Genomic DNA, 72,089 nt, shown 5'->3' with positions numbered 1-72,089 from the left:
GGTACTTCATATTGTTGTGTCCATGTGGGCCAGTGTCTAACCCACTGGTTGCCAGAAAAGGGGCTAGAAGTTGAATATGGAAAAAGTAATAAGTCAATTCATTGCTGAGTGATTCTGTGTTTTTCTACACTGTACAGTGATATTTAGAACAATGACTGTCATTTTTTATATACTCACTAAATATTTGTTATTTAACAAAAATAATGAACAAATGGTCTTTACTTGAAATGCAGTATTTCTGTGGTCCTAAAATAATACCAGTCATAAGGAATACTATCTTTTTGATAAAAGCTTTTCAGAAAAAAAGTCACAGTATTTGATAGTCAAATATTTTAATAGTCAAATATTCTTAATTTTCAGAGTCATTAAAAAGTGAATAATAGCAATTATAGACATAGAAACACCATACATGAAATTGTCAAATCCCTATAGAATGATCTGAGATTCCTATCTTATGTTCTCACTGTTTTGTTGATTCCAACATAAGATGACTAGTGTATTGTGACTCAGCCAACAAATACTAATGCTATACCCTTAACAGGTTTTAGCCTCAAGGATGCTTTCCATTATCATGCCTCGGTCACATTTTGTTGCCAAGATTTAATAAAAAAAATTATCTGCACAAAATAAGAAATCAGGATTATCAGGATAAAGTTCTGGAGAGGGACACTTCTTCTGTAAAGCCCTGTAAACATTTATCTCTAGACACATAGCTGGAAACTAGCTCAAGCTGCTTTCTGGAGGCGACTCTCCACAGATTCAGATCAAGGAGCTTTATGAGTCCAGAGCCAACACGGAAACGTTTTCCCAGACGCAGAGTTAAGTAAGTAATTCAGTTGTTAGATACTGTTTGGGTTCATGTATCCCATCCCTTCTCTTCCCCACCATCTTCAAATCACATTGTCAGTCCTGCCACAAAACTATGCTAAAAGGAATTTGGGACAAGCCCCTATAAATCTGTATTCAGATATGCAGGGAGAATCCCAAAGAGGTTGGGATGGTGCTGGTTGAAATTAAAGAGGGGGCGACTGGGAGGCTCAGTCAGTTGAGCTTCAGGCTCTTGGTTTTGTCTGGGGTCATGATCTCAGGGTTGTTGGTTGAGCCCAGCATGGGGCTCTGCACCCATCAGGAGTCCGCTCCAGATTCTCTCCCTCTCCCTTTCCTTCCCTCTCTGCCCCTCTCTCCACTTGTGCCTGCTCTCTCTCTCTATCACTCTCTCTAAAATAAGTAAATAAATAAAATCTTTTAAGAAAAGAAAAAAGAAAATAAACAATATAGCACATGGTTGCAGAAAGTCATTATCCATAACCTTAAAAACAACCTTCAGACCAATGAAGGCCTACAGGAGAAATATTTTTAATTTTGGGTTGCACAAGAAGACTTGCACAACGTCAGGGAAGATACCACGTAGTAAGTTTGGATATTTAATGGCTTTTCTGAATGTATAATTTACATTGTTTAATTTGGTAATTAATTAATTTTAAATTAAACAATTCTATAAGGTTTGTCTCATGTATATATGTGTGAAGCCCTCACCACATTCGAGATAATGAACATATGCATCACCCCAAATGTTACCTTATGTCTCCTTATAATCCTTCTCTCAACCCTCACCACTCTCATTTCCAGGGAACACTTCTGTCATGAATGAGTTTGCATAATTTATAATTTTGAATTATGGAATCATATGTACTCTTTTGTCTGGCTTCTTCTCAGCATAATTATTTGAGATTCTTCCATCGTCATAATTATTAAGACATTGTTTCTTTTTGTTGCTGAGTAGTATCCCATCATGTGGCTATAAAACAGTTTGTCTCTTCACCTGTTGATGCCCATACTCTCACAGTGGGGCTCTCACAAATAAAGCTGCTATGAACATTTGCATATAAGATAATTTATACACATATGCTTTCATTTCTCTTGGGTCCATATCTGGGAGTAGAATGGCTGGATCATATGGTAGGAGTACATTTGATTTTTCTTAAAACAATTTGTTCTAGTAGCTTTTTTTTATAGGTACCCTTGCATTTTCTGCTCAAATATGTTCTCTGTTAACAAAGACAAATTCACTTCTTCCTTTCCAAACTGTATGGCATTTGTTTCTTCTACTTGCCTTATTACATTGGCTCAAACCTCTACTTCAATATTAAATACAACTGGCGAGAGCCAAAACTCTTCCCCTGTTTTCCAAACTAAGGAGAAAGCAATTAAGCTTTCACCATCAAGTATGACATTTGGTGTAGACTTTTTGTAAAGCCCTTTTTTAAGGCAACGAAATTCCCTTCAATTCTATGTAATTTGCTGGGAGTTTTAATCAGGAATGGATCTAAATTTTGTCAAATGCTTTTTCTGGACCTATTAAAATTACCCTCCTAAACTGCTCATCTGCTACTTGTCAATCTCTCTGGATATATTATCGATAAATTGTCACAACAAAATACTAAAGAAGATACCACTCTCCCATTTTACCAATAATGAAACAAAGCTCAAAAGTATCCAGAAAGTTCACAGCAGAGCTAATAGTTTAGAACACAGAGCTGGATGATACCAAAAGCCTGTTCCCTCTTTCTGACACTATAGATTGTCAAATTTCAGAGAGACTAGCTGGTAGCAAAGGACTTCTTCCTAAGCCTTTGAGATATTTTAAGAGTGTTTTTCACAGGTTCTTTCTTTATGTAAATGGAACTAATAAAGAAGAATTAAATAATTTCAAATGTGGCCCTTTTACCAAAAAAGGAAAGAAAAGATATTATAATGGGTACTCAAACTGCTATTCAGGGGCTGACCAGTGGTAGTGGCTTTACCATTCCAACCTGACCAATTATTCACACCTGAAATAAGCAATGCACTGTAGCAAGAGGGCCAAACTCTTCCAGGATTTTGTGATTCACCAATATACTGGAGCTCCTTTCATGACTAGTGATCACTGTTTCTCCGTTCCTTGAAACTTGCTTGTGATAACATAGTCTAGAGCATAGCTGTTCCAATCAACCAGTATAAATGTGTCTAAATTTTTTAAAAATAGAATTACCTTATGACCCAGCCATCCACTTCTGATATATACTCAAAAACTGAAAGAATTTGGATATTTGCCATAAATATTGAGATGTTTTTGAATTCCAGTTTCTACTGAAAGTAGGAAGCAACCCAAAAGTCTATCAACAGATAGATATTGATAAACAAAACATGGTATGACATACACTGGAATATCATTCAACCTTAAAAAGCAAAGAAATTCTGACACGTGATGCAAGTGCCTGCATCCTGAGGACATTATGTCAAGTAAAGTATCAAAAAATGACCAATACTGCATTATTCCACTTCTATGAGGTTTAAAGTAGTTAAAATCATGAAAGGAGAGGCAAAATAGTAGTTCTGAAGGATTAGAGGAATGGAGTGAAGGAGAGTTATTATTTAATGAGTACAAATATTCAGTTTTTCAAGATGACAAGAATTTTAGAAATGGAAGGTGGTGCTTATTGAAAAACAATATAAGTGTATTTCATGACACTGAACTGTACACTCAAAAAATCTAAATGCTCAAATGGTAAAAATGAATGTGAAAATGGTAACATTTTGGGGCACCTGAGTGGCTTAGTCGTTAAGTGGCTGCCTTCGGCTCAGGTCATGATCCCAGGGTCCTGGGATCGAGCCCCACATCGGGCTCCCTGCTCAGCGGGAAGCCTGCTTCTCCCTCTCCCACTCCCTCTGCTTGTGTTTCCTCTCTCATTGTGTCTCTCTCTGTCAAATAAATAAAATCTTTTAAAAATGTTAAAATTTTATCATTAAAAAAATTTGAGGAGATACTTAAGATTTCTACTCTACAAATCTGCCGTCCAAACAAATATATAAGAGGGTGTTAAAATGCAAAACCAATTATCAACCATCCATTACCATCCAATTTTAAGGCTCTGGGGAAATGGAGTTAGAGATGGAAGGAGGAAAATGGAGAGAATGAGGATTTTGGAGTGAGGAACATTGCTCAAAAAGGGGGGCTCAGAAGTGTGCAAACTGAGCCACATGTTGGCAAAAAATGCTTTTGACGGAGTGTAGAAGTCAAGGGCACAAGCAGACAAAGGGGAAAATTCACACTTTGCTCCTTCACAGTGTCCCCTTAGAGCCCCTAATTATGATCATTTGCAGATAAGACTGGTGGGAAGGAGGTAAACCTCCTGAATGCAAACTGAGCACCTCTATGCTGGAGGTGTTAATAAGATGGATGAACACAGAGCAGACCCTTAGAAACTAAATGCAAGTACAGATGACTCACAGCAAACAAACCTAATTACACTAAACACTACACACAGCACTCAGTCCGTCACCCATACATTATCCCATCCTGCGGGCTACCACCATTACACACCGGGGGCAACAACAGTGAGCATGTGCAGAAAGCAGACCCTCTCTGCCACATTGGGAGAAATCACACAAATTCAGTCAGCACCATCCTAGAGAAAGCAAACAAAAGGGAGACTCTCAGCAGTCTGGCTACAGGATCAAGGGCAGGCCTTAATGTTTGTCCTATCTTTTCCCAGGCAGTAGGAAACAAATATACCAAGCATGGTGAAGGTTTAAAACCTGAGTGTGTCTGGATCTGAGCTATGTACTCACTGCACACTCTGGATAAAACACTTGTTTTCTTCCACTGCATCAATTCTCACCTAAGTATGATCAAGCAGTCAAACCTGTAGCAATGGCACCCTCTCTCTCACTTTTAACTTGACTTAAGAAGAAATAAACTAATAATAGAGAAGCATGCTTCCTTCTGACTCCATCATCAGACTTGGAGGAAATGGACCAATCAAGAGTCGCCTTCCTTCTACTGCACAGGAGCTCTATAAGGAGGGAAAGAATCAAGCCCATTGAGGTGTTGGGCTACACTCCTAACCTCCTTTGTTCTAAGTGATAAACTGAATTTAATCTGATGCGTTTCCCAATAAGAAAAAGTAGTTGGCAAATAACTCATAACCATAGCTCAGCTAAGAGAAACCACTCTCACCATGACAATTGCCAATTATAACCATCATTAGTTAGGAAGACATCGAGGGACTTGAAAGGAGTCTACCCTTGAGCAGAGGTGGGAGAATGATAGAATTAAATATTTACACAACTTCTTTCACTCCATTGATGTCTCTTCAACACTAGAGAAATAAGGTTTTTTTAAATACTTATTTTTTATTATGTTCACTTAGCCAGCATGTAGTACATCATAAGTTTTTGTTGAGAAATAAATTTTTAAAAAGAAGGTTGTTGTTAGTAATGATTAATTCAGTGAAATGTGAACACGTGGCAGGGAGGCTGGTAGCATGTCATCTCTACATTAGTCATTAGTCCAAGTGTCTTCCTGCAATCTACTAAAAATAGTAAGGTGGCTGATACATGCATATAAAAGTTTTCCCATATATCTCAGAAAGAAAGGTTTTCATTATAATCATAACAAAAAATTACAAGCCCTGCAAATAATTGAATTACCTTCAAACAACAGAGCTTTATTAAGAGAGACATATAAACGGAATGAAAGAGTATGTTCTAAAACAATCAAATAATCAGATATACATATTAAGGTCTTTTGTTTTTCACAAATCAATTTATAAACTTAATTCAAACATAAAACTTAAATTAAAACTATGAGTAAGTGGCAGAATTGACCTTTCCTTCTTTCTTTAACAAACATCTACTGATAATTATGTGAAAAAGTTTATGCTAGGTACTGTAAATATAACAGTGAATGGGATGCAGAATTCTGTCTCCTAAGTTGTATGAAAGAGTCATTGCAAATAGATATTTACAGAATTTTGTAAACATGAATAGATTTCTGAGTTTTATCTGAAGCTCACATTGTCAAATCACTTTCTATCTTAATTTCCCTAAACACACAAATAGTACATACCGCCCTAGGCTCTAAAGGAAAACCTGTGATACAATTTCTGAACAAGAAAAGGATCAAAGTACATAGAAATGTCTGTCAAATTATGCCCCATTTATGAAGGAAGAAAATTAATATGAAAATATAATTAATTAAATACCTCACAAAGGTATTGTAATGTACTAATTAAATGAAAACTTAAATTTCATTAATTTAATTTAAATTAAGAGAGCATGAAATTAAAACAATGCTGAAGTTTGATGTAAAGAATTGATGAAGTGTGGAATGCTCAAATCAAAATCCATAAAGTGAAAAATTCATGAATCTGATTAAATAAAAACATTTAGAGACCAAAAGAATATTAGCAACATTATATATTACAGAATTATCACTTTCATATTTGTACTTTCCATATTTCTATATTTGGCATGAAATATTTAGATCACAAAAATTAAAAATGCTACTTTTGAAACACAATATTTAAGTGCCCATCCATAAAAAGGACTGTATATTGGTACCGGGGGTTATTTAAAGGACAGGAATCTCAATGGCAAATGTATAGTTCTTTAAAACCTGAATTTCAAAATAAAACATTACTAGCTCCATTCAAGAATCCATTAAAAAACAGTCATCCAACAAAATGTTCTAACCCTGTCTGGGTCATCTCCATCCTAATAGTCTTATTATATGCCTTTAACGTCTAACACATTAGTTTCCATTTGCAGACAAACAACAGCACAAAAGCTATACTTGAAGGTCTGTGTCAAAGGACAGGGGGCTGCCCCACACCCAGGTTTGAGTGCAGGCAGCAGGTGCCTGGGAAGCAATGTGTGCTTGCTGCGCAGAAGTACACAGCTGAGTCTTCAGGCTGGGTGTCTGCGATGTGCAGGGAGAGATGTTTGGCTGTCCTATTCAATAAAACAGTGAATCTTTGGTGTTCTTTTGTGGCCATGGTTGAACGAATGTCTATAAGGAGCTGGGGACCTTTTCCAAACTCTTGCTTATACCAAGGGAAGTAGTCTGAGAGACTGTCTGAATAACTGCAGTTGATAACAGAGCTGCTTCCCTGCTGCACACTCAGGGTAGAAGGATGCTGCTCCACCTTCTCTCCTTGGCTGAACCCTGTGCAGAAAGAAAAGATCAGAGAAAGGAGAAGAGATTCCAGGTTAGTCTGCTTCAGAATTCTCTTCTTCTACACTAACTGAAGGAAACCTGAGTAAAGCCAGTCTTGACTTCTGAAGAATATCCACCAATATACTCTGGTTCCCGTACTTTCTCAACTCACAGTTCAGCTGCAGCCATGAGAATATGATTAAAGGTCCCATGGATGTCTTCATGGTTCCTCCCGTTAAGATCAGCTTCAGAATTGCAGCCTCCAGCCAGCTCAGCTCCTTTTCTTGTCAGGCAGTCCCTTCTTTCCTCTAACAGAGTACTTTCCCACATTGTCTACCAGCCAATAAGAAAAAGACTCTGCTTCTGCCATAGCCTAGTCAATCAGATGCACTAAAATGAACCCTCCACGTGTTCTGCATCAGCACAGGTGCACTGCCTTCTTGTGGTCACATCTCTACTGAGCTCACTGGGGAAATGTTCTTCTCTTAGCCTGTGCCTCTGAGGGATTCACAAGCAACAAGGCAGCAATTGGTCAAGCAAATTATATCTTGATTAATGATGAAGTACACAGTAAGAATGTGGAGATCAAGATTTATACCTCTACGCACTCCTGAGTCACTGTTAGTATATTGGAAAGAGGTAGATGCTATTGCTATTTATACAGTGATGGCCCTGGGGTACATGTTTGAAATCAGGAAGGAATCAAGATTCAGTCTCATCTCTTATACAAAGTAAATAGAAAACCTTCCCTTTCTGCCAAATCTACCATCCTTATTTGTCTGTTATGGAGAAAAACTATTTGTACAACGAACATGGAAGCCAAATATTAGAGTAAGAGAGAAGATCATTTGAAATTTCAAATGCCTCTTTTCTCAGACTCTGCTCCTCTTCTGGTCTTGCTAGTGACCTTGCAATTCCCAGAGAGCTGACTGTACCAACAGTCAGAATGTTTAATCTTCCCTCAAATAAGATGACTATGACAAAAGTAAAAGAGCAAATCTCAATGATAAGGGATCAGGAGAGTAACTTAAATCAGTTATTACTATTTCAACTATAGGAAACTTTTGACCCAAGTTTTGAATAATTTGCATAGAGAAATTAGACATGAAATCTGTTTGAATGCTGTGTGTCTTATATAATGCAACATATTGAAAGACACAGTAGAAATTCTAAGAAAACATCAAGATGCAAACTCAGAAAATATAACCATATGTAACTTTATACTTGAAATGATTACATTTTTCTCCAATCAAAATAGATGACATGTCCTCCAATGCAATTACTGACCCATAGCCTCAGGAGAATTTCCTCTAAAGTATTAGCCATCTATCCTGTCATGCTTCCCACTTCCTGACCAACACTGCTTCACATTCCATACTCCATCATATTTCACCTAGCAACACCAGTACAGTGTTCTTTCCCCAAGACTCATTGATAAAATTCTCCAGTCCTTGAGTTTCCAGAATTATCTCTCCCTGCCAAAACCCCTCTCATTTACATTACTCTCTGGAAATTTCTGATGTCCTCTGTGAGAATATATCCAGGGAAACATAAATATTGTGTGCTCCAGGAAAGGTACCAACAGGAAACTGGCCCTAAAGAACTGATCAGGAGAAATGATCTCTGGGAAACCAAGACTACCTCATTTCCAAAAGTGGAAGCCTCTTTCTTGTGATCCTACTCATGGATCCTCTGAAATGACCAAGAATAAAATTCATCTTCCTTCCACCTCTCCCAACCTGAAAGATTTAAAGACAGCTATGGTGAAGAATATCAACTCAACATATTAATATATGTGTATGTATGAAATACGTTTTTAATGTATGGAAAATTTCTTGATTCGGAGAATCTTCCATTCGTTCATCCATTCCCCATAAGATAAGAATTTTCAAACTCTTCTTTGGGCAAATTTCCTTCTTGCCAGAGATAGATATTTAGGTCAATTTTTTAACTACTTCATAGTTTTGCATTTTCCAGAATATCATAGAATCAGAATCATAGCGTATCTACCCTTTTCGGATTGGCTGCTTTCACTTAGTAAAATGCATATAAGTTTTCCCTATCTCTTCATGACTTCATACCTCATAGATGTACCACCATTTATTTATTCATTCACCTATTGAAGGACATGCTGCTTACTTCAGAGTTTTGGCAATTATGAATAAAACTGCTATAAAACACCTGTGTACCGGTCTGTGTGTGGACATAAGTTTTCAAACCTTTTGGGTAAATACTCACGAAAACCACTGCTGGATCATACCATAAGAGTATGTTTAGTTGTGTAAGAAACAGCCAAACCGCTTTATTAAAATGTCTGTGTATGCACTTTCATTTTGTAGTAATTTCCTGACAATATTTACTACACCCTTTGCTGCCTGTCAAAGCCCCAGCTAGTCCAAAGCAGGCACAGGTACCACAGGTGGCCCTGCCAACTGCTCAGCTCACAGCTGTGACCCAGAGCCTGAGCCTGCATGTGTCCCTGCCTGTGTCCTGCTGCCCCGCGTATCTCTCTGCTCAGGCACGTGCTCCTCCCAACTATGGGACTCACTTATACAAGACAAGTACAAGGATAAAATTAGTATTAATTTCAAGAGAGTGATGTCACAGCATTAAACCAAGGGCAGGGTTCCTTGGGAGACCAGGGGGCTGTGTAACTGCACAGGTCACATGCTCAAGAAGCTGGCTCTGCTCCCAGCTTCAGGTAGTCTGTGCATTTAGCTCCATCTGAATTTTCAGGGACGCAGGCCTTCTTATCAATGCCCTTTCATCAAAATAAAAAACAGAGCATGCTGAGTTTCAGTTTGTGCTGTAATACTTACACATGCAAGTTTAAACTTTGGGTTTGGGGTCAGAAGTCTTTGTCTCTGGCTACAACAGAGAAGGGTTCTTTTAGGGTAGTCCTGGAAGCTTTCTGCTCCCTTTCCCAAACAGGGCATGATGTTATAAAATCATGAGTAATAGATTCATTCAAAATGCAAGGAAAAGCAAGGATTTTCATGGAACAGAATGAAAGTTTCCATAAACTCTTCCACACAAGGTGCTATTTAGAAATGACTCAAATGGATACTCTGTCAGTGATATACGTCAACACATTGTACAAATTGATCAATAGAAATCATTTAGATTTTGTGATTTTATAGAGTCTTCTATATCAGGTACTCAGACAGTAAGCTCTTATGTCACCTCAGATTCACTAATTTAGGAATAATGAGCTCCACCAAGTCACTTATGCTCTAAAATCCTTCCTTTAGTCATGCATAAAATAAAAGCACTTATTTGTAGGGTGTTATCTTACTGAAATAGAAAATAAATGTAATAAGATGAGTGCCTAAACTTCAATAAAATTATTTTATTATATTTGTATTTCCAGGACTGGAAAAGGTGAATACAGACTTTAAAAAATATTATGTTCTCCTTACATTTCTTTGAACAAGAACCACCTACAAGTAACTAAAAAATTTAGTAATCTCTTTCTGTTTGTTGACAACCATTGAATTTTTTGAGCATTTTCCATTTGGCTATTTACGTATAATTTATATACTAGCTGCCAGGGGATCTGGTTTCCCAGGGTATTAGATATGGGCGTCTCTGTCTTTGGCCCAGTGGCTTCTTCATAGAGCTTTTTATCAGCAAAGGACTTTCTGGGAAGAAAAGGGGCAAGAAAAGCAAGTGAACTGAAAGCCCTAATGGGTCTAATTTTAGAAGGGGAAAAAAAGTGCTGTAACATAAATCTGAAAGTCTGAAAATGTGCAAAGGCTGCTTTGGGGGCAAATGCCTGCTCCAGGGAAGAGCTGGGGCTGCAGGCTCAGCTGCAGTTTAGGTGCAGGCTGCAGATCACCAGGGAGCACTGTGCCTCTACCGCACACAAGTAGGTGGCTGAGTCTTCCAACTGGGAGGCCGTGATGTGAAGGGTGCTGGACCGTTCCTTAACATTCACTGTGCAATTTAGCCTTCCACTCTGCTTCATCCCCGAGGCTATGTAAAACAGCGGAGTGAGGCCACCACCTCCGGAATTCTGTTGGAACCACTGCACACTGTCTGGAGTGCTAGAAAAGTTGCACTTCAGAGTAGAGCTGGCTCCCTCCTGGAGGCTCAGGGCTGAAGGGCTCTGCTCCACCTCCAGCCCTCTCACCCCTGTGTGGGAAGAGAAGAACATACACAAATGATATCTCCGGGGAGTCACTGATGCAGTTTTAAAACATGTAAAAATTCCCACAACACACCCCTGAGGATGTAAGAACATCTAAGAGCTCAGTGTCAGCTTCCCCCACCACTATGGGCTATGGACCACTCCCCAATCCCCATCTGGAATGCCCCCACTCACAGCAAACTTGGATGCACAGGACCCCCAGCAGAGCTCGCCAGTGTCTCCTCATGATTCCTTGTCTAGCTAATGAGATGACTTCACCCCTACTCGGCAGAGAGTAGAGTCTTGGATCCAGAGAAACTGTGTTCTTACAACCAATCCATTCCACCAGAATCACTGAGCACCAATCACACCTCAGCCTTGTCATTCACAGAACTCGAGACTCCAACCACAGTGGCCCAGTGACACTGCACAGTAATCTCTCCAAAATTGTGCTTGCCCAAAGTGCAGAGAGACAGGGTCATAATTTCCAATATAGGAAGATATAAGTTTTTTTTTCTTAAAACACTTTATGTAAGAAATTTGTGGGTTAGTGTGTGAGAAAAGATGAGTGATGTTTCTAGAAGAGTCAGTGATGAAAGGGGGTTACACAGAATCTTGAAGCATTACAGCGAAGAGTGACTCCATTCCCCAAATTGCATATTTTGACAGACAATGTGAGAATTCAGCTTTGTAAAAATACTGACAAAGGAAAACTATCTGATAGCATGCATTGTGTACTGCAGAAGTAAATTCAATTTCTTGAAATCAGGAGAGTTCTAGAAACCAAGACAGACAGTCACCATCTGCATAGAAAATGATTCCAACCAGAATTGAGTTGGTGAAAAATAGAATGTCTGCATAATGTCCCTTCGGATTTAATTTCCACCTCTCCACCTCTCCGGTGCAACTGCTAGACACCACGCTCACCCACACAGCTGAGTCTGGCCAGGCCACGCATTGCTGGTCACAGTCAATATTGTCCTTTCCCTTTCCTTCTATTTTTGTTCCTTATCTTTTCCTCCCTTCTTCTCTTCATTCTTGTTCCTTCCACTCTCAGCAGAGATATATGAATAGGTAGGATGTCTGGGGTATTGAAATAGTTTCAAGGCCAGTAAGTTTAAGCGATTTTATTCGTAACAAATGACAACAGGTAATGGGATGTTTTCTGTTGAGTTTCCATGGTCACAATGCCCAGAAATAATCCTCCCATGGTCTGTGAAGAATTATCTGCATAATGGATTTCTAGAGACATGGCTTCCAGGTGTCTGAGGTTGATATGCAACAGCAGAACTGAAAACCTGAGATCGACTTTACAACTTTACACAAACTCTGTCCCTCCCCCTCCCACCCTCCAATTACCACAGATAGTTGAAAGCACACTGGTAAAGACTTTTTTCTTTCAAACCTCCTAACATCCCTTATGTTCTTATAAGATTATCTTAAAATTGTTATCAAAGGATTTTTTTTAGAGGCTATATTCTAGGAATTTATAATTTATTTATTTTTTATTATGTTCAATTAGCAAACATATAGTACATCATTAGTTTCTGAGGTAGGAATTCATAATTTATGACTATAATGGGACTGGCTCACATGATTTCTCTTCTCTCTTTAACTGTTCAACCCTGGACCATCAGAAAGTCTTTGTTTGTGGTAAAGCTTAGAGTGCCCCCTAGAGGAATGAAGCTGTCAGCAAAGACCACTTCAGACCAAGCAACTCAGCAGAGACATACCTCCAACCCCATTCATTCCAAGCTTCCTGATGAAGGAAATGGAGATGGTCAGAAATGAAGATACCTGCTTAGACTGAATGGAGATTACAAGTGAACCAAATCCTACTTTCAAAATGGAATTGCATGGAAATTAATATCAGAAAATAATTTGGAAATCTCATCTTGTCTTATTTATTTGATTTCTTCAAAAAAATCCATAAATATTCATTGAGCTTTTAGTTTCAATATGGTAATTTACTAGATGCTCAGAATATATAAAGTGTAATGGAATATTATTCAGCCATAAAAAAGAATGAAATGTTGCCATTTACTATGACATGGATGGAGCTAGAGAATATAATGTTGAGGGAAATAAGTCAGTCAGAGGAAGACAAATACCATGCAATTTTACTCATATGGAATTTAAAAAACAAACCGAACAAGCAAAGAGAAAAAGTAAGACAGAGATAAATCAAGAAACAGACAATTAAAGAGAACAAACTGATGGTTACCAGAAGGGAGAGGTTTGGGGGATGGATTCATTGGTGAGGAGTGAAGGAGTGACCTTGTCCTGATGAACACTGGGTGTTCTGTGGAACAGGTGATCATTCTCTCCTTTCCTCTTTTTGGTGACAAGAATAGAGGAGAATATGGATAAACCTTTATGATGACTTTTATGATTCTTATTACTTTTAACAATAGGAGAAATTTGTGAATACATGAATTATTAAAGTAATGAAACATTACCTGTAGAGTAAAATCCCTTTGACTATCACTCCCAATTCTGGCCCTTTCGTCACTTATTACTCTAATTCTTTCTTCAGCCTGGCAATTTGGAGTTGATGTTTCCAGATGTTTTACTAGATTTGAATCAACAGAAAATTTTATTTATAATTTATTACAATACAAATATACATACTGGCTCTACCTTTCTGCACCTTGATTTATAATCTCAATAGTAAATCTTGTAGGTCTTACTGTATTAACCCATATACATCCCTTGTTCCACTACATTTCCATACTGTGGATATACTTCCATTTATACATCCTTTCCTCTACTGACTAAAGGTTAAGATTTATTTTATCTATGAAATACAGCACTACAATAAACTTTATTAAGCATTCCTCACATGAGCACATGTTTTTCTAGGAACAGAGACAAGGAAGAAATGAAGGAATAAGCCATGAGGCTAGCAGGTGAGGAAAGTCAGGGACAAAGGGCCTGAAGAAGAATGAAGAGAATTCATGTTCTGATTCTTGTGTTGGAAGGTTTTCATTTTCTATTTTTTTTCTTAAAGTGCATTGCAATGGTAGTTTATCAGCTCATTTGATATACTCTTTCTGAAATTCTGTCCTGATACAGAGATAGTATATAGTTTGCTCCATTCAGCCACTGAGGTTTTCTAAGTATAGTAAATCAGCAAAAGCACACCCAGGGAGAAGTCTTGGTATATACAAGGAAAAAAAATCTCAGAATAAAATTAGACATAGAAAAAATGTACACATTTGCACACATACACACACACACAATTTGAGGATCCTGTCAATAAAACAGAAAGATACTTTATTTTTCCCAAATCAACAGAGAAAAAGAGAAAATTCTGTCAGTGCAACAGAAGAGAAAAGAAAAGAAAGAAGTGGAAGCATATGGAGCAATACCAAAATATTAGTAATAGGTTCAAATATATCAGTAATCAATCAGAGATAAAAAAAAATTATTGAATTGAACGAAAATTTAAAACTATTGCTCCATATTGCTTAAGAGACAAACCTAAAAGAAGACAACCAAGAAACATGAGCAGATAGGACAGTATTTTCCTGCTGCCCCAGTGTGCAAAGTCTAAAGCCCCCTCCTCACCCCACCACACCCAAGGAGATATCACAAAGAAATGTCAGTTCTGCAAAAAAAGAAGTGTCTAAGAGAACACCTAGCTATCAAACTAGTTAACTCTTACAAAGGGAAGATCTAAGAGAAAAAAAGACAGAAGCTAAAAAAACAAATGAAACTAACAAACTCAGCACAGCAAGGAAAACAATCAACAGCATCAAAAGTCATCCTACGGAGTGGGAGAAAATATTTGCAAACCACCTATGTGATAAGGGGTTAATATCCAAAATGTGTAAGAAACTCCTACAATAATAGTTTAAAAAAACTAATAAGCCAATCAAAAGGTATCTAAGGACTAAAATAGACATTTCTTGAAGAAGACATTCAAATGGCCAACAAGAATGTGAGCACTCAATGTCACTGATCATCAGGACAATGCAATCAAAGCCCCAATGAAATACACTTCACACAATCATGCAATTATATGAAAATGGACTATTCAATTAAGTATTTCAGTATTTAAAATGTTAGTATTACCCACAACATAAAGGTGGGAGAAAAAAAAACATACTTTAAAATGTGTAATTTTCTAGTTCCTTTTTAATGATGACTATCTCAATGTATTTGCCAGTGCATTTACAATAACTTCTCCGGTATCATCCATACTTTATACATTGAAAAACAAAATTGACAACTATTATCAAAAACACAAAATGCAAGTGTTGTCGAGGATGAGAAGAGATTGGAACACTTGCACACTGTTGGAGGCAATGCACAATGCTGCAACCATGGAAAACAGTATAGACGTTCTTCAAAAAGTATAAAATAGAACTACCATATGATCCAATAATCCCACTTCTGAGTATATATCAAAAAGAATTGAAATCAGGATCTGGAAGAGATATTAAGCACTCCTATGCTCATTGCAGCATGGTTCACAATAGTCAAGACGGGGAAACAACTTGAATATCCAACAACAGACGAATGGATAAAGAAAGTGTGCTATATACATAAGTGGAGTACTACTCAATCTTTAAAAGAAAAACAAAAAGGAAATTCTGCAATATGCAACCACGTGGATGAAGCTAGAGGACATTATGCTAACTGAAATAAGCCAGTCACAATAAGACAAATAATGCATGATTCCACTTAAATTGGCATCTAAAATAGTCAAATTCATAGAATCAAAGAGTGAATCAAAGAAGAAGTTCCCATGGGCTCTGGGGACGGGATTATGGGGAGTTACTGATCTATGAGCAAGGTGAAAGAATAGACAATTGCTGTACAACATTGTACCCATAGCCAACAGTCATGTATTGTACACTTAAAATTTTAAGAGTCTCTATCTCAAGGTAAGTGTTCTTTACATGATACAAATTAAATTAAAAAAATAAGATATTACAACATTAACACCACCAAATGCTTGTGTCAAAACCTTAGAAATAGCCCAAGTCAATCCAGTGAATTTCACCAAAGTGTTAATTGGTAAAAGTGTCATGCGGACACTCCAAAAAGGCAGTTCATGAACTGGGAGCACTCAAACCAAAATATGGAATGAGGCTCAGGAGTATATTGTTAAGAAAACAACTTATAGTGAGGAGACAGGCCGTAAGTGTCTATTCTTCACAGTGATTGGTGGTAATATCAAAATTGCTGTAAATATTATCAGAAATTGGTCAGTGGGTACCTCACATCAAATTTGGGAAATAGTTCAAGTTTCTCTTGTCATTTCCAGAGGCACAGCAAAAAAAAGGTGCAGGTCAAGTTGCTCTGGCAAAATAAACTAAATTAAGCTTTATTTGTAGGACTACATTGATTTTTTTAAAAGTGATCATTGCCCAGGGCATTTTCAAGCCTGCTCTGTTTAGTTTTTATTTTAACAAGGGCAAGAATGTCCAGCAACAGGAAACCTCATTCATGGCTGATGAAAATGCACAATGGGGGCGCCTGGGTGGCTCAGTTGGTTAAGCGACTGCCTTCGGCTCAGGTCATGATCCCAGAGTCCCCGGATCGAGTCCCGTATCAGGCTCCCTGCTCAGCAGGGAGTCTGCTTCTCCCTTTGACCCTCCCCCCTCTCATGCTCTCTCTCTCTCTCTCATTCTCGCTCTCAAATAAAATAAATAAATAAAATCTTTTAAAAAAAAAGGAAAATGCACAATGGTACAGCCACATTGGAACACAAGAGTAGGAGTTTCTTGCATAACTAAACAGATTCCTACCATATGATCTAGCAATAACAATCTTTAGTGTTTACCCAAATGGCTGGAAAACTTCTGCCTACACAAAAACCTGCACAAAATAATTTATAGCAACTTTATTCATGATTGCAGAAACAAGAAAGCAACCAAGATGTCCTCAGTAGAAGAGAGGGTAAGTAAACTATGTTACAGCCAGACAAGGGAATCTTAACTCAGTGCTAAAAAAAAATGTGCTATCAAGCCATGGAAAGACATAGAGGAAACTTAACATGCATATTTCTTTTCTTTTCTTTTTTTTTTTAAGGTTTTATTTATTTGACAGAGAGAGAGTGAACACAAGCAGGGAGAGCGGCAAGCAGAGGGAGAGGGAGAAGGAGACTCCCCGCTGAGCAGGGAGCCCGATGCGGGACTCCATCCCAGGACCCTGAGATCATGACCTGAGCCAAAGGCAGACGCTTAACCGACTAAGCCACCCAGGCACCCCCTTAACATGCATATTTCTAAGTGAAAGAAGCTAATCTGAAAAGGCTGCATTCAGTTTGATACCCACTATATGACATTCTGGAAACGGCAAAACTATGGAGATACTAAAAACATCAGTGGTTGCCAGGGGTTAGAAGGAGGAAAGGAAAAACTTCTTTAAGTAAAGAAAAGTCAAACTGGTGAGCAAAAATCATAAAGTGTAGTGTTATACAAGATTTGGGGGAAGTTTTTTATGTGTTTCTCTTCATTTCTCAGTGACCAACATCCAATCTTTGCTGGGTTTAGAAGTGATCATTGCTTCTCATAAAAGGCCATATAGGGGCACCTGGGTGGCTCAGTCATTAAGCGTCTGCCTTCGGCTCAGGTCATGATCCCAGGGTCCTGCGATCGAGCCCCTCATTAGGCTCCCTGCTCAGCGGGAAGCCTGCTTCTCTCTCTCCCACTCCCCTGCTTGTGTTCCCTCTCTCGCTGTCTCCGTCTCCGTCAAATAAATAAATAAAATCTTTTAAATAAATAAATAAAAATAAAAAATAAAATTGTCATAGACACAGCAACATCCACCAGAGCACCCTGAACAACTTCTGGGGAAGAACATTCACCGCAAGGATGAGCAAGAGACCACATCATTAGTTTTGTTTGTTTGTTTGTTTGTTTGTTTGTTTAAAGATTTATTTATTCATTTTGGAGAGAGAGAGATCCCAGGAACAGGGGGAGGGGAAGAAGGAGAGGGATATAGAGAGAGTAGTTGACTCCCTCCCAAGTGCACAGGGAGCCTAATGCAGGCAGGATCACAGGATCCTGACCTGAGTTGAAATCAAGAGTCAGACACTTAAGTAACTGAGCCACCAAGGCGTTCTGATACCAATTCATTGTTACTTTGTTTTAACGTGAAATTATTTTCACCCTTCCCGAGGAAAAATGGACATCAAACGGTTTCAATGTCACTAGGGAACAGCTGGGGTTGGGGGATGTTCTGGTTCCTATGCTCTGATCGTTTGTATGATTTTAGATCAAGCAGACACTGAGGGACAAACAACCACAGACTGTGCTGGAACCAGAGTGGATCAGGCAGAGAGGCTCAGCATCCAGGCCCCCGCTCTGCTCAGAGTTTGTGCTCAGCTCCCCCTGCAGTCCCCGTCACTGTGTCACTCATGGCACAGTAGTACACAGCTGAATCTGACGCTTGCACTGAGCCTTTCTCCAAGTGGAAGGATTTGGATTTGCTGTCGAAGGTGGCTTCAAATCCTTTCTTGCTTTTCTTCTTATCACTAAAGGCATTGAGTAGGAGCTGTAGACCCTCACCAGGATATTGGACATACCAGAAAAGAGTGGCAGACCCTGTTGTTGAATAGGTACAGTTTATAGTCAGGGAAGCTTCTTCTGAGAGGGTCACTGGGCCCTCCGTCTGGGTCACTGAGTCTCCATGGGTTTGTCCTGAGGAAAAAGAAAAGAGACCTGTGTCACCTTGGGCATAAAGCTCTTGGATAAAATTATAGTTAAATGTTTTGCAGACACAATAGAAAAAAGAATCCAAACTTTAAGAGGCATTTTACTTACCAAGCATGAAGAGAACCACAGTCACGAAGCCTGGAGAACACATCTCTGGAGTGTCACCTAAATAATGCTCTTCAATCTTACCATGAAGAAAGGTTGGAGTGACAGAGAAATGATCAGTGGAAGCCCACATTTCACACAGGAAATGTGATTGTGGTAGGAAGCTGCACCCCCTGGTGGACAGGGACTGAAATGCGTGCATGTTGGCCAGAGGCCTCCCAAAGTCAGCCATCTGTGTCATCCCTGACTTCGTGAGGCACATGTCAGTCTTCAGGTGGCCCTTGGAAGTCTGAACAACAGCAGTCCTGACCTTTCAGGTCTATTTCGTTCTTAAGACACTACCTGATATGGAAGTTCTTTAACACAGCATCCCAGGGCATCGCTGTAGCTGGGAGGATAACTATCTTCTAAAGCATTTTACTGCAATACTTCATATTCTCATGTATCCATGTGGGCCAGCCTATAACCCACTGACTGCCAGAAAAGGGGGTGAGGGTGAACACGGAAAAAGTAATAGGAAGTCAAGTCATTCCTGAGTGATTCCGTGTTTTTCAACATTGTATCCTGATATTCAGAAGAGTGAGTGTCATTTTTTACATACTAAATATTTGTTATTTAACGAAAATAATGAACAAATGGTCTACTTGAAATACAGTATTTCTGTGGTCCTAAAATAGTACCAGTCGTAAGGAATACTATCTTTTTAATAAAAGTTCTTCAGAAAAAAAAGGGACAGTATTTGACAGTCAGATATTTTGATAGTCAAATCTTCTTAATTTCAGAATCATTAAAAAGTGAATAATAGCAATTATAGACAGAAGAATCATCATACATGAAGTTGTCAAATCCCTATAGAATGACCTGAGATTCTTATCTTATGTTCTCACTGTTTTGTTGACTCCCACATCAGGTGACTAGTGTCTGTGAATCAGGCAACAAATATTAATGCTATACTCTTAGCAGGTTTTAGCCTCAAGGATGCTTTCCATTACCATGCCTCAGTCACATTTTGTTGCCAAGATTTAAAAAAATTATCCTCACAAAGTAAGAAATCAGGATTATCAGGATAAAGTTCTGGAGAGGGATACTTCTTCTGTAAAGTGCTGTAAGCATTTATATCTAGACACAGAGATGGAAGCTTAGCTCAAGCTGTTTCCTGGAGGCCACTCTCTACAGATTCAGATCAAGGAGCTTCATGACTCCAGAGCCAACATGGGAACAGTTTCCCAGATGCAGAGGGAAGTAAGACATTCAGGCTTGGATATTTCTTGGGTTCACATGTCCCTTCCCTTCCCCTCCACCTTCCAAATCACATTGTCAGTCCTGCCACAGAACCATGCAAGAAAGGAATTGGAGACAAGCCCCTACAAACTTGTGTTCAGATATACAGGGGAAATCCCAAAGAGGTTAGGATGATAATGGTTGAAAATAAACATGGGGCACCGGGTTCTTGGGATGGAGCCCTGCATGGGCCTCTGCTCAAGATTCTATCCCTCTCCCTCTTCCTCCCCACCTCTGCCCCTGCCCTACTTGTGCTCACACTCTCTCGCTCTCTGTTTCTCTCTTACTCTCTATCACTCTATCATTCTCTCTAAAATGAATGAATGAATAAAGAAAGAAAGAAAGAAAGAAAGAAAGAAAGAAAGAAAGAAAATCTTTGAAAAAAGAAAATAAACAGCATAGCATATGGTTGCAGAAAGTCATTGTAACTTTAAAAAAAATACATTCAGGTCAATGAAAGCCTACAGGAGAAATATTTTGCTCTTTGGGTCACACAGAGGACTTGCACGTCATTGAGGGAAGATACTGCATAGTAAATATGGATAGTTAATGGCTTTTATTAATGCACATTTTACACAAAAATAAACTGCACCAAATTAGACAATTCTATATAATTTGACATATGTATATATTTGTGAAGCCCTCACCACCATCGAGATAATAAACATATGCATCACCCCAAAAGTTACCTCGTGTCTCTTTGCAGCCCTTCTCTCAACCCTCACCACTCTCATTTCCAGGGAACGCTTCTGTCATGAATGAGTTTGCATAATTTATAATTTTGAATTATGGAATCATATGTACTCTTTTGTCTGGCTTCTTCTCAGCATAATTATTTGAGATTCTTCCATTGTCATAATTATTAAGACATTGTTTCTTTTTGTTGCTGAATAGTATCCCATCATGTGGCTATAAAACAGTTTGTCTATTCACCTGTTGATGCCCATATGGATTCGTCCCAGTAGGGCTCTCACAAATAAAGCTGCTATGAACATTTGCATATAAGATAATTTATAGACATATGTTTTCATTTCTCTTGGGTCCATATCTGGGAGTAGAATGGCTGGATCATATGGTAGGTGTACATCTGACTTTCTTAAAACAATTTGTTCTAGTAGCTTTTTTTTTTTTTGTAAATTCCTTTGCCTTCTCTGCTCAGACAAATATGCTCTCTGTTAATAAAGATAAGTTCACTTCTTCCTTTCCAAACTGTATGGCTTTTGTTTCTTCTACTTGCCTTATCACATTGGCTCAAACCTCTACTTCAATATTAAATACAACTGGCGAGAGCCAAAACTCTTCCCTTATTTCCCAAACTAAGGAGAAAGCAATTAAGCTTTCACCATCAAGTATGACATTTGATGTAGACTTTTTTTTTTTAAAGATTCTATTTATTTATTTGACAGAGAGAGAGACACAGCAAGAGAGGGAACACAAGCAGGGGGCGTGGGAGAAGGAGAAACAGGTCTCCCACGGAGCAGGGAGCCCGATGTGGGGCTCGATCCCAGGACCCTGAGATCATGACCTGAGCTGAAGGCAGACGCTTAACGACTGAGCCACCCAGGCACAGCAGATATAGACTTTTTGTAAAGCCCTTTTTTAAGATGAGGAAATTCCCTTCAATTCTATGTAATTTGCTGGGAGTTTTAATCAGGCATGGATCTGAATTTTGTCAAATGCTTTTTCTGGACCTATTAAGATTACCCTCCTAAATTGCTCATCTGCTACTTGTCAATCTCTCTGGGTATATTATCGATAAATTGTCACAACAAAATACTAAAGAAGATACCACTCTCCCATTTTACCAATAATGAAACAAAGCTCAAAACTATCCAGAAAGTTCACAGCAAAACTAATAGTTTAGAACACAGAGCTGGATGATATAAAACAACAACAAAAAGGAAAACCACAGAGACATTTCATGGCCTTCCTTATTCTAACAATGCCTGTAACATAATATATGCTCAATAAATATTTACTGAACAAACTGATCTGAAAAATCTAACAATTCACACACATTATTCCTGACTTTGAGTCAAATCTTTCTAAACTTCCTTAGCCAATTCTTCTAGCTGAATCTAATTGCAAAATGGCAAATTGTTTATTGTGGCTATTCTAGTTTTCAATAAACAATTTCAACACAAATTTTCAGGGATGAGGAAGTGTTTGATGCACAATAACTCTTACCTGGAGAGGTATTTTCTTAGAGTGAGGTTTTCCCTCTAAGCCTGAACCTGTGTTGCCTCAACACTAACCACTTCCTGTCGGGGACAGCAATTCCCTGCCTTGGGCCCTACAGCAGGGAGATGCATCAGGAAGAGCCCTGGGGTTTGGGTACAACTCCCTCCGTCATGCCTCTCACTGTAGGCTCCCTCGGTGCACAGAAATACACTGCGGAGTCCTCCAGCTCTGAAGCTGAGATGACAAGTTGGATGGATTTTCTTGTGTTCTGGAAATTCAGTGAGTAGCGACCTTCTGTGGCATTTTGCTGGCTGTAAGAATCCTGACGAATAAGGAAAATCATCGCCCCCACTGCTGGGCTGCTTGTACCACAATAGACTATAACTTGGGTCACTGGTGTTATATATGTGCATTCCAGAGTGACAGCCCCCTTCTCCTGCACTAACATTGCGGGTTGGGCTTGAGTTACCTTCTGGGCAATACTGGATCCTGAAGGAGAAAACATGGAATCAGAGACTTTGGGAATACATGATGTGGCACAAAGAACTTCTCTTTTACACACTGTCATCCCATTTTTCCAAGGTATCCACGAGATCTTGCCTATCTCTCTTGACTTTAGGTCATAGAGGAGGCACATTCCCACAGGGACCATCCTTAGCCACATGGAAGCCATAACCACCTTGAGAAGGTTGCAGAGCAACACGTTTGAGTTCTCCCACTAGATGGAAAATGTCTTCTTCTTCTTCTTTAATTTCAGGGTTTGGCACTTTAAGGAAAGCCTGACAGGGTGAGGGAAGGATTGCTGGGTACATGCTGCCGTGGCTCCAGAGCAGGAAACAGGGGTTTCCTGGTGTAGCAAGTTGTGTGGGTCCTGTCATAATTCTCTATGTTCCAGCTGAGAGTCTCACTACCCCACATCCTTTGGATTAAGCATCTTTTTTAAAAATCTAAATTCAATTAGCTGGGGCACCTGGGTGGCTCAATCGTTAAGCGTCTGCCTTTGTCTCAGGTCATGATCCCAGGGTCCTGGGATCGAGCCCCGCATCGGGCTCTCTGCTCGGCGGGAAGCCTGCTTCTCCCTCTCCCACTCCCCCTGCTTGTGTTCCCTCTCTCGCTGTCTCTGTCTGTCAAATAAATAAATAAAATTTTAAAAAAAATAAATAAAATAAATTCAATTCAATTAGCCAACACATAGTATGTCACTAGTTTCAGATGTAGTGTTCAACAATTCATCAGTTGCATACAGCACCCACTGGGTATTAACCAACTTTAATTGAAAACATATCTGAAAATAGGCATGAGTAAAATTTATATTGAAATGAGGATTGCAGATCGATGGTTTAGCTAACCGTGATATGCTTCTTCATTGCATCTGTGATAAAAGTGGGTGCATGGCACTTACTATAAATATGACAGGTGGGGCCCGCCTTGGCAGCACATATACTAAAATTAGAATGATACAGAGGCCCGTGTGTAAGAATGACATGCAAATTCCTGAAGCATTCCATAATTTCTAAAAACTGCTTATAATTAATTATGTAAACAACATAAAATGTAAGAATTATGAGGAAAAAAGGTGTGAGAGTCATGTATGATCACACTATGTGATTTACCTAAAGTAGAAATAAATCACGTTGTGATAAGAAGACAAAGTGTTTAGACTAATCACAGTAGCTCTTCAATGTACCTATTGTTATGCCAGTGTTCCTCCTCACTATTAATGTCTGTTCAGATGCCTATCTTGGGGCCAAAAGCAGAAAAATCTAATCACTCTTTGCTGAAGAGTTCAGGCTACAACCCTCAGACAATAATAGATCCTGTCACTGAGGTCTCTTTCTCACTGTTTCATTCCCACAGCTCTACTCTGTTCAGAAAGGCCAGAATAGACACCAGAGTTTGGTCATTAAGTTATCAATCCTTTGAATTTATATTTTTCTCTTACCGCAGCTGAACCACAGTAAGCTTCCACGCTTCGTTTGCTCAGTTCTGAGCAATCGAGGTGACCACTCGGTCTACTTATATCCTTCCTTCCACCCCAATACCTTCAACACACACACACACACATGCACACCTGGGCACACACATGTGTGCACCAACATGGGCAATGCCATCTTCTTCAATTATCCAAAAGCATGTGGTACTTCTTTTCCCTGAACCTTTGTAGAGGGCACAGCACACACTGAGCTGCTTCCACACTAGGCCGGGGTTTCCACTTATCTAGACTTTCATGCGAGTTTGCCCCTATCCATATACAGCCTATTTTCTAAAACTGGTTGGTGTCACTATCTGATGATAGGTTCTTTCCTGTTTCTCTTTCTGTTTATGGCTTTCTACCCTTTGGGATGTCTTTACCAAAGTTCTAAAAGAGTATTAGAGGGGCTTGAGTGGCTCATTCAGTTAAGCTTCTGAGTTCAGCTCAGATCATGACCTCAGTGTCCTGGGATCCAGCCTCCTATTGGGCTCACTGCTCAGTGGGAAGTCTGCTTCTCCCTTCCGCTTCTTCTCCCTCTACTTGTGCTCATGCACTCTCTCCTTCAAATAAATAAATAAAATGTTTATTTAAAAAAGAGTATTAGAGAACTCAAGAGATAAACATGTATTATTAATCTACCATGAGTTTGTCCTTTTTTAGAGATCTAATTTTAAGTAATCTCTACCCAACATGGGCTCGAACTTACAACCCGGAGAACCAGAATTTCAGCTCAAACCACAGAGCCAGCCAGACACCCCTAGTCTACCGTGTTCATCCAAAAGTCTGAAAAAACTCTTATTATATACCCTTTGAATACTTTAAAGTATATATTCACATGCATTTATATTTACACAGGTTTGAAAATAAAATTTACATTTAAAACCAATTAAATAAAAAATTAACTAACCAAGAATATATAACAAATATATAAGGGAATGTATTAATATTCTGATCATAACTCATTCATAAAATATGCAGATGAGATGGTAATTAAGATTGCAACAACATTAACAAAGTCTTGCACTGCAACACAGACATTGCTTTTTCTATTATTTTTTGCACAACTTCACTGACTCCCATACATTCTCCAGTCCCATGATTTGTGGCTCTCTGTGAGAGGTTGCAAAACAGGAATTAGAGAAATCTATAGGATTTCCCTCCCAGTGTCACCTATCGGTCTATATCGTTAGGAAACATCAGTGCAAGAGCATTTTCTCTCACCGTATTTCCTGGGCACTTTCAAACAACCTCACTTGAGTTCCTACTGTCAGAAAGCCAACTGATTTATTTAACTGGCCAGGACATGAGCCACTTCCTCCATTCTGTTTCTGCCCACACCCCTTCATGTTGAATATCAGCCTGAGTCGCCACCTGATTCACTAGAAAAGAAACCAGGGCAAAGGTCTCTCCTTTCCATGTTCGGGTACTTCCTAAGTCTGCCACCTGATTTACTAGAAAAGAAAGCAGGGCAGAGGTCACTGGCCTCTCCTTTCCTTGTTCGGGTACTTGTGTTCCTCCTCCTTTCTTCCCTTCCCTTCTCTCTCTACTAAAACCTGGTTTGGGGCTGAAGCTCTCCCATCACCTCTCCTGTCATACTCTGTCAGGAAGACCCTGGGCATCACCACCTTCTCAGGCACACCGTGTGTCTCTAAACGTGTCATAGACACAGCAATACCCACCAGGGTGCCCTGAACAACTTGTGGGGCTCCACATTTCCTGCAAGGATGAGCAAGACACCACTTCACTGTTATGTGGTTTTACCTTGAAATTACTTATGCCCTGACCGAGGAACTCTTGGCATCAAACTGTTCTCAACGTCACTAAGGAACAGCTGGGGTTGGGGGATGTTACTTCTGGTTCCTATGCTCTAGTCGTTTGTACGATTTTGTATCAAGCAGACACTGAGGGACAAACAACCACAGACTGTGCACCTGTCCACCGGAGTGGATCAGGCAGAGACGCTCAGCATCCAAGCCCCTGCTCTGCTCAGAGTTTGTGCTCAGCTCCCCCTGCAGTCCCCGTCACTGTGTCATTCATGGCACAATAGTACACAGCGGAATCTGACGCTTGCACTGAGCCTTTCTCCAAGTGGAAGGATTTGTAATCTCTGTCATAAGTGGCTTCAAATCCTTTCTTGCTTCCTTTCTCCTTATCCGTCAAGGCACTCAGGAGGAGCTGTGGACCTTCTCCTGGATACTGGACATACCAGTAAAGGGCAGGATACCCTGATCCTGAATAAGTACAGTTCACCATCAGGAAACCCTTTTCTGAGAGGGTCACTTGGCCCTCCGTCTGGGTCACCGAGTCTCCATGGGTTTGTCCTGAGGAAAAAGAAAAGAGTCTTGTGTCACCTTGGGCATAAAGCTCTTGGATAAATTAAAGTTGAAGGTTTTGCTAATACAAAAGAAAAAAGAACCCAAATTTTAAGAAGAATTTTACTTACCAAGCATTAAGAGTATCACAGTCACGAAGCCTGGAGAACACTTCATCTCTGGAGCATCACCTAAATGATATTCTTCATTCTTACCATGAAGAAACGTTGGAGGGACAGAGAAATGATCAGTGGAAGCCCACATTTCACACAGAAAATGTGATTGTGGTAGGAAGCTGCACCCCCTGGTGGACAGGGACGGAAATGTGTGCATGTTGGCCAGGGTCCTTAAAACCCCGAAAGGGACAATACCATACTGGTCATGCAATTACTACTCCAGACCCCTTTATAAAATCTAATCCCTTGAGAAGCATCATTAAATCAAGTAGCTGAACTAATGAATATCTATTGGATATGTCAATTTACAAAAAATCATGTGGTTGTTGTCAGTGAGTGTTTTTAAGGTAGGTCACAGCTTCCAAATACTGTAAAGACAATGAGGTTTCTTAACATTCTAACTTTTCTTAACCCTTTCATGTATCTCCTGCATTCTATTAGGAAGGCACAGTAAATAAATTAATTATTTGATGTATTCACGAAATTTTAAAAAATTTTGTCAAAAAAAAGTCTCAGATTTAAGAGGACACTGTAGAAGCTAAGAAAAAAATACTTGAGCAGGTCATCGTAAACATGAATTCCAATGATGATCCTTATGTAAGCACTTCTTTAAAAACATAAAGACAAAACCATGAAAAAGTTCAATTAATTCCATCTTGGTTGCAGAAAATTTGGCACTAAATTTTGTAAAGAATCACTATGAATGGTTGATTTGCTTGATCCATGAGAACAAGATACACCAAAGCCAAGACAGCTGCCGGCTGCAGCCAAATGATCTCTACTGAGTACTTGCTATAATCCACCAGAGATAACAATTCACACTGGGAATACACTGTATGCAACATTAAACAAACACTAGTGGGGAGAATTTCCTAGGATGGCAGACAATGGCGCTATCCATGCCTTTCTCGGAGTCAATGAAATCCCATAAAATCTGGAAGGTAGAATATGCTCTGAAATACTGTCCTAAGGAAACATTTGAGTATCTCCAAAAGGATCTTACACAGTTGCATTCCCTTCATGAGCTGTGAGTATGGACGGGTAATAGTATTTTATTTTCTACATGGATTGAGCCACTCTCCTGTCAGAAAACCACAGCAATCACAAGAGTTAAATATCAATTGGATTTTGTGTTTAATTCCTATGCTATTTCAAATACCCTTTAGATAGCAGAGCAAATTTCTCTGGGAAAGTTAGGTAAGGTTAGGCCTCACACAGAAAGTTCACTTCTCCTGTCATACACCAATCCTGTGAAAAAGTGGAAACAACAGATAGAATATTAAAACTGAAATGAGTTATTATAGCAGTTATCCTTGAACTACTGTGGCCTGGTACAGCCTTAGCCCTTGTGGCCCTGCATCCTTCCCTTACAAAGTCCTAGGCTGTCTCATTATGAACTGTTCACTGTGGCCCACATAACTCAGATGTCCCAACCCATATGTATTCCAACCTTCACAAACTGAACTAGATAAGTAAACCCTTGACACTCTTCCTTTCATCCCAGGTACAGGCTGCTCTGGGGCCATTCATTTAATCACCATTACATGACCCAAACCTTTGGTGCTCTGAACAAAGTCTCAGAACAAGATTGCCATTGAGATGTATGAAATGACCTTATATGTACAACTTATTACCAGTTTGGCAGATAAAGTACAAGAAATGGATCCTTGGTTTCATGTTTATCAACTGGTGTGACGTTATGCATCCTTCACTGACAAGAATTGAAAAAGTTACTCATATTAAAGATCTTAAACTGAAGTTCTCTGGAGAATCAGCAGAAGCAGACAGTCCACAGATGAGTGTACATGCAATATCCTAGAAAAAAACATGTAACTGCATGACAGACAGCTCCATCTAAGGCGATTAGAAGAGAATTCTCCTATAGGTATGGAACCACCGATTTTAATACTTTCTTTTGCATTCTACTGAGGTTATTTTTATCCTTTTAGAGGTATTTTCTCATTTTAATGGTAAAATGTTAGGTATTTCTGGTTATCCTGAATTGTTCTCTCACTAATAAAATAACTTGCATGGGTATATACTTTAATAGACACAATACCTACCCTAGTGCTATAGTTCAGCTCTCCACAGACACTGCTAGTGCAAAAATGTTTAAGAATTATTGGATATGTTATTTCATATCTACTCCTGGAAAAAAGAGGTAATAACTATACCCTAATTAGTGCTGCTAGAGTGAATCTTCATCAATTAAATTACCCTTGAAATCTGAGAAAGTATCTGTTGATAAAAATTTATAATGGAGTTTGTACAACTAAACTTGCGTACAGAACATGACTCAACTTGATTATGAGTTGATCCAACTTTCAACACCACCTCTCCATTATCAATTGCCAAATATATTCTGTAGAACTATATATCAAGTCTCTAAAGGAATTCAAACACTTCAAATGATGAGCTTTTCCTATGAAAATAACTTCAAATTTCAAAACCTCAGGGGTAGGAAACACTGAGAGTGGAGACAGAGGTGGGGTCATCCATGTGCCCTATGGCATGTGCTTCCACCCACCAAGACACATGGTTCTCAAAAGCTTACGGGTTGTATTCTCTCATCAATATGACATTCTTAAAAACACAAAAATAAGAATAGACCAATATTTGCAAGGATTTGGGAATATGGAAGTGTGTAATGGCAAAAGAATAGCACAAAGGACTTTGGGGGAGCAATTAAACTATTTTGTACCACGATCTTAAGATGGTTACAGGACGTATACAATGCACTAAAATTCGAAATTCACAGACCTGTACACCAAAAACAGTCACTTTTCCATATAATTCTTTTAAAATTAAAAATTTAGGGGCACCTGGGTGGCTCAGTTGGATAAGTGTCTGCCTTTGACTTAGGTCATAATCCCAGATCCGGGATTGAACCCCACATTGGCTCCCTGCTCATCAGGGAGCCCACTTCTCCCTCTCCCTCTACCCCTCCCCCTAGCTCTTGTGCTCTCCCTCTCTCTCTCTCCCTCTCTCTCCCTTGCTCTGAAATAAATAAATAAAATCTTAAAAAGATTTCAACACTGAGATAAAAATGGCAAAATAGGAATTTTCTACCATATCCACCCCCCAAAAAAATCCACTGATCTTCATAATCTTACACTAAACTAAAGAAAGTGCCTGTGAAGAAGTCCAGCAGAAAAGACACAGCACACCGTGGAACAAAACAAATCTGAGATTGGATAGATTGAGGAGGGCATGAAGAACAATTTCACTTTACCCTCCTCACCCCTGCCCAAGTGGCACAACTCTGAGCCAAGAGAAACCTTCCAGCCTGTGATTTCCTCGTGGAGGGAAGTGAGAACATGTGAGTAAGCACATGGCTCCCCAAGCTCTGGAGGATGCTGCCAAAGAGAACGCTCTTTCTAGCCCACATCCAGAATACTGAGGTGTACCGCTCCCTGGGGAGTGGGGTGCACCTAGCAGAACAGCACCCAGGGCTCTTGGAGGGCAGTAAACCAACATGGACCCTACAAACATTGGCACAGACTCCATAAGGAATCTGCCCATGAGCCACTGGAGATGGCTTGCCAATCATGGTGAAATCCTGAATGTGTCTGGATCAAAGCTATGTACTCACTGCACACTCTGGCTAAAACACTTGTTTTCTTCCACTGCATCAATTCTCATCTAAGTATGATCAAGCATTCAAACCTGTAGGAACTGCACCTTCTCTCTCACTTCTAATTGATTTAAGAAGAAATAAACTTATAATAGAGAAGCATGTTTCCTTCTGACTCCATAATCAGGCTTGGGGGAAATGGACCAATCAAGAGTCATCTTCCTTCTACAGTACAGGAGCTAGTGGTACAAGGAGGGAAAGAATCAAACCCATTGACATATTGGGCTACAGTTCTAACCTCCTTTGGTTAGATATGATAAACTGAATTTGATCTGAGGACTTCCCAGCAAGAGAAAGCCAGTTACCAAATACCCAGCAATCATAACTCAGCTAAGAGGAAGCACTGTCACCCTACCAATTGCCAATTATATCCATCGTTAGTTAAGAAGACTTGGAGGGACCTTGAAAGGAGCCTACCCTTCAGCAGGGGTGGGAGAATGAGGGAATTAAATATTTACTCAATTTGTTTCATTCCATTGATTACTCCGCAGCACTAGAGAAATAATTTTCTAAAATAAAGGTTGTGGTTAATAATGTTTAATTCAGTCATACATGAACATGTGGAGGGAGGTTGGTAGAACCTCATCTCTATGTTAGCCATTAGTCCAAATGCCTTTGTGCAATCTACTAATAATATAAGGTGGCTGATATATGCTTATAAAAGTTTTTCTATATACCTCAGAAAGAAAGTTTTTCATTACAATGATAACAAAATTACAAGTCCAAGAATAAATTGAAAAACCTTCTAACAGCAGAGCATCATTAATAAAAAGAGACATAAAAATGGAAAGAAGCACTATGTTCTCAAACAATTAAATAATCACATATATACTTTAAGGACTTTAATTTTTCACAAATCAATTTATAAATATAATTCAAACAGAAAGCTTAAATTAAAATTATGAGTCAGTAACAGAATTGTCCTTTCCTTCTTTCGTTAACATCGACTGATAACCAATTATGTGGAAAAGTTTTCCTAGGTACTGAAAGTATAGAAATGAATGAAATACAAAATTCTGTCTCCTAAGTTTTATGAGAGAGTTATTATGAACAGATACAGAATTTTATAAATGAGAATAGATTTCTGAGTTTTATCTGAAGCTCATATTGTCAAATCACTCCCTATCTTAATTTCCCTCAAACACACAAATAGTACATACCATCCCTGGGCTCCAAAGGAAAACCTGTGACCTAATTCCTGAGCAAGAAAGTGATCAAAGCACATAGAAATGGTGGTCAGATTTTGCCTGAAATACAGAGTAACCAAATTAAATGAAATTCTATTTAATTAAATACCTCACAAAGGTATTATAATGCACTAATTAAATGAAAACTTAAACATGAAATTAAAACAATGCTGAAGTTTGACATAAAGAATTGGAATGGGGAATGCTCAAATTGAAATCCATAAAGTGAAAAATTCATGAATCTGATTATAATAAAAATAGCTAGAGACCAAAAGAATGTTAACAACATTATATATTACAGAATTATCACATTCATATTTGTACTTTTCATATTTCTATATTTGGCATGTAATATTTTAGATCACAAAAATTAAAAATGCTACTTTTGAAACACAATATTTAAGTGCTCATCCATAAAAAGGACTGTACATTGGTACTAAGGGGTTATTTATAGGACAGTAGTCTCAATGGCAAATGTATAGTTCTTTAAAACCTTAATTTCAAAATAAAACATTACTAGCTCCATTCAAGAATCCATTAAACAACAGTCGTCCAACAAAATGTTCTAACCCTGTCTGGGTCATCTCCATCCTAATAGTCTTATTATATGCCTTTAATGTCTAACACATTAGCTTCCACTTGCAGACAAACAACAGCACAAAAGCTATACTTGAAGGTCTTTGTCAAAGGACAGGGGGCTGCCCCACACCCAGGTTTGAGTGCAGGCAGCAGGTGCCTGGGAAGCAATGTGTGCTTGCTGCACAGAAGTACACAGCTGAGTCTTCAGGCTGGGTGTCTGCGATGTGCAGGGAGAGATGTTTGGCTGTCTTATTCAATAAAACAGTGAGTCTTTGGTCTTCTTTGGTGGCCGTGCTTGAACGAATGTCTATAAGGAGCTGGGGACCTTTTCCAAGCTCTTGCTTATACCAAGGGAAGTAGTCTGAACGACTGTCTGAATAACTGCAGTTGATAACAGAGCTGCTTCCCTGCTGCACACTCAGGGTAGAAGGATGCTGCTCCACCTTCTCTCCTTGGCTGAACCCTGTGCAGAAAGAAAAGGTCAGAGAAAGGAGAAGAGATTCCAGGTTAGTCTGCTTCAGAATTCTCTTCTTCTACACTAACTGAAGGAAACCTGAGTAAAGCCAGTCTTGACTTCTGAAGAATATCCACTAATATAGTCTGGTTCCCATAAACCCTCAACTCACAGTTCAGCTGCAGCCACGAGAATATGATTAAAGCTCCCGTGGATGTCTTCATGGTTCCTCCCAGTTAAGATCAGCTTCAGAATTGCAACCTCCAGCCAGCTCAGCTACTTCTCTTATCAGGCAGTCCCTTCTTTCCTCTAACAGAGTACTTCCCCACATTGTCTACCAGCCAATAAGAAAAAGACCCTACTTCTGCCATAGCCTAGTCAATCAGATGCACTAAAATGAACCCTCCACATGTTCTGCATCAGCACAGGTGCACTGCCGTCTTCTCACTGGGGAAATGCTCTTCTCTTAGCCTGTGTCTCTGAGGGACTCACATGCATCAAGGCAGCAATCAGTCAAGCAAATTATATCTTAGTTCAGGGATGAAGTGCACAGTGAGAATGTGGAGACCAAGAGTTTACCTCTGCACACTACTGAGTCACTGTTAATAAGCTAGAAAGAGGTAGATGCTATTGCTGTTTATTCTAGGATGGGCCAGGTGTACATGTTTGAAATCAGGAAGGAATCGTGATTTACTCCCTTAAGCAAAGAAAATAGAAAACCTTCCCTTTCTGCCAAATCTACCATCCTCAATTGTCTATTATGGAGGAAAAACTATTTCTAAAAGGAACATGGAAGCCAAGGATTAGAGTAAGAGAGAGAAGATCATTTGATATTTCAAATGTCTCTTACCTCAGACTCTGTTCCTCCCACTTGGTCATGCCCATGACCTTGCTATTTATTCCCAGAGGACTGACAATACCAACAATCAAAATGTGGAATCATTAGTCAGTTAAGTTGACTGTGACAAAAGTAAAGGACCAAATCTCAATGATAAGGGAGCTGGGGGTAACTTCCATCAGTTATTACTATTTCGACTATAGGAAACAATTTGACCCAATATTGGACAGTTTGCATAGAGAAATCTGACATGCTTCAAGAAATCTATTTGAATGCTATGTGTCTTATATTCTGCAAAGTATTGAAAGAGAAGAAATTCTGAGAAAACATCAAGCTGCAAACTCAGAAAATATAACCATATGAGTTTATTCTTGAAGTGATTTCATTTTCCCAAATCAAAATAGATGGCATGTCCTCCAATGCAATTACTGAGGAGGGAAAAGGTGTCATTAGGTAATGTTTCTAGGGAAGCCATTTTTAAAAAATGCTTTAACTTTTCATACACATTAGTTTCATGTCTCTGATTTTAATGTTTTAAAGACTTTGTTCTTTTCAACCATCTCAACCAGGTTCAAAGAAAAATGAGGCAGATGTACTGAGGCTTCCAGTGTACCTCGTGCCCCCACACAGGCATAGCCTTCCAACTATCACCTTCCCCGTGACTCTTTCACAATGGATGAGCCTATGCTGCCACATCATGTCACCCAAAGCCCACAGTTTATCTGGGGTTCACTCTTGCTGTTGTACTTTCTATGGGTGTGAACAAATGCATAAGGAATGTATCCACAATTATACTATCAGAGAGTGTAGGTTCACTATACTAAACATGCTCTGTGCTCTATTCATCCCTCCTGCTCCCCTCAACCCTGGCAACCACAATCTTTTCCTCCCTCCATAGTTTTGCCTTTTCCAGAATGTCATAGAATCGGAATCATATCCTATGTAGCCCTTTCAGATGGACTGTATTCACTTAGTAAAATGCATACAAGATTCCCCTATCTCTTCCTGGCTTCATACCTCCTTTCTTTTTAGCAGCAAATCATATTCCGTTGTTTGGATGTAACACCATTTTTTTATTCCTTCACTTATTGAAGGACATGCTGCTTACTTCAGAGTTTTGGTGATTGTGAATAAACTGCTATAAAACACCTGTGTACAAGTGTGTGCGTGGATGTAAGTTTTCAAACCCTTTGGATAAATACTCAGGAAGCCACTGCTGGATCATACAGTTAAGAGTATGTTTAATTGTGTAAGAAACTGCCAAACCACTTTATTGAAATGTCCATGTATACACTTTCATTTTGTAGTAATTTCCTGACAATATTTACTACACCCTTTGCTGCCTGTCAAAGCCCCAGCTAGTCCAAAGCAGGCACAGGTACCACAGGTGGCCCCGCCAATTGCTCAGCTCACAGCTGTGACCCAGAGCCTGAGCCTGCATGTGTCCCTGCCTGTGTCCTGCCGCCCCACATATCTCTCTGCTCAGGCACGTGCTCCTCCCAACTATGGGACTCACTTATACAAGACAAGTACAAAGATAACATTAATATTAATTGCAAGACAGTGATGTCACAGCATTAAACCAAGGGCAGGGTTCCTTGGGAGAGCGGGGGGCTGTGTAACTGCACAGGTCACATGCTCAAGAAGCTGGCTCTGCTCCCAGCTTCAGGGAGTCTGTGCATTTATTTTTTTTAAGATTTTATTTATTTATTTGACAGAGAGATAGAGAGCACAAGTAGGCAGAGAGGCAGGCAGAGGAAAAGGGAGAAGCAGGCTCCCCGCCGAGCAGGGAGCCTGATGCGGGGCTCAATCGCAGGACCCTGGGATCATGACCTGAGCCGAAAGCAGCCACTTAACCGACTGAGCCTCCCAGGCGCCCCAGGGAGTCTGTGCATTTAGCTCCATCTGAATTTTCAGGGGCCCAGTCCTTCCTATCAATGCCCTTTCATCAAAATAAAAAACAAAGCAGGCTGGGTTTCAGTTTGTGCTGGAATCCTTACACATGCAAGTTTCAACTTTGGGTTTGGGGTCAGCAGTCTTTGTCTCTGGCTACAACAGAGAAGGGTTCTTTTAAGGTAGTCCTGGAAGCTTTCTGCTCTCTTTCTCAAACTGGACATGATGTTATAAAATCATGAGTAATAGATTCATTCAAAATGCAAGGAAGAGCAATGATTTTCATGGAACAGAATGAAAATTTCCATGAACTCTCCCACACAAGGTGCTATTTAGAAATAACTGAAATGGATACTTTTCTCAGTGATATATGTCAACACATTGTACAAATTGATCAAGAAAATCATTCAGATTTTGTGATTCTATAGGGCCTCTATATCAGGTATTCAGAGGATAAAGCTCTCATGTCACCTCAGATTCACAAACTTTGGAATAGTATGCTCTAAAATCTTCCCATAATTCGTGCATAAAATAAAAGTACTTATTTACAGAGTATTACATTACTGAAATAGAAAATATATGTAATAAGACAAGTGGAGCGCCTGACTCTCAATAAAATTATTTTATTATATTTGTATTTCCCAGAGTGAAAAAGCTGAACAGAAACTCAAAAAACATACACGTTATCCTTACTATTCTTTGAAAATAAAACCATCTACAGTAACTAAAAAATTCAGTCATCTCTATTTGTTGAAGACCATCTAATTTTCAGAACCTTTTCCATTTGACTACGTACAAATAATTTATATGCTAGCTGCCGGGAGATCTGGTTTCCCAGGGCATTGGCTATGGGCGTCTCAGGCACTTGCTCCAGCGGCTCCATGGTAGAGCTTTTTACCTGCAAAGGACTTTCTGGGAAAGAAAAGAGCAAGAAATGTGAGTGAAGTGACAGCCCTGAGGGGTCTAATTTTAGGAGGAAAAACATGCTGTAACATTAATCTGAATATCTGAAAAATGGAATGCCTGCTTTGGGGACAAATGCCTGCCCCAGGGAAGGGCTGGGGCTGCAGGCCCAGCTGCAGTTTGGGTGCAGGCTGCAGATCACCAGGGAGCACTGTGTCTGCGCCGCACACAGGTAGGTGGCTGAGTCTTCCAGCTGGGAGTCTAGGAGGTGGAGGGTGCTGGACCGTTCCCTAGTATTCACTGTGCAGTTTAACCTTCCACTCTGCTTCATCCCCGAGGTTATGTAAAACAGCCGGGTGAGGCCACTGCCTCCAAAATTCTGTTGGAACCACTGCACACTGTCTGGAGTGCTAGAAAAATTGCACTTCAGAGTAGAGCTGGCTCCCTCCTGGAGGCTCAGGGCTGAAGGGCTCTGCTCCACCTCCATCCCTCTTACCCCTGCGTGGGAAGGGAAAAACAAACACAAGTGATGTCTCTAGGGGGTCATTGATGCAGTTTCCAAATTTGTAAAATATCCTGAGACACACCCCAGAGGATGTAGGACCCTCTAGGAGCTCAGTGTCAGCTCCCCCCACCACTGTGGGCTGTGGACCCCACCCGAGTACCCTGAGAAAATCTATACTCACAGCAAACATGGACCCACAGAAGCCCCAGAAGAGCTCGCCAGCGTCTCTTCATAATTCCTTGTCTAGTTGATGAGGTACTTCTGCCTACCGTGCAGAGTGTAGAGTCTTGGATTCAGAGAAATTGTGTCTTACAGTCATACCGTTCCAACAGAATCACTGAGCACCAATCACACCTCAGCTCTGTCATTTATGGACCTCGAGACTCCACCCACAGTGACCCAGGACACTGCACAGTAATCTCTCCAAAATTGTGCTTGCCAACAGTGCAGGCAGGTAGGGGCAATATTTCCAATATAGGAGGATAAGAGGGGTTTTTTTCTTGAAACACTTTATGTAAGACATGTGTGGGTTAGTGTGTGAGGAAAGGTAAATGATATTTCTAGAAGAGTCAGGGCCCAATGGGGGTTACATAAAACCTTGAAGAATCATAGCGAAGAGTGTCTCCATTCCCCAATTTGCACAGTTTGACAGACAATGTGAGAATTCGATTATATGCAAATACTGATAAAGGAAAACAAACTGATAGCATGCATTTTGTATTGCTGAAGTAACCACAATTTCTTGAAATCAAGACAGTTCTAGAAACCAAGACAGACAGTCACCATCTGCATAGATTATTACTGCAATCAGAATTTGGTTGGCGAAAAATAAATGTCTGCATACTGTCCTCTAACTTTCACCTCTCCACTCCTCCTGTGCAATTCATGGACCCTGCTCACCCACCCAGCTGAGTCTGCCCAGGCCACACATTGCTGGTCACAGTCAATATTGTCCTTTCCATTTCCTTCTCTTTTTCTTCCTTATTTTTTCCTTTCTTCTCCTCTTCAGTCTTGTCCCCTCCACTCTCAGCAGAGATACATAAAAGGTCAGATACCTGGGATTTTGAAATAATTTCAAGACCAGTAAATTTGGGGGATTTTATTCATAACAACTGACAACAGGTAATGGGATGTTTTCTGTTGAGTGTCCATGCTCACAATGCCCAGAAATAATCTTATTCTGCTACCTGTGAAGAATTATCTGCATAATGAATTTCTAGAGACATGGCCTCCAGATGTCTGAAGCTGATATGCAACAGCAGAACTGAAAACCTGAACCGAACTTTACACAAACCCTGCCCCTAACCTTTGCTATCTATAATTGGACTGGCTCACGTGATTTCTGTTCTCTCTTTAACTGTTCAACCCTTGCACCATCAGTCTTTGTTTCTTTTAAGGTCTAGAGTGCCCCCTAGAGGACTGAAGAGGTCAGCAAAGACCACTTCGGACCAAGCCACTCAGCAGAAACAGCCCCCAACCCCATTCATTCCAAACTTTCTGATGAAGGTGATGCAGATGGTCAGAAAAGAAGATACCTGCTTAGATTGACTGGGGATTACAAGTGAACCAAATCCTACTTTTAAAATGGAATTGTACGGAAATTGATATCAGAAAATAATTTGGTAAATCTCACCTTGTGCTCTTTATTTGATTTCATTACCTTAGTTCAAAAGAAATCCGTAATTACTTAATGAGCCTTTAGTTTCAGTGGGATAATTTACTAGATCTAAGAATTTATAAAAGAGTAATGAAATATTATTCAGCAATTTAAAAGAATGAAATCTCACCATTTACAACGACATGGATGGAGCTGGAGAATATAATATTGAGGGAAACAAGTCATCAGAGAAAGGCAAATACTATATGATTTCACTCATGTGGAATTTCAGAAACAAACCAAATAAGGAAAGAGAAAAAATAAGACAGAGAGAGATAAGTCAAGAAACGGACACTTAATTAAACAGAACTGATGGTTACCAGAGGGAGAGGGCTGGGGATGGGTTAAATAGGCGAGGAGATGAAGGAGTGCCCTTGTCCTGATGAGCACTGGGTGTTCTGTGGAAGTGTTGAATCACTGGGTTGTACACCTGAAACTACTATAACACTGTATATTAACTAACTGGAATTTAATAAAAGTGGTAAGTGAGGGGATGAATGAATTTTTTAAAATAATACATAAAAGTGGATAATATACTAGTTTACAGTCTACAGGGGAGGCAAAAATGTATATAACTAATAGAATCAATGAGTAGGACCCTAAGGAGCGTGAAAGGTAAAAACTATCTGATCCCAGAGGAGGTAGAAATGCTTATACTTTGGGTCATTTTACAAAATTTTATGAAGAATGTGATCATTTTCTCTTTTCCCCTTTCTGGTGAAAGAATAGAAGAGAATACACATAAACCTTTATGAGGGCTTTTATGACTTCTAACAATAGGAGGAATTTTGAATATATGAGTTATTAAAAGTAATAAAACATTACCTATAGACTAAAATCCCTTTTATTACCACTCCCAATTCTGGCCCTTTTGTCACTTATTACCCTAAGTCGTTCTTCATCTTGTACGATTGGAGTTGATGTTTCAAGGTGTTTTACTAGATTTCAATAACCAGAAAACGGACAGTATTTTATTTATACTTTGTTATAATACAAATAAACATTTTCGGTATACCTTTCTGTAACTTCCTTTATAAACTCAATAGTAAATTTTGTAGGTCTTAGTATATTAACCCATATACATCCCTTGTACCACTATATTCCATATTGTGGATATACTTGCATTTATACATCCTTTACTCTCCTGAGTAATAGTTAAGATGATTTTTTTAAATATGAATACTACCCTGCAATAAAATGTATTAAGCATTCTTCACTATGAACACGTTTTTCTAGGAGCAGAGACTAGGAAGAACTGAAGGAACAAGCCATGAGCCTACTAGGTGAAAATTACTCCAGGAAAAGGAAAGTCAGGGACAAAGGGCCTGAGGAAGAATGGGGAGAACTTGTTCTGATTATTGTGTTGGATGGTTTTTTTTTTCTATTATTTTTCTTAATGTGCATCGCAACTGTAGTTTATCAGCTCTTTTGGTGAACTCTTTCTGAAATTACTGTCCTGATAGGAACATAAGTGACAGTTTGCTCCAGCTAGACACTGAGGTTTTCTAAATATAGTAAATCAGCAAGAGAAAAAACACACCCAAGGAAAAGGAGTGGTATATAAGAGGAGAAAATGTTACAAAATAAAATTAGACATATAAAAATTGTACACACTTGCACAAGCACAAACACACACAATGTAAGGATACTTGTCATTAGAACAGAAAGAAAATTCTACCAGTGCAACAGAAGACAGCCTAGAAAAATAAAGAAGGAAACAAAAGCATATGAAGCAAAACCAAAATATTAGAAATGACTTCAAATACATCAATAATGAAAACATTGATAAAAAGAAATTATTGGATCGAACCAAAATTTTAAAATCTTGCTACATATTGCTTAGGAGACAAACCTAAAAGAAAACAGCCCAGAAAGATGAGCAGATAGGATGGGATTTTACTGCTGCCTCTGTGTGCAAAGACTAAAGATCCCTCTTCGCCTGCCAACGCCACCACACCCACCAGAGAGATCCCAAGGAATGTCAGTTCTGCTGAAAAAGAACTCAAAGCTGTCTGAGAGAACACCTAGCTAGCAAACTAAGGGAACTCCTGCAAAGGGAAGATCTAAGAAAGGAAAGACAGAGGTTAAAAAATTTAATATTCCAATAGAAAAGAGAACAGAAAAGAGAAGAAAACTGGAAGAAATGAAATACCAAGAAGAAACTGAGATTTACAGAAAAGGATGAAAGTAAAATTAAGCAAATCCCACATCTTGATAGAGCACAGGATAAAAACGAGTGTGAATAACAGCTTCCACATTTTCATCAGTGGTGCCTCAAGTCTCCATTCTTTCACAACTGGGAATGCTTTAAGAACAATTGAAAGTGCACAATTCTAATTCCTCTAAAAACACATTAAGAGAAGTTAAGAAACCATCACCAAAATTGTGTATAATCGTTCTCTGCACAAGAAATCAAGTGCAAATTTGCATCAAGGGAGACTTCAACTCTCTTGTTTACGAACATCACACTTATTTACTAGGAGGGTCAATTGTAGTATCTTATTAAATGAAATGTATCACAAAAAGCAATCTTGGAGTCATACCTACACATACAAATATCTTAAACTTTTTAACAATATATCTTTTATATGTTTCAGTGCATTGTTTCCTAAATAAAAGTGTTCCTTTGTCTTAGATACCCCCCTAGGAACTATGTATGAAGGTCTAATATCCCAACAAAAGATTCCCACTTACAGCTCAAGGAACTAGGAAAAGAATAAAGTAAGCCCAAGGTCTTCAGAAGGAGTGAAATAACAAAGATTACTGCAGAAATAGCAAAACAATAGAAAAAGTAACAAACTAAGAGTTTTTTGTTTGTTTATTCTTTTAGAGAAAGAGAGTACATGCCAGCTAGGGTGAGGGGCAGAGGAAGAGGGAGAGAGGTTATCTTAAGCCGGCTCTGAGCTCAGCCTTGAGCCCAGCAAGGCTGAATCTCATGACCCTGAGATCATGACCTGAGCCCAGATCAAGAGTTGGACGCTTAACCCACTTAGCCACCCAGACACCCCTAAAAGTTATTTTTTTTTGAAAAGAGAGCACTTGTGAATTATCATTGATGAGAAATCTAAAGCCCACAGAACAGAAGGAAAAATTAACACTGGGGACTACATCAAACTGAAAAGCGCAGTACAGTAAAGAAAACAATCAGCAGCATCAAAAGTCATCCTACAGAGGGGAGAAAATATTTGCAAACCACATATATGATAAGGGGTTAATATCCAAACTATAAAGGGAACTCCTATAACAAAAATTTTTTTAAAACCACTAATAACAATAAAAAATTTTAAAACATAAAAAAACAAATAAAAATAAAAAACCACTAATAAGCCAATTAAAAGCAGTCTAGGGACTAGAATAGACATTTCTTTAAATAGACATTCAGGGCGCCTGGGTGGCTCAGTTGGTTAAGCGACTGCCTTCGGCTCAGGTCATGATCCTGGAGTCCCGGGATCGAGTCCCGCATCGGGCTCCCTGCTCAGCGGGGAGTCTGCTTCTCCCTCTGACCCTCTTCCCTCTCGTGCTCTCTATCTCTCATTCTCTCTCTCTCTCAAATAAATAAAATCTTTTAAAAAAATAAATAAATAAATAAATAAATAGACATTCAAATGGCCAACAAGCATGTGAGAAAATACTCAATGTCACTGATCATCAGGACAATGCAAATCAAAGCCCCAGTGAAATATCACCTCGCACTGTCATGCAATTATGTGAAAATGGACATTCTTATTATGTATTCCACTATTTAAAATGTTGGCAATAGCGGGGCGCCTGGATGGCTCAGTCGTTAAGCATTTGCCTTCGGCTCATGTCATGATCCGAGGGTCCTGGGATCGAGCCCCGCATCGGGCTCCCTGCTCGGCGGGAAGCCTGCTTCTCCCTCTCTCACTCCCCCTGCTTGTGTTCCTTCTCTCGCTGTGTCTCTCTCTGTCAAATAAATAAATAAAATCTTTAAAAAAAATAAAATAAAATAAAATAAAATAAAATAAAATGTTGGCACTAGCCACAACTTAACAGTGACAGAAAAAAGAACATACTTTAAACATGTGTAATTTTCTAGCTTCTTTTTTTTATTTTTTATTGTTATGTTAATCACCATACATTACATCTTTAGTTTTTGAGGTAGTGTTCCATGATTCATTGTTTGTGCATAACACCCAGTGCTCCACGCAGAACGTGCCCTCTTTAATACCCATCACCAGGCTCACCGATCCCCCCACCCCCCTCCCCTCTAGAACCCTCAGTGTGTTTCTCGGAGTCCATCGTCTCTCACGGTTCGTCAGACATGCTCTTATCTCTTCTCTGACAATCTATGATCAAAGTTATCATCCCGCCATAATCTCTGGCTGCTATAGGATCTTGGAGTACGATTATTTGGTAGATTCAGATAAACCCGACTGACCTTCTGATCCTCTTCATAATGGTTAATGGCCTGCACAAGCATGGTGTCAGCATTTCAAGGGAAAACAGTAAACACTATATTTAATTTTCCTATATTACAACATCCAGGGATGCAGAGGGAAAATGCCCAAGGTAGGAGAACCTTCATTAAACAGATCCTAGGTTTTTGACATGGTTACTATTGCTATTTCCAAAAGATAGAAATATCACTCTAGCTTCTTCTTAATAATGATTATCTCAATGTATTTGCCAGTACTTTTACAATAAATTCTCTGATATCATCCATACTTTATACATTTAAAAAATTGATGGCTATTATCAAAAACACAAAATGCAAGCATTGTCGAGAATGTGAAGAGGTCGGAACACTTGCACACTCTTGGTGGGAATGCACAATGGTACAACCATGGAAAACAGTATAGAGGTTCTTCAAAAAGTTAAAAGTAGAACTACCATATGATCTAAAAATCCCACTTCTGAGTATTTATCAAAAAGAATTGAGGGGCCCCTGGATGGCTCAGTCAGTTAAACATCTGACTCTTGATACGGAATCAGGTCATAATCTCAGTGTCCTGAGATGGAGCCCATGGTAGGCTCTCTGCTGAGCGTGGAGCCTGCTTAAGATTCTCTCTCTCCCTTTGGCCCTCTCCACCCCCAACTCACTCTCTCTCTTTCTCTCCCTCTCAAAAAAAAAAAAAAAGAGGGGCGCCTGGGTGGCTCAGTCAGTTCAGTGTCTGCCTTTGGCTCAGGGGGTTATGATCTCAGGGTCGTGGGATCAAGCCCTACATCAGGCTCCTTGCTCAATGGGGAGTCTGCTTCTCCCTATCCCTCTGCTGCCCCCTGTTTGTGCTTGTTCTTTCCCTGTGTATGTGTCAAATGGATGAATAAAACCTTTTTTTAAAATTTGAAATCAGGATCTTGAAGAGATATTAAGCACTCGTATGTTCATTACAGCACTGTTCACAATAGCCAACTAGGGAAACAACTTGAATGTCCAACAACAGATGAATGGATAAAGAAAATGTGGTATATACATAAAATGTAGTACTATTCAGCCTTAAAAAGAAAAAAAAAAGGAAATCCTGCAATATGCAAGCATGTGGATGAATCTTGAGGACATTATGCTAACTGAAATCAGCCGGTCACATTAAGACAAATAATGTATGATTCCACTTAAATGTGGTATCTAAAATAGTCAAACACTGGCAGATCCGGTCCTGAGTACGAGCAATGGCGCCCTTCAGGGTTAAGACCCAGCCCGGACCCCACAGCCCAGGAGCCAGCAAGAAGTGTTCCCTTTCCAGGAGTTGGCTCCTTATGCACACTCAGCAGTCCTGGTGTAAGTTTAAGCACTTTCTGAAGCCATCAGTGCTTCACGTAGAGGCACGTCTGCTGGAAAAGATTTTCGGTCCAAGCAGAGTCCTCCTCCCGGGATTCGAGCGGGAGTTCAAAGTCCTACTCCAAATGAGAAAGCGCAACTCCGAGGGCAAGGTTGAAATCTTCATCATGGGGAGACGCCGGTACCGCAAGCGTGCCAAAAGGCTGATTCGCTTTTTGGCCGTGAAGCCGCGAAGGAAGCCGTGCGAAGGCACAATGATGCTCAGCCTGGAAACCATGAAGTCTCTTGAAAAAGAGAATGTTCATTCCAGTGCTCTCCTCTCCACCACAGTGATGAGCAGCCTGGATGAAGCCATGCAGTCACTGGAAATAAGTCAGGAGACTGTCCAGGAACCTGTTACCAAAACAGTGTGATTTTTGTGATTAGAATCTTAGTGCAAGGGGTTCAGTCTGGGTCAGGAGCCTTACCCTTAGAGCCCATTCTGTACTCTGCCTTTGTTCCTGTGGCTAAGGGGAAATAAGTATTGTTAGTGGTCTACACACCTTTTTCCTTGCTAAACAAATAGACAGTTGTTTAAAGATTCAAACATGAGTTATAATAAAAAATAAACTTTAAAAAACATATATAGATAGAGATTAGTATTGTCAAGAAAGGCAATCTTGCTTTGCATGCTCCAAGAAGGGAAAGAGCTAAGAATTAACAAATGGTTGGTTCTGCTTTTTCACAGTGTTTCGTACTAGGTGGGTATAGCTAGGACCTTTAATGTTCCAGGGAGCTTTTGTAGATAAGGAAGAACTTTACTGTTTATTCTTTCATTAATGCTAATTTTGAAAAAAAATGTTACATTGATATTAAACAAGCTTTATAAACCCAAAAAAATAAATAAAAAATAAAATAGTCAAACACTGTAATATATGGTGATTAACATAACAATAAAAAATTTTTAAAAAATTAAAATAAAATAGTCAAACACATAGAATCAAAGAGTGAATCAAAGAAGAGATAGCCATGGACTCTGGGGATGGGGTAATGGGGAGTTAATGATCCATGAGCAAGATGAAAGAATAGAGAGTTGCTGTAAAACATTGTACCCATAGCCGACAATCATGTATTGTACACTTAAAAATTTAAGAGGTTCTTTCTAGAGGGTAGGGGGGTGGGGGGATGGGTTAGCCTGGTGATGGGTATTGAGGAGGGCACGTTTTGCATGGTGCACTGGGTGTTATGAACAAACAATGAATCATGGAACACTGCATCAAAAACTAATGATGTAATATATGGTGATTAACATAACAATAAAAAATTTAAAAAAAAAATTTAAGAGGTTCTATCTCATGGTAAGTGTTCTTTACATGTTACAAATTAAATTTTAAAAAAATAAGACACTGCAGGTCTCACCTGTTAAAATGGCAAAAATCTAAAACACTAACACCACCAAATGCTGGTGTTAAAAACTCAGAAATAGCCCAGGTCAATCTAATGAATTTCGCCAAAATAGTAATTAGTAAAAGTGTCATGTTGCACACATCAAAAGGGGAGCTCATGAACTGGGAGCACTCAAACCAAAATACGGAATGAGGCTAAGCGGTATATTGTGCTTCTCCCTCTCCCACTCCCCCTGCTTGTGTTCCCTCTCTCGCTGTGTCTCTCTCTGTCAAATAAATAAATAAAATCTTTAAAAAAAAAAAAAAGAAAGAAAGAAAGCAGTTTGTATAGTGAGAAGACCAGGAGTGTATCTTCTTCACAGTGGTTGGTTACAACGTCAGAGAGTTGCTGTAAACGATATCAGAAATTGGTCAGTGGGTACCTCACATCAAACTCAAGAAACAGTTTGTTTCGTTAATGATTTCCAGAAGAACAGCAAAAAAAATGATGCAGGTCAAGGAGTCTTGCAAAATAAGCTAAATTAAGCTTTATTTGTCTGACTAAACTAGTTTTGTCTGCCCAGGGAATTTTCCTTTTTAAGAAATATTTATTTATTTATTTGTTTGTTTGTTTGTTTTAGAGAGGGGAGGGACTGGCAGAAGAAGAGGGAGAGAGTGTCTTAAGCAGATGGCAATGAGCACTGAGCACAGAGCATGCTGCAGGGCTCCATCTCACGACCTGAGCCGAAACCAAGTTAGAAGCTTAACCATCCGTGCCACCCAGGCACCCTGCCCAGGGAATTTTCAAGGCTGGTCTATTTGTTTTTTATTTTACATCAGTAAGGATGTCCAGCAACAGGAAACCTCATTCGTGGCTGATGGGAATGCACAATGGTACAGCCACATTGGAACACAGGAGTATCTGCTTCCTACACAACTAAACATATTCCTACTGTATAATCTAGCGATGACAATCCTTGGTATTTACCCAAATCACTGGAAAACTGCCTACACAAAAACCTGCACAAAATAGTTTATAGAAATTTTATTCATGATTGCAGAAACAAGAAAGCAACCAAGATGTCCTCAGTAGAAGAAAGGGTGAGTAAACTATGGTACAGCCAGACAAGGGAATCTTACTCAGTGCAAAAAAGAAATGAGCTACTATGCCATGAAGTTCTTAAAAGAAAGCCAAACTGGTGAGAAAAAAAAACAAAAAGCTTAGTAATGCACAAGATTTGGGGGAAATTATTTTTAATATTTTTACTTATTTACTTGACAGAGAGAGAGAGAGCACAAGCAGGGGGAGCACGAGAGGGAGAAGCAGGCTCCCCGCTGAGCAGGGAGCCCCTGTGGGACTCGATCCCAGGACCCTGGGATCATGACCTGAGCCGAAGGCAGATGCTTAACAACTGAGCCACCCAGGCTCCCCTCTGCTGGGTTTAGAAGTGATCCATGCTTCTTATAAAGGACCGTGGAGTACATGGTTGCTCTGTGACTTAGAAATTTTCTCAGTCAGTCCACTTATTTTAGTTCCCTCCACCCCAATACCCTTAACACAGGCACACACATGCACACACAAGCACACACCCATGCACGCACACACCAATGCTGGCAACACCATCTTCCTCAATTATCCAAAAATATGTGGTGCTTCTTTTCCCTGACCCTTTCTGGAGGGCACGGCACACACTGAGGTGCTTCCACAGTAGGCCCAGGTTTCTCTTAAGCTAGTCTTTCATGCAAGTTTGCCCCTATCCACATAGAGCTCATTTTCTAAAATTGGTTGATGTCACTGTCTGCTGAGAGCTTCTTTTCTCTTTCTCTTTGTGTTTGCAGCTTTCTACCCTTTGGGATGTCATTACTATCTTTTAAATAGAGTTTTAGAGAATTCAAGAGATAAACGCATATTATTAAAGTGGGTTAAAAATTGGATTTTTTTAGAGATTATATTTTTAAGTAATCTCTACACCCACCATGGGGCTCAAATTTACAACCATGAGATCTGGAGTCACAGCTCTACTAACAGAGGCAGCCAGGCACCCCCCCTAAGTCCAACATTTTATCCAAATGTCTGAGGAAAACTCTTATCATATACTCTTTTGACTTGTTTAAAGTATATTTTCACATGCATTTATATTTACACAGGTTTCAAAATAAAATTTACATTTTAAACTAATTAAATAAAAAATTACTTTAAACAAAGAACATAACAAATATAATAGGGAATGTATTAATATTCTGATCATAGCTCATTCATAAACTCTGCAGATGAGGAGATGATAATTAAAGAAGATAGCAACAATATTGACAAAGTCTTGCACTGCAACACAGACATTGCTTTTTCTATTATTTTTTGCACAACTTCACTGACTCCCATACATTCTCCCAGTCCCATGATTTGTGGCTCTCTGTGAGAGGTTGTAAAACAGGAGTTAGAGAAATCTATAGGATTTCCCTCCCAGTGTCCCCTATCGATCTATATTGTTAGGAAACATCAGTGCAAGAGCATTTTGTCTCACCGTATTTCCTGGGCACTGAGAACGATCTCACTTGAGTTCCTACTGTCAGAAAGCCAACTGATCTATCTAACTGGCCAGGACATGAGCCACTTCCTCCATTCTGTTTCTGCCCACACCCCTTCATGTTGAATATCAGCCTGAGTCGCCACCTGATTCACTAGAAAAGAAACCAGGGCAGAGGTCACTGGCCTCTCTTTTCCTTGCTCAGGTTCATGTGTTCCTCCTCCGTTCTTCCCTTCCCTTCTTTCTCTACTAAAACGTGGTTTCGGGCTGAAGTTCTCCCATCACCTCTCCTGTCGTACTCTGTCAGGAAGACACTGGGCAGAGGCCACCTTCTCAGGCAAACTGTGCGTTTCTAAAAGTGTCATAAGACACAGCAATACCCACCAGGGTGCCCTGAACAACATGTGGGGCTGGACGTTCACTACAAGGATGAGCAAGAATCACTTCACTGTTACATGGTTTTATCTTGAAATTACTTATGCCCTGGCTGAGGAACTCTTGGCATCAAACTGTTCTCAATGTCACTAGGGAACAGCTGGTGTTGGGGGATGTTACTTCTGGTTCCTATGCTCTGATCGTTTGTATGATTTTGTATCAAGCAGACACTGAGGGACAAACAACCACAGACTCTGCTGGAACCAGAATGGATTCTGGTTCCAGTGGCAGAGACGCTCAGCATCCAGGCCCCTGTTCAGCTCAGGGTTTGTGCTCAGCTCCCCCTGCAGTCCCCGTCACTGTGTCACTCAAGGCACAGTAGTACACAGCTGAATCTGATGCTTGCACTGAGCCTTTCTCCAAGTGGAAGGATTTGGAATCTCTGCCATAGGTGGCTTCAAATCCTTTCTTGCTTCCCTTCTCCTTGTCCCTCGAGGCTTTCAGGAGGAGTTCTGGACCTTCTCCTGGATACTGGACATACCAGAAAAGAGTGGGTGTTGTGTAACTTCTCGTTGTGTAAGTACAGTTTATAGTCAGGGAAGCCTTCTCTGAGAGGGTCACTGGGCCTTCCATCTGGGTCACTGAATCTCCATGGGTTTGTCCTGAGGAAAAAGAAAAGAGACTTTGTCACCTTGAGCATAAAGCTCTTGGATAAATTATAGTTAAAAGTTTTGCCGACACAATGCAAGAAAGAATCCAAATTTTAAGAGGCATTTTACTTACCAAGCATCAAGAGAACCACAGTCACAAAGCCTGGAGAACACTTCATCTCTGGAGTGTCACCTAAATAATGCTCTTCAATCTTACCATGAAGAAAGGTTGGAGTGACAGAGAAATGATCAGTGCAAACCCACATTCCACACAGGAAATGTGATTGTGGTAGGAAGCTGCACCCCCTGGTGGACAGGGACTGAAATGGGTGCATGTTGGCCAGAGGACTCCCAAAGTTAGCCATCTGTGTCATCCCTGACTTCGTGAGGCACATGTCAGTCTTCAGGTGGCCCTTGGAACTCTGAACAACAGCAGTCCTGACCTTTCAGGTCTATTTTGTTCTTAAGACTCTACCTGATATGGAAGTTCTTTAACACAGCTTCACATGGCATCTCTGTAGCTGAGAAGATACACATTTTCTTGAGCATTTTAAGACAGTTTTTTTATTTTATTTTATTATGTTATGTTAATCACCACACAGTACATCATTTGTTTTTGATGTGACCATTTTTTATATTTTCATATATCCATTCAGAGCCAGCCAATAATCCAATAGAATGTCAGAAAAGGGTTTTAAGTTGAAATCAGAGGAAGTAATAAGAAGTCATGTCATTATTCTTCACTTTTCAGCCCTGCATCCCCCATGTGGAACAGGGACTGTCATTCATTACACACTCACTACATATTTTCTAAATTAAACAAAAATAATGAATAAACAGCCTTTGAGGAATCACTACTACTAGAATACAATATTTCCTCAGTCCTAAATTATACCAATTGTAAGGAAAGCAATATTTTTAATAAAATCTTTCTTAGGAGGAAAAATGTCACATTATCTTGTCAATATTCAAATATCTTGCATTTCAAAATCATTTAAAAAGTGAAAAATATGAATCCTAACCAGAAAAAATCATAATCACAGTTATCTAATCCCTATAGAAATTATCTGAGATCAATACCTTATTCCACCATTTCAATGACTCCAAGATAACATAACTAGTATATATGAATCAGGCAACAAGTACTAATCATATACTTAGTGGTTATCTAGCCTCAAGGATGCTTTTCACTGCTGTCGTGTGTATCATTATGTTGCCATACTTTAATCAAATAATTTTCCTCCACAGGGTAGAGAACCCTGAAGATGTGGATTTGCATCAAATGCCTGGAGCATGATTTAGATTCTCTTCTTCCCAGCTTTTGAAATTGTTAAAGACATAACAGCTTACAGTCACACAATAGCTGATAGTAAAACCAATGTGCCAGTGATTTAAAATTACAGATTCTATGATCCCACCACTAACTCCAGGAATATTTTGCAGGATTGACACCCTCAAGTTTGTGATTTTTGAAGCTCCCCACCATGGTTTTGTGAGATTTCATTTGTGATTACTGCCCTCCAGCCAAGATGGTCATCAAAGATCAGGGGAAAAGGTCTGGAGTCAGCATGGGAAAATGTCCCTGTGACTATACAAATTTTAAAAAACTAGTCTTTTTCTACAATGCACCAAAGACAAAAACAAGCACTTCCTTAGCTCCCATTTTATGACCATTTGTTTTATAAAACAAAATAAAACAAAAAACTTCTGAGGATTATCAGGATAAAGTTCTGGAGAGGGACACATCTTCTGTAAATCCCTGTAAACATTTATCTCTAGACACATAGATGGAAGCTTAGCTCAAGCTGTTTCTTGGAAGTGACTCTCCACAGATTCAGATCAACGAACTTCAGGAGTCCACAGCCAACATGGGAACAGTTTCCCAGATGCAGAGTGAAGTAAGAAACTCAGGCCTGGAAATTTTTGGGTTCACGTATCCCTTCCCTTCTCCTCCACCTTCCAAATCACCTGGTCAGAACATGCCTCAAAACTACACTAGAAAGGAGTTTGGGACAAGCAGCTACAAACTTCTATTCTGATATACAGGAAGAAAGCCAAATAGGTTGGGGTGATGCTGGGCTGAAAATAAACAGTATAGTACATGGATGCGGAAAGTCATTATCTACACTAAAAAAAAACAAAAACAAAAAGAAAATAGTTTTAAGCCAATGAGAACCTAGAGGAAATGCAATCAGGGGTTTCAAAATAAGTGATGTGGCACAAAGAATTCTATTTTACACGCTACTATCCCTCCTTCCCACAACACCCACAAGACACTGACCATCTCCCTTGTTTTAGATCATAGAGCAGGCACATTCCCCCAGGGGCTCTCCCTACCTAGGCACATGGAAGTCATGACCACCTTCAGAAGCCTGGAGAGCAACATGTTTGAGTTCTCCCTCTAGATAGAAAATGTCTTCTTCTTCTTCTTCTTCTTCAATATCAGGGCTCGGTACTATGAGGGGAGCCTGACAGGGTGAGGGAAGGATTGTTGGGTATGTGCCCCTGAGGCCCCAGAAGAGGAAAGAGGGGTTTCCTGGTATAGCAAGTTGTGCGGGTCATGTCATAATTCTCTATGTCCCAGTGAGAGTCTCACTACCCCACATCCTTTTGCATTCAAGAACCCTTAACTTGGAAACAATTACATCTGAAAATGAATGAGCTTGGTGTACTAATAACAGCATTTTACTTACTACATGGATTGAAGCCCTCGCCTATCAGAAAACCACACCAATCACAAAAGTTAAAAATCAATTGGATCTTGGGGTACTGGATGGCTCATTTGATTAAGCGTCTGCCTTTGGCTCAGGTCATGATCTCAGGGTCCTGAGGTTGAGCCCTGCATTGGGCTCTCTGCTCAGCGGGGAGCCTGCTTCTCCCTCTCCCTCTGCTGCTCCCCCTGCTTGTGCTCTCTTTTGCTCTCACGCTCGCTCTCGCTCTCTCTCCTGCTCTTTGTCAAATAAATAAATAAAATCTTTAAAAAAATAATCAACAGGATTTTGTGTTTACTACCTGTGCCATTTCAATTAATCTCCATATAGTGGAACAAATCTCTCTGGGACAGTTAGGTAAAGTTAACCCTCACATAGAAACTTCACTTCTCCTATCAGCCCCATCCCCAGTCCTCTCTTATAGTGGAAACAACAGATGGAATATGAAAACTGAAATGAGTTACTGTGGCAGATACCCTTGGACTACTGTGGCTTAGTACATGTTAGCCTTAGCTGCATCCTTCCCTCATAAAGTGCTGTGCCGTCTTACCATAAACTGTTCACTGTAGCCCACGTAACTCAGAATGTCCCAACCCAACTCTTCACAAACTGAACCGGAGAAATAAACCCTTGACACTCTTCCTTTCATCCCAGGCACAGATTGCTCTACTGGCTTTTCATTTAATCAGCTCTAAACAAAATCCCAGAGAAAGAATGATATTGAGAGGGTGAAATGATCTTATTAGGCACTTTTTATTACCATTTCAGCAGATAAACTACCAGAAATGGATCCTTGGTTACATGTGTACCAACTAGTATGGCATCACGCATGCTTCATTGACAGGAATGGGAAATGTTGCTCATATTAGAGATCTTTCTTTTATTTTTTTAAATCTAGTCTCCATACCCAGTGTGGAACCTAACACAAGGCTTGAACTCCCCACCCTGAGATCAAGACCTAAGCTGAGATCAAGAAGAGGCGTACCCGCCACCCAGGTGCCCCTCATGTTAGAGATCTTAAACTGAGGTTCTCAAGAGAATCAGCAGAAGCAGAAAGTTCACAGAAGTGAGTGCTGACCCAAGAAATGTGAAACAAACATTAAGTTTGCACGAAGTAGATAGCTTCATCCAAGGCCATTAGAAGAGATATCTCCAGATGTTTGGCAACACTGATTATCATACCCTTCTGTAGATTCTTTTGTTTCTTTGTCCTTTTAGAAATATATTCCCCCTTTAATAATAAATGTTACGTATTTCTGAATTACCTGACTTTGTTCTTTTACTAATAAAATGACTTGAGTATAACCTTTATTTGAGACAATAACTATCCTAATGCTATAGTTCACTTCTACTAAGCCATTGGTAGTGCAACAAAGGTAAAACATTATTGGATATGTTATTTTGTGTCAACTCCTGGAAAAGCCAAATAATAACCATACCCCAGTTAGAACGACTAAAGAGAATTTTGATCAATAAAATTTGTCTTAAAATGTTAGAAAAACTTAGAATAGAGTTGCTATACCTAGACTTACATGAAGAACATGTCTCAACCTGAATATATGAGTTAGTCCAACACTCCACTGAACCGCTCCATTATTGATTGCTATAGTGTGTCTTTTCTAGAACTATAAATTAAATCTTTAAAGGAATCCAAACACTTGAAATGGTAGCTTATTTCTATAAAATAACTTAAAAGTTCATTGGGGCACCTGGGTGGCTCAGTCAGTTAGGCGTCTGCCTTCGGCTCAGGTCATGATTCCAGGGTCCTGGGATTGAGCCCTGCATTGGGCTCCCTGCTCTGTGGGAAGCCCACTTCTCCCTCTCCCACTCCCCCTGCTTGTGTTCCCTCTCTCACTGTGTCTCTATCTGTCAAATAAATAAATAAAATCTTTAAAAAAATAACTTAAAAGTTCAAAAAATCAGGAATAAGAAACACTGAGAGTGACGGCACAGGCAGAGGTCATGCATGTGCCCATGGCACGTGCTTCCTCTCACTAAGACGCAGAGTGATTAAGTATTGTGTTCCATTCATATGACATGGTTAAAAGATAAAAATATGAAAGAACAAGCAAGGTGTATAAAAAGTTATGGGTGGGAGAAAGTGTGATTACAAAGTTATAGAACAAGGGATTTGTGCGGAGCAATGAAGTTGCTCTGTATCATGATCGTATCATGGTTATATGAATCTATACTATATATTAAAATTCAATATTCACAGATATACACCAAAATAGTCCATTTTTCTATATAGTTTCTTTAATAAAAATTTCAAACACTGAGAAAATAAAATAATTGTGGTTTCTATTTTCATGAATTGACTCTGCCTAATATATATATTATTTTCTCAGTTTGAAAAAGAAAGCACCACCCTGCCAACTGTGATAGGCAAAATGGTAGCAAAAAAAAAAAAAAATCAGGTGAAAAATGGAGGGAAAAAAACAAAAATAATTAAAAATATGATTAAGTTAAGGATCCTCAGATGGGTAGATAATCCTGGATAATATGGGTCCAAACGCAATCACATGTACACTTTTAAGACAGAAGTAGAGGGACGTTTGATGACAGGAAAAAAGAGAAATCAGTGAAACCATGGAAGCAGAGATTGGGTGATGTGGTCACAAGCCAAAAAATGCCAACAGCCACCACAGCCAGAAGAGGCAAGAAACAGTTTCTCCCCAGAGCCTCTGGAAGGGGTATAGCCCAGTTGACATCATGATATCAGTCCTGTGAAAATAATTTCAACTTCTGGCCTTCAGAACAATGGCAGAAAGAATTTCTGTCGCTTTAAGCCACCAACCATGTGATAAATTGCCCAGAGACAGTAGAAATAAATCCACTAACCACGATAAAATTTTAAAGCCCGAATGTGTCTACATCTAAGTTATGTATTGACTCTGCACATTCTGACTAGAGCATTATCTTTTCTTCTGTTGAATACATTCCCACCTAAGTATGATAAAGCAGTTAACAGTAACTGTACCCTCTTTCTCTTCTAACTTGGTTTAAGAAGAAATAAAATAGTAAAATATAAGCCATGCTTCCCTCTGACTTCATTATCAGGCTTGGAGGAAATGGACCAATCAACAGCCACCTTGCTTCTACTAGACATGAGCTAGTGGTGTAATCAAATAATCAAATAATCAAAGCTGATTGAAGTGTTGGGCTACGATACTGACCTTTCTTATTCAGATATTTTCAACGTATTTTAACCTAATGACTTTCCCTAGGAGAACAAACCAGTTAGCTCATAACTGACAACCATAACTCAGCCAAGAGGGATCATTCTCATCATACCAAATCACCAGTTATATCCATCCTTAGGAAAAATATGAGATATCTAGAAAATAGCCTACCCCTGAGCAGGGGTGGGAGAATTAGGGAATTAATTATTTTTGCAAATTCTTTCCTTACATTAATTTTATCTTCAACACTAAAAGAATTACTTTTTAAAAACTGCAAAAGTAATATTTAATTCAGTCAAAACATGAAGATAAGACAGGAAAATTTGTAGCAAGCTATTTCTACAACAAATATTAATCTCAATGCCTTCTGCAGTCCACTAGTAAGACTTGAGGTGCATGATAAATGTGTATAAAAATTTTCCCACATATGCCAGGAAGAAATATTTCAATAATAAGTAACAATAAAAATTAAATGGCTAGAAATAAGATTATTTACCTTAAAATAATTGAGCTCTATTGCAAAAGACATAGATAAACCGAAGGAAATACTATGTTCTTCAATAACCAAATACAGACTTTTAGGATTTTATTCATTGCAAGTTAACTTATAAATTTAATTTAATCACAAAGCCTAAATAAAAATTTTAAATACATAGTAGAATTCACCTTTTCCTTCTTTCTTTAATAAATAGCTACTGATGATCAATTATGTAAAAAATTTTGTGCTATATAATAATGATTGAAAGATACAACTTTCCCTTCTAAATTATAAGAGTAAATGTGAACACACACTAACAAAATTTGAAAAGAGTCTAATCCTCAACTCATATTCTTGAAGAAATCACTTCTTTTAATTTCCCTCAAATACACAAATAATATATACCATCCCTGGGGTCTAAAGAAAATTCCAATTCACATATTCTCAACAAGAAAATAATCAGAATGCATAGAAAAGTTTGTCAAATTTTGCCAGAAATATAGAAGAGGAAGAGAATTTAAAACATAATTGTGATTTCTGAAAGTCTCTCACAGAGCTATTAAAAAGCAGGTGTTGGAAGAGGAGACTTAAAATTGAGAATACTCAATTCATGATATAACATTAAGTGGAAAAAAATCAGAATCCTACTTACATTAGATTTTAAGAAGAGAGTAAACCAAACATTAGTAATAAATTATCTGGGTACAGAATTATCAATTTCACTATTTGTATTTTACATATTTTCTATATTTAGCATGTAATGTTTTATAACAAACAAAAAGTAACATTTGCAACATTTGAAAGACAAGAGTTAAAAGTCTATCCATAATAGGACGTGCTAATTTATTAAAAATTGTTTGTATGACAGGGTTCTGAATAGCAAATGTAATCATCTTTAAAACCCGAATTTCAAAATAAAACATTACTAACTGCCTTCAAGAATCCATTAAGCAACAGTCATCTAACAAAATGTTCTAACTCTGTCCAAGTCATCATGAGCTTAATCTTCCTCTTACATGCTTTTAATGTCTAACACATTAGCTTCCACTTGCAGACAAACAACAGGACAAATGCAAACTTGAAGGTCTGTGTCAGAGGACAAGGGGGCTGCCCCACACCCAGGTTTGAGTGCAGGCAGCAGGTGCCTGGGAAGCAATGTGTGCTTGCTGCGCAGAAGTACACAGCTGAGTCTTCAGGCTGGGTGTCTGCGATGTGCAGGGAGAGATGTTTGGCCGTCTTATTCAATAAAACAGTGAGTCTTTGGTCTTCTTTTGTGGCCATGGTTGAACGAATGTCTATAAGGAGCTGGGGACCTTTCCTGAGTTCTTGCTTATACCAAGGGAAGTAATTTGAGGCACTGTCTGAATAACTGCAATTGATAACAGAGCTGCTTCCCTGCTGGACGCTCAGGGTAGAAGGATGTTGCTCCACCTTCTCTCCTTGGCTGAACCCTGTGCTGAAAGAAAAGGTCAGAAAAAGGAGAAGAGATTCCAGGTTATTCTGCTTCAGAATTCTCTTCTTCTACACTAATTGAAGGAAACCTGAGTAAAACCAGTCTTGACTTCTGAAGAATACCCACTAATACACTGTTTCCCATAAACGCTCAACTCACAGTTCAGCTGCAGCCATGAGAATATGATTAAAGCTCCCGTGGCTGTCTTCATGGTTCCTCCCAATTAAGATCACTTTGAGAATTGCAGCCTCCAGCCAGCTCAGCTCCTTCTCTTGTCAGGCGGTCCCTTCTTTCCTCTAGCAGAGTACTTTCCCACATTGTCTACCAGCCAATAAAAAAAAAGACTCTACTTCTGCCATAGCCTAGTCAATCAGATGCACTAAAATGAACCCTCCACGTGTTCTGCATCAGCACAGGTGCACTGCCTTCTTGTGGTCACATCTCTACTGAACTCACTGGGGAAATGTTCCTCTCTTAGCCTATGTCTCTGAGGGACTCAGATGAATCAAGGCAGCGATAGTCAAGCAAATTATATCTTAGATCAGGGATCAAGTGCACAGTAAGAATGTAAAAATTAGATTTATACCTCTGCACACTACTGAGTCACGATTAAGTTCAAAAGAGGTAGACCCTGTTGCTGTTTTATTGGTGATGGGCCTGGTTTACATGTTTTAAAATCAGGAAGGAATCAGGGCACCTGGGTGGTTCAGTTGGTTAAGTGTCTGACTCTTGATTTCGGCTCAGGTCATGATCTCCATATTGTGAGATTGAGCCCCAAGTCCAGCTCTGCATTGGGCGTGGAGCCTGCTGAAGATTCTGTCTCTCCCTCTCTGTCTGTCCCTCCTCTTCCCTGCTTGTGCTCTCCTGTGTTAACAAATAAATAAATATTATGAAGGAATAATGATTCACTCTCCTAAACAAAGAAAATGGAAAACCTTCCCTTTCTGCCAAATCTACCATCCTTATTTGTCTGTTATGGAGAAAAACTCTAAAAGGGACATGGAAGCCAAAGATTAGATATTTTCAATGCCTCTGATCTCAGACTCTGTGCCTCTAAGCTGGTCTCACCTGTGATCTTGCAATTTCCACAGAATTGACAGCACCAACAGTCAAAATGTGGATTCTTCCCTCAGTTAAGATGACAGTCATAAAAATCTCAATGATAAAGGAGCGGCGGGGGGGGGGGAGTTCCATGAGTTATGAAACAGTTTGACCCATAGACTTGATTGATTTGTGATGAGAAATCTGGCATGCTATTCTTATTGCTACATGGATTATATACTAGAAAGCACTGGGGGAAGGAGTAGAAAATCTCAGAATACATCGGGCTTCAGGTTCAAAAAATGTAGCCATATATAAATTTATTCTACAGATGCTTTTATTTTCTGGTGTCAAAAGGAATGCCAGGTCCTAAATGCAGTAACTGACTCAAATTCTTAGTGGAATTTCCTCAAAAGTGTAAAGCAACTTTCTGAGCATAGAGCTACCTTGGCCATTGTTGGTTCACATTCCATACTCTGTCATTTTTCTCCCAAACTCCACTACCATGTCCTTTCCCCAAGACACTGATAAAGTTCCTCAGTCCTATAGATTTCCAGAATTATCCCTTTCTGCCAAAAACCCTTTCTCAACTACTTTAGTAACTGGATATTTTCCAATTACATCTGTAAGGGAAAAAATCTAGGAAAACCTAAATATTGCCAATCAAGACTACCTTACCTCCCTAAGTGGAAGTCTTTTTCCTATGATTTATACTCACTGGTCCTCTGGAGTTGTGCATATTAAATACAATCCTCATCCACATTTTACACCATTGAAAATTTAGGGACAACTATGAGAAGAATCAAAATCAACATATAAATTTGTCTGTGAATATATGATGTGTTTTTACATATGTAAAATTTCTCCATTCTAAGAATCTTCCTCTAGAGGCGGAGCAAGATGGCGGAGGAGTAGGAGACCTAAATTTCGTCTGGGCTCAGGAATTCAGCTGAATAGGGATCAAACCATTCTGAACACCTACAAATTCAACAGGAGATCGAAGAAAAGAATAGCAGCAACTCTCTGAACAGAAAAGCGACCACTTTCTGGAAGGTAGGATGTGCGGAGAAGTGAATCTGAGGCAATATTCGGGAGGATAGACAGCGGGGGAGGGGACCTCCATCAGCCGCTACTGGCAGGTGATAGAGCCGCGGAGCACAAAATCGGAACTTCTAGAAGTCGTCTCCGCTGAGGGACGTCGCTCCAGTGGCTAAGCGGGGGTGGAACCCTCTCTGGGACAATGTGGTCCCAGGACCCTCGGGGTCACAGAAAGACCGGGGGTGCCTGAGTGCGGCAGAGCTCCCAGGTATCGGAGCGGGGAAGCCGGCTGCAGAGACGGAGCCGAGGCGTGGGCTCTCAGCTCGGGGTTGCCATAAACTGTGATTGGTGACACAGTCGGGCCACTGCTCCTCCAGCAGGGACCCAACAAGCGGCAGATCCAGGGAAACTCCCCTTCCTCCCCCGGGAGGAGCGGCGTGGGAGCGCACCACAGGGATCTGCTGGGTTTGGATACCACACCGAGTCGGGTGCCAGAGATAGAAACGCTCGGTCACAGGCGGCGTGAGCACGGAGTGCGGCTGGAGACCAGGGAGATAGGAGTGATTGACTGCTTTTCTCTGGGGGCTCACTGAGGAGTGGGGCCCCAAGTTCTCAGCTCCTCCAGGACAGAGATTGGGAGGCTGCCATTTTCACTCTCGACCTCCAAAGCTGTACCAAGAGCTTGCAGGGAACAAAAGCTCCCGAGAGCAAACCCGAGCAGATTACTCAGCCCAGACCGGCAAGGGCGGGGCAATTCCGCCTCAGGCAAAGACATTTGGGAACCACGGCAACAGGCCCCTCCCCCGATCAGCAAGAACAGCCAGCCAAGACCAAATTTACCGTTCAATGAGAACGGCAGAACTCCAGCACTAGGGGAATACTGCACATAGAATTCATGGCTTTTTTCCCATGATGCTTTAGTCTTTCAAAGTTAATTTTTTTAATTTTCTTCTTTTTCTATTTTTTTTTAATTTTTCTTTTTCCCTTTTTCAACCAACATCTTGTCAATCCCTTTTTTAAAAAATCTTTTTTACTGCTCACTCGCCTCCAATGGCCTGCCTCACGGTCCGCACGCTCTGCCGCTGCCCCACAGAAATGCTTCGATTACCCTCAGTCCTTCGCCAAATTAGGCCAGTGTCCAGAGCACTGGTTCCTCATCTCACTCAGGCCTATGCCAAAGATGTAAAATTTGGTGCGGATGCCCGAGCCTTAATGCTTCAAGGTGTAGACCTTTTAGCCGATGCTGTAACCATTACTATGGGGCCAAAGGGAAGAACAGTGATTTTTGAACAGAGTTGGGGAAGTCCCAAAGTAACAAAAGATGGTGTGACCGTAGCAAAGTCAATTGACTTAAAAGATAAATATAAAAATATTGGCGCTAAACTTGTTCAAGATGTCGCCAATAACACAAATGAAGTGGCTGTGGATGGCACCACGACTGCTATTGTCTTGGCACGCTCTATTGCCAAGGAGGGCTTCGAGAAGATTAGCAAAGGTGCTAATCCTGTGGAAATCAGAAGAGGTGTGATCTTAACTGTTGATGCTGTAATTGCTGAACTTAAGAAGCAGTCTAAACCCGTGACAACCCCTGAAGAAATTGCTCAGGTTGCTACGATTTCTGCAAATGGAGACAAAGATATTGGCAAAATCATTTCCGATGCAATGAAAAAGGTTGGAAGAAAGGGTGTCATCACAGTAAAGGATGGAAAAACACTAAATGATGAATTAGAAATTATTGAAGGCATGAAGTTTGATCGAGGTTATATTTCTCCATATTTTATTAATACATCAAAAGGTGAGAAATGTGAATTCCAAGATGCCTATGTTCTATTGAGTGAAAAGAAAATTTCTAGTGTCCAGTCCATTGTACCCGCTCTTGAAAATGCCAATGCTCACGGTAAGCCCTTGGTCATAATTGCTGAAGATGTTGATGGAGAAGCTCTGAGTACACTCGTTTTGAATAGGCTAAAAGTTGGTCTTCAGGTTGTGGCAGTCAAAGCTCCAGGTTTTGGTGACAATAGAAAGAACCAGCTTAAAGACATGGCTATTGCTACTGGTGGTGCAGTGTTTGGGGAAGAAGGATTGACTCTAAATCTTGAAGATATTCAGCCTCACGACTTAGGAAAAGTTGGAGAGGTCATTGTGACCAAAGATGATGCCATGCTCTTAAAAGGAAAAGGTGACAAGGCTCAAATTGAAAAACGTATTCAAAAAATCATTGAGCAGTTAGATATCACAACTAGTGAATAAGAAAAGGAAAAGCTGAATGAACATCTGGCAAAACTCTCAGATGGAGTAGCTGTGTTGAAGGTTGGTGGGACAACTGATGTTGAAGTGAATGAAAAGAAAGACCGAGTTACAGATGCATTCAATGCTATGCGTGCCGCTGTTGAAGAAGGCATTGTTCTGGGAGGGGACTGTGCCCTGCTCTGCTGCATTCCAGCCCTGGACTCAATAACTCCAGCTAATGAAGAGCAAAAAATTGGTATAGAAATTATTAAGAGAGCACTCAAAATTCCTGCAATGACTATTGCTAAGAATGCAGGTGTTGAAGGATCACTGATAGTTGAGAAAATTATGCAGAGTTCCTCAGAAGTTGGTTATGACGCTATGCTGGGAGATTTTGTGAATATGGTGGAAAAAGGAATCATTAATCCAACTAAGATTGTAAGAACTGCTTTATTGGATGCTGCTGGAGTGGCCTTTCTGTTAACTACCGCAGAAGTTGTAGTCACTGAAATTCCTAAAGAAGAGAAGGACCCAGCAATGGGTGGAATGGGTGGTATGGGAGGTGACATGGGAGGCGGCATGTTCTGATTCCTAGAATAGTGCTTTACCATTATTAATGAACTGTGAGAGGAGGCTCAAGGCTCTGCTCCTCAACCATAACTTCAGAGAAGTCAGTTGAAGGAAATGACTGAAGAAAAGGCTGGCTGATGTTTAAGAAAATACTATAAGAAAAAACTATAACCATCAGTTACTGGTTTCAGTTGACAACATATAATGGGTTACTGCTGTCATTGTCCATGCCTACAGATAATTTATTTTGTATTTTTGAATAAAAAGACATTTGTACATTCCCAATAACTGAGTGCAAGAGCCATGTACCAATGTACTGTTTTCAACTTAAATCACTGAGGCATTTTTACTACTATTCTGTTAAAGTCAGGATTTTAGTGTTTGCCATCACCAGATGGAAAGTTAAGCAGCCTTTCTGTGGAGAGTAAGAATAATTGTGTACAAAGTAGAGAAATATCCAATTATGCGACAACCTTTGTGTAGTAAAAATTTCTTTAAGTTAAAAAAAAACTTTTTTACTTTTCTTTTTAGAGTCATATTCTATCCCTTCATTGTAGTTAACCTTATTTTTTGTATATATATAAGTTGTTCCCTCTTTAAAATTTTGGGATACAATTTCCTCTAACAGACCAAAATATACCCTAAATCTCTAGTGTATGGCTTTGTTCTAGTCTCCTGATAGATCACATTCTCTGCCCCCCTTTTTTTTTATTTCTCTTCTTTCTTTTTTCAACCAACATCTTATCAATTCCTTTTATAAACTCTTTTATAATTTCATCTTTACAGTCATATTCCATCCCTTCATCATATTTACCCTTATTTTTGTACATATGTAAGTTTTTCTTTCTTTAAAACTTTGGGAGGCAGTTTCTTCTAATAGACCAAAATACACTCAAAATCTAGTGTGTGACATTGATCTATTCACCAGCCTGATCATATTTGGTCATATTCTTTTTTTCTTTCTTTCTTTCCCTTTCTTTTCCCCCTGGTTTCAGGTCTCTTCTGATTTGGTTAGTGTATATTTTTCTTGGGTCATTGTTAGCCTGTTAGCATTTTGTTCTCTCATTCATCTATTCTCCTATGGACAAAATGACAAGATGGAAAAACTCACCTCAAAAAAAAGAACAAGAGGCAGTACTGACTGCCAGGGATCTAATCAATACGGACGTTAGTAAGATGTTGGAAATAGAGTTCAGAATGACGATTATAAAGATACTAGCTGGGCTTGAAAAAAGCATGGAATATACTAGAGAAACCCTTTCTGGAGAAATAAAAGAACTAAAATCTAACCAAGTCGAAATAAAAAAGGCTATTAATGAGGTGCAATCAAAAATGGAGGCTCTAACTGCTAGGATAAATGAGGCAGAAGAGAGAATTAGTGATATAGAAGACCAAATGATGGAAAATAAAGAAGCTAAGAAAAAGTGAGATAAAAAATTACTGGATCACGAGGGCAGAATTTCAGAGATAAATGATACCATAAGATGAAACAATATTAGAATAATTGGGATCCCAGAAGAAGAAGAAAGAGAGAGAGGGGCAGAAGGTATATTGGAGCAAATTATAGCAGAGAACTTCCCTAATTTGGGGAAGGAAACAGGCATCAAAATCCAGGAGGCACAGAGAACCCCACTCAAAATCAATAAAAATAGGTCAACACCCTGACATCTTTTTTTTCTTAAGATTTTATTTATTTGACAGAGAGAGACACAATGAGAAAGGGAACACAAGCAGGGGGAGTGGGAGAGGGAGAAGCAGGCTTCCCACCGAGCAGATTTCCTGATGCGGGGCTCGATCTCAGGACCCTGGGATCATGAGCTGAGCCGAAGGCAGACTCTTAAAGACTGAGCCACCCAGCACCCCTCTTCCTGAAATCTAATAGTAAAACTTAGAAGTCTCAGAGACAAAGAGAAAATCCTGAAAAGCAGCTTGGGAGAAGAGATCTGTAACCTACAATGGGAGAAACATTAGATTGGCAACAGACCTATCCACAGAGACCTAGCAGGCCAGAAAGGACTGGCATGATATCTTCAGAGCACAAAATGAGAAAAATATACAGCCAAGAATACTATATCCACCTAGGCTGTCATTGAAAATAGAAGGAGAGATAAAAAGTTTCCAGGACAAACAAAAACTAAAGGAATTGACAAACACGAAACCAGCCCTACAAGAAATATTGAAAGGGGTCCTCTAAGCAAAGAGAGAGCCTAAAAGTAACATAGACCAGAAAGGAACACAGACAATATACAGTCACAGTCACCTTACAGGCAATACAATGGCACTAAATTCATATCTTTCAATAGTTACCCTGAATGTAAATGGGCTAAATGCTCCAATCAAAAGACACAGGGTATCAGATTGGATAAAAAAAACAAGACCCATCAATATGCTGTCTGCAAGAGACTCATTTTAGGCCCAAGACACCCCCAGATTGAAAGTGAGGGGGTGGAAAACCATTTACCATGCTAATGGACATCAAAAGAAAGCTGGGGTGGCAATCCTTATATCAGAAAAGTTAGATTTTAAACCAAAGGCTATAATAAGAGATGAGGAAGGACACTATATCCTACTTAAAGGGTCTATCCAACAAGAAGATCTAACAATTGTAAATATCTATGCCCCTAACATGGGAGCAGCCAATTATATAAGGAAATTAATAACAAAAGCAAAGAAACACAGTGACAACAATACAATAATAGTGGGGGACTTTAACACCCCCCCCTCACTGAAATGGACAGATCATCTCAGCAAAAGATCAACAAGGAAATAAAGACTTTAAATGACACACTGGACCAAATGGAGTTCACAGATCTATTCAGAACATTCCATCCCAAAGCAACAGAATACATATTCTTCTCTAGTGCCCATGGAACATTCTCCAGAATAGATCACATCCTAGGTCACAAATCAGGTCTCAACCAGTACCAAAAGATTGGGATCATTCCCTACATATTTTCAGATGACAACGCTTTGAAACTAGAACTCAATCACAAGAGGAAAGTTGGAAAGAACTCAAATACATGGAGGCTAAAGAATATCCTACTAAAGAATGAATGGGTCAACCAGGAAATTAAAGAAGAATTGAAAAAAATTCATGGAAACAAATGAAAATGAAAACACAACTGTTCAAAATCTTTGGGATGCAGCAAAGGCAGTCCTAAGAGGAAAGTATATAGCAATACAAGCCTTTCTCAAGAAACAAGAAATGTGTCAAATACACAACCTAACCCTACACCTAAAGGAGCTGGAGAAAGAACAGCAAATAAAGCCTAAACCTAGCAGGAGAGGAGAAATAATAAAGATCAGAGCAGAAATCAATGAAATAGAAACCAAAAGAACAGTAGAACAGATCAACAAGACTAGGAGCTGGTTCTTTGAAAGACTTAATAAGATGATTAAACTCCTGGCCACACTTATCAAAAAGAAAAGAGAAATGACCCAAATAAGTAAAATCATGAACAAAAGAGGAGAGATCACAACCAACACCAAAGAAATACAAACAATTATAAGAACATATTATGAACAACTATATGCCAACAAATTAGATAATCTGGAAGAAATGGATGCATTCCTAGAGATGTCTCAACTACCAAAACGGGACCAGGAAGAAATAGAAAACCTGAACAGAACTATAACCACTAAGGAAATTGAAGCAGTCATCAAAAATCACCCAACAAACAAAAGCCCAGGGCCAGATGTCTTCCCAGGGGAATTCTACCAAACATTTTAAGAAGAATTAATACCTATTCTTTTGAAACTGTTCCAAAAAATAGAAATGGAAGGAAAACTTCCAAACTCGTTTTATGAGGCCACCATTACCTTGATCCCAAAACCAGACAAAGACCCCATCAAAAAGGAGAATTACAGACTAATATCCCTGGTGAACATGGATGCAAAAATTCTCACCAAAATATTAGCCAATAGGATCCAACAGTACATTAAGAGGATTATTCACCACGACCAAGTGGGATTTATCCCTGGGCTGCAAGGTGGTTCAATATCCACAAATCAATCAATGTGATACAGTACATTAATAAAAGAAAGAACAAGAATCATATGATCCTCTCAATAGATGCAGAAAAAGCATTTGACAAAGTACAGCATCCTTTCTTGATCAAAACTCTTCAGAGTATAGGGATAGAGGGTACATACCTCAATATCATAAAAGCCATCTATGAAAAACCCACAGTGAATATCATTTTCCATGGGGAAAAACTGAGATCTTTCCCCCTAAGGTCAGGAACACGGCAGGGATGTCCACTATCACCACTGCTATTCAACATAGTAAGTATTAGAAGTCCTAGCCACAGCAATCAGACAACAAAAGGAAATAAAAGGCTTTCAAATCAGCAAAGAAGAAGTCAAACTCTAACTCTTTGCAGATGATATGGTACTTTCTGTGGAAAACCCAAAAGACTCCACCCCAAAACTGCTAGAACACATACAGGAATTCAGTAAAGTGGCAGGATATAAAATCAATGCACAGAAATCAGTGGCATTCCTATACACCAACAACATTACAGAAGAAAGAGAAATTAAGTAGGCGATTCCATTTACAATTGCACCCAAAACCATAAGATACCTAGGAATAAATCTAACCAAAGAGGCAAAGAATCTGTACTCAGAAAACTATAAAATACTCATGAAAGAAATTGAGGAAGACACAAAGAAATGGAAAAATGTTCCATGCTCATGGATTGCAAGAACAAATATTGTGAAGATGTCAATGCTACCTAGAGCAATCTACACATTCAGTACAATCCCTATCAATATACCATCAACGTTTTTCAAAGAAATGGAACAAATAATCCTAAAATTTGTATGGAACCAGAAAAGCCAGAGGAATGTTGAAAAAGAAAAGCAAACCTGGCGGCATCACAATTCTGGACTTCCAGCTCTATTACAAAGCTGTCATCATCAAGATAGTATGGTACTGGCACAAAAACAGACACATAGATCAATGGAACAGAATAGAGAGCCCAGAAATGGACCCTCAACTCTGTGGTCAACTTATCTTCGACAAAGTAGGAAAGAATGTCCAATGGAAAAAAGACAGTCTCTTCAACAAATGGTGTTGGGAAAATTGGACAGCCACATGCAGAAGAATGAAACTGGACCATTTCCTTACACCACACACAAAAATAGACTCAAAATGGATGAAAGACCTAAATGTGAGACAGGAATCCATCAAAATCCTAGAGGAGAACACAGGCAGCAACCTCTTTGACCTCAGCACAGCAACTTCTTCCTCGAAACATCGCCAAAGGCAAGGGAAACAAGGGCAAAAATGAACTATTGGGACTTCATCAAGATAAAATGCTTTTGCACAGCAAAGGAAACAGTCAACAAAACCAAAAGACAACCGACAGAATGGGAGAAGATATTTGCAAATGACATATCAGATAAAGGGCTAGTATCCAAAATCTATAAAGAACTTATCAAACTCAACACCCAAAGAACAAATAATCCAATCAAGAAATGGGCAGAAGACATGAACAGACATCTTTCCAAAGAAGACATCCAAATGGCCTACAGACACATGAAAAATGTTGAACATCACTTGGCATCAGGGAAATCCAAATCAAGACCTCAGGTAGTCAGCCACCTCACACCAGTCAGAATGGCTAAAATTAACAAGTCAGAAAATGGCAGATGTTGGCGAGGATGCGGAGAAAGGGGAACTCTCTTACACTGTTGGTGGGAATGCAAGCTGGGGCAGCCACTCTGGAAAACAGTATGGAGGTTCCTCAAAAAGTTGGAAACAGAGTTACCCTACGACCCAGCAATTGCACTGTTAGGTATTTATCCCAGAGATACAAATGTAGTGATCCAAAGGGGCACATACACCCCAATGTTTATAACAGCAATGTCCACAATAGCCAAACTATGGAAAGAGCCAAGATGTCCATCAACAGATGAATGGATAAAGAAGATGTGGTATATATATACAATGGAATATTATGCAGCCATCAATAAAATGACATCTTGCCATTTGCAATGGCGTGGATGGAACTAGAGGGTATTATGCTAAACAAAATAAGTCAATCAGAGAAAGACAAGTATCATATGATCTCACTGATATGAGGAATTCTTAATCTCAGGAAACAAACTGAGGTTTGCTGGAGTGGTGGGGCGTGGGAGGGATGGGGTGGCTGGGTGATAGACATTGGGGAGGGTATGTGCTATGGCGAGCACTAATGAAGGGGGGAAACCAGAGGGGGAGACAAACCACGAGAGACTATGGACTCTGAGAAACAAACTGAGGGTTTTTGGGGGGGATGGGTTAGCCTGGTGATGGGTATTAAGGAGGGCACATATTGCATGGAGCACTGGGTGTTATACACAAACAATGAATCATGGAACACTACATAAAAAAATAATAATAAGTAAATTAAAAAAAAAGAATCTTCCTCTATTTATTCATCCATCCTCCATAGGATAGAATTCCCAAATCCTTCTTTGGGTGAATTTCCCTCTTCTTGGAGACAGATACTTTAAGTCAATATTTGCCCTTTGGAGTTATGTTATCCAGAACTGAATGTTATGGTTTGAATATGCTCTATCTAGCACAGTGTTCCATAAATGAACTATAGCACAAGTATAATCATCCCCTGGGCAAAGTTCATAGCCCCATAATTATTTCATTGAATATTGCCTGACTCATCATCAAAAATTGTTAACCCATGAAGGTTCTTTCTAATACCTTTATGGATGGCCAGCTGCATGAGGACGATGTTCCCCCTCAGTCTCCCAATTGCAGTGGTTACATTTTATAACACTGTATTAGTGATGCTCTGTATTCATATCTTGCCTTTAAGGGATGTCCACCTGGGATAATAAATATATTTGCTATTTTGGGGAAAGCCCTTAGAAATACATGTAGGTGTTCACATGGCACCATCACCTTTGGCTTTCTCCTACAGAAACAGTAAGTGATGGATAAGTTTGCTGGTAAAATAACAGTGGCTCAGCCCGAGTCTCCTTTCCTGCCCAAGGTCTCAGACATTTACACAAATTAGAACTCTCTGTTCATGCGTTCAAACTGATTGGACCATGACTTTCTCAGACCCAGACTACAGAGATCTAACTGGCTGGGCTTGCATTAGACACATCCTCTTTACCCAGCAGGATGGTCCTACAGCAAGGAGGCAGGGGCAAGAATGTCAAAGAGGAAGTGCCCACTTTCTCTCTCCCCCAGCTCATTCACTACCTAATTGTTCCTGTCATCTTGGATACAGTCTGTATTTTGTAAAATGAAATTGGACTAAAGGATTTCTAAGGGCTCTTCCAGCTCTAAATTTCTTTTATACATATAACAAAGCAAATATTTATTGAGGACTGGTTGTGTGCACTGTGCACTCGTGTCAGGGAGAAATTGCCTGCATCACGGAACCCCAAGATCATTTTCACAGACACATGTGGCTTAGTGGGTCTGAGGTTGATCCTAACCAACACTGAGGTCTCTTCAGAAGTAGAGACAGAGTCTTCAGGGTAAGATCCTCTCTGGGTTTTCTTTTCTTCTATGAGAGCAAAGATGGATCAAGGAAGATCTAAATCTATAGAAAAATGGAATAAAATGGAACCTTATTCATTCACCACAGGCAGTGAGATGGGGTTGGCTCCATGGTTAATGAGCTTACTCATACATATGTAAAACAAAAAATACTTTCTCTAAGGGCCTAATTGCTTTCTAGCTTCTAGCTTCCTCATTCAAGTTTAACTCAGGTGTTCAAAATTCCCAGGCAGAGATGGCTAGCTATATAATTTGTGGTACACAATGACAAAGGAAAATGTGGGACCCCATGTTCAAAAAGCAGGAAAAAAATGTTACATTATGTAATAAAATATAAAGCTCTCTTAAAATTTTTTTTTTTTTTTTTTTTACTGGGGCACCTGGGTGGCTCAGTCAGTTAAGCATCTGCCTTGGGCTCAGGTCATGATTGCAGAGTCCTGGGATCAAGTCCCACGTCAGGCTCCCTGCTCAGGGGGCAGTTTGCTTCTCCCTCTGCCTCTGCTCCTTCTCTCTCCCTCTCTCTTTTTCTGGCTCACTCTCTCTCTCAAATAAATAAATTGAAGCTTTAAAAATTTTTTTAAAAATAAAAAATCTTTTTACTTATACAACACAATAGAACTTTAATGAAACATAAGTAAAGATATAAATTTACAAATTACAAAAAAACTTAGAAAAATTATATAAAAAATTTTGTATAATAAAATAAATAATAATACTTTGGTAGTATACTATCTTTTTTTTGATGTAGTGTTCCATGATTCATTGTTTGCATATAACACCCAGTGCTCCATTAATATCTTAATAATATTTTTCTGGCTCGCTTTTCTCCAAATTAATTTATTTGGCTATCAAAATTAATACGTTTAGTAATTTCATTTCAATCAGTATAATTGAAAGCAATGGCAGTTGCTGTTGTAAATACAATGCTGCAAACAGGATTTTTGATCATTCTTAATTTTGAGAAGTATATTTCTGTTGGTGCAACTGATATTACAGATTTTAAAGAATATTTTATATGCTATGACAAAATTAGCATAAATAGCTGATAAATTAGTTGAAATATAAGTAAAGTAAATCTAGAGTTGATGTTTCCAGTGGAACAATTGTTCTATAAATGATTTAACTTCATACCAATCAGTTTCATGTAAATCTGAATTCAATTTTAAATGTAAATTTATACAGCACCACTTTATTGTTTTCTCTGACATTTTCTGTAAATTTTGGAGGGTGTATATGAAACTAAAAAGCGGCTTCGTGACTTGTATATAATTCAGAATACTTGTTTATGCATCTTATTATGTCTTAAGTTACAAGACAAATTAATTTCAGAGTATCTTCTGTGTTAAAATTGGTTCACTGAGTAAGTTCAAACTTCACATGAAAATGGTATTCTTTTCCACTGAAGCTTTTACCTTTACCTTAAATTTCTATTTCTAAGCCTAAGGATATTTGCTTTCCAAAGTTGCAGTAATTTTTAAAACCAGAGCTTCTAAACATTTTAAGAACTAATACCCCTCCAATATGCTTTATGCAATGTCAATATACACACTTTTATTTTGTAATAATTTATTGTCCAGGTTTATCGCCACCCGCTTTGGAGCCCAGCAGAGCCCCAGATGGTCCAAGCGTGCTGTGCACTGTTGCTCTGCAAGGCCTCCTGGTGGAAGGGCTGGGGTGCAGGCCCAGCTGCAGTTAGGGTGCAAGCTGCAGATCACCAGGGAGCACTGTGTCTGCGCCGCACACAGGTAGGTCGCTGAGTCTTCCAGTTGGGAGACCGTGATGTGGAGGGTGCTGGACCGTTCCTTTGTATTCACTGTGCAGTTTAACCTTCCACTCTGCTTCATCCCTGAAGCTATGTAAAACAGTGAGGTGAGGCCACCGCCCCCCGGATTCTGTCGGAACCACTGCACATAGTTCACTGTGCTAGAAAAATTGCACTTCAGAGTAGAGCTGGCTCCCTCCTGGAGGCTCAGGGCTGAAGGGCTCTGCTCCACCTCCATCCCTCTCAACCCTGCGTGGAAAGGGAAAAACAAACACAAATGATATCACTGGGGAGTCACCGACCCAGTTTTCAAACCTGCAAAAAATCCCAAGAAACACCCCTGAGGATGTAGGACCCTCTAGGAGCTCAGTGTCAGCTCCCCGCACCACTGTGGGCTATGGACCACTCCCCAGCCCCGGGCTGAAACGCCCCCACTCACAGGAAACCTGGACCCACAGGAGCCCCAGCAGAGCTCCCCAGTGTCTCCTCATGATTCCTTGTCTAGTTGCTGAGTGACTGACACCCCTACTGTGCAGAGTGTAGAGTCTTGGATGCAGAGAAATTGTGTCTTACAGTCAATCCATTCCACCAGAATCACTGAGCACAATCACACCTCAGCCCTGTCATTCACGGAACTCGAGACTCCACCCACAGTGGCCCAGTGACACTGCACAGTAATCTCTCCAAAACTGTGCTTGCCAGCAGTGCAGGCAGGTAGGGGTAATATTTCCAATATAGGAAGATATAAGGGTTTTTTTTTCTTGAAACACTTTATGTAAGAAATGTGAGGGTTAGTGTGTAAGGAAAGGTGAATGATATATCTAGAAGAGTCAGTGAGGAAAGGGGGTTACACAAAACTTGGAAGCTATGATTCGAAGAGTGATTCCATTCCCCAAATTGCATAGTTTGATAGATAATGTGAGAATTCCGTTATATAAAAATATTGATGGGGCGCCTGGGTGGTTCAGCAGGTGGAGCATCTGCCTTTGGCTCCGGTCATGATCCC

At 39.6% G+C, this 72,089-nt stretch overlaps 2 long non-coding RNA genes and 1 pseudogene across 3 annotated transcripts; 1 reads left to right on the top strand and 2 right to left on the bottom strand.

Annotated features, from left to right (window-relative positions):
• Positions 1-8,416: 8,416 nt before the first annotated feature.
• Positions 8,417-11,559, bottom strand: LOC112821959 (uncharacterized). Its single transcript, XR_012378851.1, has 3 exons — positions 11,304-11,559; positions 9,799-11,113; positions 8,417-8,718 (listed from the first exon to the last, which is right to left on the bottom strand). It is a non-coding gene; the product is annotated as an uncharacterized lncRNA (long non-coding RNA).
• Positions 11,560-30,960: 19,401 nt separating this feature from the next.
• Positions 30,961-37,127, bottom strand: LOC112822616 (uncharacterized). Of its 2 annotated transcripts, XR_012378925.1 has the most exons (4): positions 36,980-37,127; positions 36,418-36,791; positions 32,832-36,302; positions 30,961-32,668 (listed from the first exon to the last, which is right to left on the bottom strand). It is a non-coding gene; the product is annotated as an uncharacterized lncRNA (long non-coding RNA). The 2 variants fall into 2 exon arrangements; XR_012378924.1 differs by having other exon boundaries at positions 32,832-36,791.
• A 22,967-nt stretch (positions 37,128-60,094) lies between these two features.
• LOC112822596 (60 kDa heat shock protein, mitochondrial pseudogene) lies at positions 60,095-61,950 on the top strand (annotated as a pseudogene).
• The last annotated feature ends 10,139 nt before the right edge of the window (positions 61,951-72,089 follow it).

This window comes from Callorhinus ursinus, unplaced genomic scaffold (genome assembly GCF_003265705.2).
Source record: "Callorhinus ursinus isolate GAN/ISIS: 27379988/994484 unplaced genomic scaffold, GSC_fseal_2.0 scaffold8, whole genome shotgun sequence".
NCBI lineage: Eukaryota > Metazoa > Chordata > Mammalia > Carnivora > Otariidae > Callorhinus > Callorhinus ursinus.
The sequence above is the reverse complement of the archived record's forward strand: the minus strand, read 5'-3'. Positions and strand labels throughout refer to the sequence as shown.